This window comes from Emys orbicularis, chromosome 2 (genome assembly GCF_028017835.1).
Source record: "Emys orbicularis isolate rEmyOrb1 chromosome 2, rEmyOrb1.hap1, whole genome shotgun sequence".
Classification (NCBI taxonomy): Eukaryota; Metazoa; Chordata; order Testudines; family Emydidae; genus Emys; species Emys orbicularis.
In genome coordinates this window covers 46670162-46740573 of record NC_088684.1, presented here as the reverse complement: position 1 = coordinate 46740573, position 70412 = coordinate 46670162, and the positions used below count along the sequence as shown (strand labels likewise).

At 42.0% G+C, this 70412-nt stretch overlaps 1 protein-coding gene across 1 annotated transcript; it reads right to left on the bottom strand.

The window, feature by feature from the left end:
- Positions 1-14789: 14789 nt before the first annotated feature.
- Positions 14790-37362, bottom strand: CALB1 (calbindin 1). Its single transcript, XM_065399662.1, has 11 exons — positions 37281-37362; positions 36700-36776; positions 31936-32010; positions 24500-24583; positions 24348-24404; positions 21743-21820; positions 15781-15836; positions 15647-15686; positions 15511-15564; positions 15269-15340; positions 14790-14903 (listed from the first exon to the last, which is right to left on the bottom strand). Exons 1-11 carry the CDS (start codon positions 37360-37362, stop codon positions 14790-14792), a joined length of 789 nt encoding a protein of 262 aa, XP_065255734.1.
- Between the last annotated feature and the right edge of the window lie 33050 nt (positions 37363-70412).

The following is a 70412-nucleotide window of genomic DNA, read 5'->3' as shown; positions in this document are numbered from 1 at the left end:
GCATATTTTTAATCCTAATTTCAATTCCAGTAATGTTTCTGGAATGTTTTACTGAAAATATAGATGATAAACAAACTGATGGAAACTACGAAATTAAGATGTAAGCTTTGCACTCCAGTTTTAGTTCCCGACCCTGCAAACACATACACATGTGCTTTGCTTTACTACCATGAGGAATGGAACATGCATAAGTCTTTGCAGAATTGGGGCCTAATACTGTTGCTGGGAGAAAGAGTGTAAATGGATAGGGGGTACTAAGGTACATCTCACACAGAAGTTAAAGACAGACTACAGTACTAGTCGGAATCTTGATTTTGCTGACATTTTTCAGTCTGTGTTGCATCTGTTGTAATTGATATTAAAAATTGCATTGAAGACTGGGTTTGCCTTCTTGAATATATACATATTTTCTTTATATATATTTTTGCTCCCTCAAAAGTTTTGAGTAAATGCTCCTGAAAAGAGAGAGACTAGTAGCTCCTTCAGTGCAATTGTGATTTGGAATCCTTTACTTCAGGCCTGCACAACTCGTAAAGCGGCGAGGGCCATATTACTCCAAAGAAAATAGCTGAGGGCCGAAACCCCCCGGCTGTGCTGAAACACGCCCCCCCCCCCCCCCCAGCGCCACCCAGCCCCGCCGAACCCCGTCCCCCCCCCAGCGCTGCCCAGCCCCTGTGTAAGCAAGCAGGACGCACCCCGGCGGCGCCTCCTGCTGGTCTTCTCGGGAATTAGCTCATCCAGCCGTTGGAGCGACCCTGCAGGCCGGTGTCCCACTGCCGCTGGCTCTGTGTCCCTCCTGGACCCCGGTGCCCTTTGATCTGGGGTGCTGCCCCCTGACAATACCCCCACACTCTGGCTCTTGGTCTCCTCTCTCTGGGGAACCCCCAATCCTCTAATCCCCACCTCACTTCAGTATAAGGCTACTGCCAGTCACCAACTAGCCCCCACGCCCTGGGGTAGACTGCAGTATATCAGCCACTCATCACAGGCAAGGTTGGGTTTGGACCTGCTGCCTCCCTCTATAGCTTGGCTGCCCCTCTGCAGCCCTGGTACTGGTCTTAGGCTCTTAGCTAGGTCCACAGCTTGGGGGTTTTCCAGGCTGGAGTTCCCCAGCTCCTCTAGCCTTCCCCAGCCCAGCTCCACTCCCAGTACCCTGCTCAACTCTCTAGCAGCCAGACCCTTCTCTCTCTACAAGCAGAGAGAGACTGCCTCTGGCTCACAGCCTTTTTATACAGGCCAGCTGGGGCCTGATTGTGACATGGCCCAGCTGCAGCGGCTTCCCCAATCAGCACAGCTTTTCCCCTGCCACAGCCCTCCCCCAAGGCTGTTTTAAGCCCTTCAGGGCAGGAGCAGGGTAACCACCCTGCTACACCCCCCGAAACACATCCCCCACCCCAGCGCCGCCCGCACCGTGGAAACAAACCCTTGTTCCCCAGCGCCGCCCCGCCGAAACAGCTGTGGGCTGAAAAGGAAGGGGGTTTTTTTGGGGGGGGGGAGAGGGTGTGATACTTTATTAAGAATTTTTCAATTAAAGCAAACAATTTTTTAAATTTTAATTTTTTTTATGAATCATGGAAAAATGAAGAACACCTGTTCCGTTGAAAGAAAACATTTGTACTTTTCATAATTATCTTGCAAATGTAATGAGAGATATTACATCTCTTTTCGGCAACAAGCTTGTCGTATTCGGGGGTCATATTTGAAGTGGATATTTTCATAATGTCTTCCAAATGGTCGTCAGTCAGAGAAGAATGTTGCTTGTTTTTATTCATGTTCATGATGGAAAATGTTTGTTCACATATGTAAGTGCTTCCAAAAATGCTGAACGTTTTCAGTGCAACTTCAATAAGATTCTTGTATTTTTCATCGTCCAGACTTTTGTAGAAGTCCCACAGGCTGCTTTCTCTGTGCTTATTTCGGTAAACTGCCGAACATTGAAGTTCAATAACCGCCAACTGCAAATCTTGTGACACTTCCTCTGGATCCACAGAAAAGGGATATTCAATCAGCTTCAACTGGATGTCATCATCTTTAGACAAAGTAAGTCTTCTGTCAAATTCTTCAATCAAAAGATTGATGTGCTTTGCGTATTTTTCTCCTAACTCAGCGTGTTTGTGTTGAGGGATACGCTGTGCACAAGTGGGAAAGTGACACATTTCACCTTTTGACAGCTGACTTCTGAAAAGTTTAAATTTCATTTTGAAAGCTTTCACTGCTGCACACATTTGAAATATAAGTTGATTTTTTCCCTGAAGTTGAATGTTGAGATCATTCAGGTGTGCTGTAATATCACAAAAGAAAAAGAGATCTTGATTCCAGGACTCATTTTCAAGCTCCGGGAATTTTATTGGCCCATTTTCTAGGAATTTTGCTATTTCCTCTTTCAAAGCAACGAAACACTGGAGCACTCTTCCTCGACTCAACCACCTCACTTCCGTATGGTAGATTAAGTCGCTGCACTTGGCGTCTTCCCCTTCAAGAAAGGCTCGAAATGTCCTATGTTTTAATCCTCTACAACGGATGAGGTTTACAATGGAAACTACCACTGACATTACATGCTCAAATTTTAAGACTTTGCTACACAAAACCTGCTGATGTATAATGCAGTGATGTTTGGTTATTTGTCTCCCGATAAATTCTTCAAGAAGAGTAACTGCTCCAACATTTTTTCCACACATAGCTGGAGCACCATCAGTACAAATGGCCACCAAGTTTGTGAAATCTACTCCCAACTTATCATTCATGCACTTTATCACTTCACTGGAGATTTCTTTTCTAGTTGTGCGACCCATCATGGAGCACATGCCAACAAGTTCTTCAGTAATTTCAAAGTTTTTATCAATACTTCTAATAAAAATAAGAAGTTGGGCGGTGTCTTTTAAATCGGTGCTTTCATCCATAGCTAGGGAGTAAAAGCAGAATTCACTGACTCTCTGCTTTAACTGACCACTTAGATTAGTAGAAATGTCAGCTATTCTTCTCTGTACAGTCATGCGTGATAGACTGACATTCTCAAATATTCCCCTCTTTTCTGGACATAACTCAGATACAGCAATCAACATACACTTTTTTAAAAACTCGCCTTCTGTGAAGCATTTCCCAGCAGCAGCAATTTCCTTAGAAATTTGAAAGCTTACTTTAGTAACTGTATCATTCTCAGTGCTCACTTTCTTGAAAATTTGCTGTTCTCCACTAAGGTTTTTCACTAAACTGGCTGCTTTAATTATTTTTTCATTTGGGTTCAATTTGGCAAGATTGGGATGTTTAGTTTCAAAGTGCCGCCGAAGGTTGTATTCTTTCGGAACGGCTAACGTTTCGCGACACACAAGGCACAGTATTTTGTCTTTGGAAACAGTACATAAGTATTTATTTATCCATTCAGTGTTGAAAACTCTGTGCTCTGATTCTCTTTTTCTCTTTTTCTTTTCACTCATGGTAGCCATTATGAAGCTCAAGATTTTGTTGAATAAATTCACACACAAGGAAAACACTCAGGCTACGTCTTCACTACAGGGGGGGGTCGATTTAAGATACGCAAATTCAGTTACGCGAATAGCGTAGCTGAATTCGACGTATCGCAGCCGACTTACCCCGCTGTAGGGACGGTGGCAAAATCAACCTCTGCGGCTTCCCGTCGACGGCGCTTACTCCCACCTTCGCTGGTGGAGTAAGAGCGTCGATTCGGGGATCGATTGTCGCGTCCCGATGGGACGCGATAAATCGATCCCCGAGAGGTCGATTTCTACCCACCGATTCAGGCGGGTAGTGTAGACCTAGCCTCAGTCACACACAAAGAGAAGAGATCTCTCACGGCGTGTGGCACCCTAGCAAGGCACTGACAGTGTGTGGAAGCCTGTAGAGGGGGAAAGAAACGGCGCGCATAGGGTAACCAGATCACAGCAGTAGAATAGGACCCGCCCCCTCCCTGCTCAGCCCCACCATTACACCCCTCTTTAATCCCCAGGGGTCACTATATTACTGCACACAGCAGTACCAAAAATTAAAATACTGAAAATGGATGCCTCCTTCCAGCCACCGACTCGCCGCTCGCCTCCTCACCTCCCCCCAAGTATAAAGCCTCGCCGCCACTACCTGCCCACCCACCCTCTCGGTTCGTCATCCCCCCATGAAATAAGGGGAGGGGAAAATGGGCACAGTTTGAAGGGATTTTCTGGGGCTATGAACTAAGCCGGGGAGAGGAAAGGGGGGCAGTGTGAAGGGATTGGATGTGACTGTCCAACACACAAACATAGGGGCCGCAGGGAGCCTAGGGGGGTGGGGAGCAATGTGATAGGGTCCAGGGAGGGGTAAGGTCCCTGGACCAGGGAAGGGGGCAGCAGTCGGGGCAGGGCAGGTGCAACACACACACACACACACGCAGGGCCGCCCGGAGGGGGGGGGGCAAGTGGGGCAATTTGCCCCAGGCCCCGCAGGATCCCCCATGAGAATGTTGGAGGCTCCACCCGCCTCTGCCTTCGCCTTCCCCCATCCCCCGGTGCCTCAGTGCGCCGCGTAGGGTGACCAGATCACAGGGATGAAATATCGGGACGCGCGGGGGGGAGGAGCAAAAAAAAATGGAGGCGGAGGGGAAAAAAAAAAAAAGCAGTTTCGCAGGGTCCGGGGGCATTAGCTGCCTTCCCCGCGGAGCCTCTGGCCCGCTGGAGTGCAGCCGAGCGGGAGAGGCGCGGGGCTCCCCGGCAGCGGCGGGGAAGTTTATCGGTTCAGGGGACCCTGACCGGCTCCTCGCCCCTGTACGCCGGCCGCCCCGCCTGGGACAAGTCTCGCCCCGGCAGCCCCTCTCCGCCGCGTGTCTCTGATGGGTGGCCCACACCCCCGGACCGCGCCGCCCACCTGGGCCCTGCCCACTCCGCGCTGCCCCCGGACCCACCGTGCTGCCCCGTGGGCTGCAGGGCTGGAGCAGCCGCCGCACTGCACTGCAGCGCTCCCGGCCCCGGCCGGCCATGGCCCGTGTGCCCAGGCTGCTGCACAGGGGCATCTCCTCCCCAGGCCCGGCTCGGGATCCAATGGGGCAGTGAGGGGGCGGGGCTGGGGGCGGGGATTTGGGGAGGGATCCAATGGGGGAAGGAGGAGGCGGAGTGGGGCGGGGGTGGTGAGAGCCCTTCCGGGCTCCGCCTGTGCGTCGGAGCAGAGGGCAAAATTGTTTGTTTGTCCAGTGTCCCGACCGAACATCGTTCGGGATGCGGGACAAACAAGCAAATATCAGGACAGTCCCGATAAAATCGGGATGTCTGGTCATCCTAGCGCCGCGTCCAGGAGCAGCCCTGGACAGCGCTGCAGCGGCGTTGCTCCAGCGAGGCCTGAGCTCCTCCCGCTCAGAGCCGTGTGGTAAGGGGGCGGGGCTGCGAGCTGCAGCCGAGCAGCGGGAGCTCACGTCCTGCTGGAGCCAGGCCGCTGCAGCGCTGTCCAGGGCCGCTCCTGGACGCGGCGCGCTGAGGCTCTGGGAGACGGGGGAGGCGGGGGTTAGCAGCATGGTAAGGCTCTCTGAGCTGGGCATCCCCCCCCAGCCCTGACCCCCAGCTCCGAGCACAGCCCCTCTGAGCCAGACACCCCCCCGACCCCATCCCCCCGCAGCCCTGACCCCTAGCTCTGAGCCAGCCCCTGTGAGCTGAGCAGCCCCCGACCCCATCCCCCAGCAGCCCTGACCCCCAGCTCCGAGTCCAGCCCCTCTGAGCCGGACACCCCCCTGACCGCCAGCTCCTCTGAGCCGGACACCCCCTGACCCCAGCCCCCCCCAGCCCTGACCCCTAGCTCCGAGCCCAGCCCCTCTGAGCTAAGCACCCCTTGACCCCATCCCCCAGCAGCCCTGACCCCCAGCTCCAAGCACAGCCCCTCTGAGCCAGACACCCCCCCCGACCCCATCCCCCCGCAGCCCTGACCCCTAGCTCTGAGCCCAGCCCCTGTGAGCTGAGCAGCCCCCGACCCCATCCCCCAGCAGCCCTGACCCCCAGCTCCGAGTCCAGCCCCTCTGAGCCTGACACCCCCTGACCCCAGCCCCCCCCAGCCCTGACCCCTAGCTCCGAGCCCAGCCCCTCTGAGCTAAGCACCCCCCGACCCCATCCCCCAGCAGCCCTGACCTCAGCTCCGAGCCCAGCCCCTCTGAGCTGGACATCCCCCTGACCCCAGCCCCCGTGAGCTGCGGCTCGAGCCCAGGCCGGGTGCCTCCCCCCTCGCTCGGACTTAGCAGCTCTGACTCGTGCCCTGCGCTTCCCGCCTCAGCAGCCCCGGAAGTGACGCTGAGGCGAACCCGGCAGCCGCGCTTCTGACTGTCATGGCGGTCAGAGCGCGGCGCGCGGGGCTGTGAGGTCGGGCCCCCCGGGCAAGGGGTGAACCCGGAAACCGCCCCCCACCGCTTGCCCACGGGCCGCACAGTGGGCCCCCGCGGGCCGCGTGTTGTGCAGGCCTGCTTTACTTACTGTCTGATATCACTTAGGGCAGAAACAAGGCTCCGCCATTCCTGTCTGTCATGCTATTTGTGTGACAAAAGTTTTGCTGACATAAGTGCTAGTGTAGACATGGCCTCAGACCTCAAAATGTGTCTCAGATCCAGGGAAATGGAAGCAGCTCAGTCCTCTAGCAAGGAAAACACTAACAATTCAGTGCCCTCTAGGCCAGGAGTAAAAGGAACAGTTCAGTTCCCTTTTACCAGAATTTGGGGTATCTCTTGGATCTGTCTCCAAACTTTTCAGGTCTCTGGATTTTTTCTGGCTCTTGAGGAGAGTCAGTTACATGTTACCTGATTGCTTTCTCCGAATCAGCGAGACAGGTTTTCCTTACCTAACTACATTTATTCACTGGATGACAAATTAGATAAAACATGGCTTGTTGCTTCACACCAGTCTCTGTGGGTGACATTCATGACAGAAGGTTTAACCTTTCTCCTTCCAAATGCAGGACAAATTCTTATTTATAATAGTCATTTTTAATATTTACAACTGATGGATGAACTTCCAAAGGTGATGTTTCTCTGAACTCCCCAAAATTCAGATGCTTATCTGTGTTACAATCACTATGGAAATCCACTGGAGATTGTTTTTATCAAACTTCGTGGTTTTCCAAAGATTTTTTTAAATCCTATGGAATATAAAAATCTTATCATCAGAAGGGTGATCTTGTGACTAAGACACTGGATTGGGACTCAGGAATCTGCCACAAATTTGTGTGTGACCTTGGGCAAGTGACAAACTTTTTTTCCCCTCCGTTCCCTATCTGTAAAATGAGAATAGTAATACCTCCTTTCTCCTACCTTCTGTCTTATTTAAATATTAAAATCTTCGTGACTGCCTGTTACTATGTGTTTGTATAATGGATCACTAATCTTAGTTGGGGCCTATAAATGCTATCATAATACAAATTAATAACACATTTTTTAAAAAATTCAGATTTAACCTTGTTAGTCCAATTCCAGTCTTAAAATGGTTCCAATGACAGGTATGTCCTCAGAACCAGAGCTCATGAACGCTAGAAATCCATGATCTGAATTTTACACAGCATGAACATTTCTTTTCAGCTTATCACACTAATATAAAATTACCCTGCCTATTTACGTTTGCTTTTTTTAAAGTGAACTCTTCGCAAGTCAAATCTGAAGTGTATCACTTTCATAGCAAAGTGTGGTGAAGACACACAGACTTATTTTAGGAATTCTGAATCCTTTTACAGTTTAGAATGAATTCTACTGGTTGCCCCTTCCCTCTCCCCCACAAAAAGAAAGAAAACCTTTGTCTTTTCTCCATCTCCCTATTCATCTCTAAATTGCAGACCAATACAGGCATTCAACTGCTGGAACTAGAGGAAGTTCCTTCAGACAGAGGGCCCATCTTGACCCACCTAGTCTCAGCCCTGACACAATTTTTGCACTGAAAAAGCTACATGTACATGTCCTTGAAGGGGTTTTTTTTGTTTGGGGTTTTTTTTTTTTAACCTGATAAAATCAGAAGAGTTAAGAGGGATCCATTATAATTTGGCTTATAAATATATATTAGGTATTTGTTTAGTAACTGAACATTTGTCACCTACAAAAATGGGCATTATTTCCCAAGTAACTTCATGCACCTGTTTATGATCCATAACTAAGCAAGTAATTAATCACAAAATGACTACAAAGCAAAATGGTTTTTTTAATTTTTTTCCAGTCTTGCCGTGTTTCGTGGCAGAAACAAAAGGCACATTTTAAACTTTAATGAGAAGCCTATACAATGAAAATAGAGCATGTTATACATATTATCTTAGGCTTCACCCATGAAATTTGCTTCAAGTTGCAGAGAGGTTTCAATAAACAAAGGGGAATATTTGCTACTTCATTTAAAATGTCTTTGTCTGTTAATGAGATGTATACAATTTATGCACCAAGCCTGCATAAGATGAGCAGAACAATATGTATTGTTATAAAGAATGCAGTACATTTCATAGGGCTCTTTATAAAGTGCTCTCCAATAAGTATAATAGAATCTTAGACATTAGAAGTGAAAGGAGGGTTAGCTCTGATCCATCCTCCTACTATTTCAGGACTGTTCCCACAAGAGTATATTCTGTCTTTGCTTGTCTTCCTGCTCGTTCTGGTAAAGGAGGTGTCTGTCTTGTCGAGGACTAGAGAGGAGAAGCGTAAGAATGTTTGACTAACAGTTGAACTTTGACCATCTGAAGTTTATATTTTATTTCACTTCTACTGTGCTTCTCTTTAGCTATCAGTTGTTATAAATAGCAACCCCTGAATTATGTTATTGATGCTTAAGCACACACTTGTTTCTCAACTCTTTGTCATAGAGAGTTGTTTCCTAATGCTAAGGGTCATATCTGAAAGTCTGGTCTCATAGAATCAAACAGTTAATCCTTTCACAACTGGATCTTTCCCCCAAGGTTCTGGGGTAGGAAAGATCAGTGGTAGCTGTGAGGGAAGTAGGTGAACAGGGCTAATACAGGCAGTGCTGCCAAATCTACAGCCGCAGAGGGCATGAAGGGATGAGGGTATAGTGAGAGGGTACTACTGCTTGTATGATATCTACGGCCAATGTTCCAGTGCCGCATGGTGTGAAACACAAATCGCTTATTGCCAAGTGTTCTGTGGGGATTGTAACTGGTGCATATGCCTATAAAAGCAGGATGCTTTCGCCTATATTAGAGCTCAGGCACATCACAGGCTCCCACACTTTTTTCCTGTTTAACAAGAACTCTCTATTCACTGTGTTTTTAACTCTCTCCACAAATGTACACATCAGTTCTGGATACAGTGCCTATTCCCTGCTTCCTCTGGGACTGATGAAACCCCTCCATGTCTAGTATGGCATAGGAATTTTGATCAGGTCATATGCTGGACCTTGGGCCTTTTAGCTGGGGACCTAATTGAACGACTTTGTTAGGGGCCCCAGATTTGCTTGAACCAGCCCTGCAGACAAAGGAGGTAGCTGGATGAGTCAGGTGGCTAATAGGAAAAAAACACTATGTAATGGATGAACAGCATGGGGATGAAGCTGGAGCAACAGCTAAAGAGGCAAGCAGGGGAGGGGAGGAAGCAAGAAAGGAAGGTAATGCTGTTGGGAGTACTGGAGAAGAGGAAAGGAGCTAGTGGGAGCTGCAGAGACGGACAAACTGCCTTGGATGTGAAGTTACAGCTACTTTTTGAAGTAAAATCACATTTCTAGAGGACAGTAGCTATCACGTCAGTGAAATGTCTGATCAGACCTGTGACCTCGGGATGAACTCATCCTCAACCTGGAGAGACCATGCCAATGATTACTCATCATTCCTCTTCAAGCCAGAATTAAATCTGGTCTCTTCAACTGTATCTTGAAGTTTTTCCTTTTTGCTTTAGTAGGTGATTTGCTTTCTTGATGAACCTTTTATAATTTTGTGCATTAAGGATGCTCTGTAAAAGTGAATTGTATTGTATTGCATTGTTCAGCGTGCACATAAATAAGACTATATAATATATTAAACCCATTTCAGATATCTTATGTGGAGAAATGAGTGCAGAATAATTTTGCAGTTACTATTGAAGACTGAATAGAGATGACCTGTAGTGTTCCTCACTGTGATATTACAGTTGCTGTTTACCTTTTGTTGCATATAGGAATTCTCTCCTTTAGAACAACACAAGTTCTGCTAAGACCATTGGTGGTGGTGTACCAGTCTGAGAATCTTCCTTGCATTTGTATGATATTTCTATTTTGGGGTCTGTCTGTCCATTTTAGATTCTAAATTCTTTGGACAGAGATTGTGTCTTCCTCTTTGTTCTTTACACCCTGGTATGCACTGACAGCACTTTAATAAATACAAAAGGTGAAGTGGAAGGTAATTTGTAAACTGACTTTTTAACCCCAGGTTGCATCTCATGCTGGTATTAACTAGCATTTTTGCATATAGCTGGTTTCTAATTCTGAAATCAATCTTCTCTTTCCTGTAGAATTAGTTCCTGTAGCTGTTTTGCTGTAACTTGTATCCCTGTTTTTACATTGTTACACTGTCTTAGGTAAAATATTAACGTGCAGCCATAATCCAGTAAAATAAAATGATTCTTGATGTTTTAATACATTGGCCTGATTTTCAAGGTGTAGAGCAATTCCTGTTGATTTCAGTGGGATTTGAAGGAGCTCAGCACTTTTGAAAATCAGGCCACTTATATTTAGGTGCTTAACTATGGATTTCTGAGTCTCTTATTAGGCACCTAAGAAGAATGTTATTTCAGTATATATCGCTAAAAAATTCTTAGGATGGAAGATGTACTGATTTCTAGTAACAATGCAGTGCAGAAGTTCTCATCACACAAAGTTAGTTTTGCCTAATGAAATCAACCATTCGTCCTTCCTTAAGTACAGTTTTTGTCAGTTAAATTAGATCTTGAAAATACATGCTTGTCTTGTTATATTAAGCACATCTTACTAAGAAAGCAGCATTGGCAAATAGTGTACTGATCTATATTTGACCTTTGCACAGTGTGAGAGTTGCTATCATAAAATTTTTTAAATTTTCAATGGCCTTTGGGTGGAAAGTGAGGGCTGGGCCTTGGGGTGCAACATGGGCAGGGACACGGCCTGGGTCAGGAGAGGCTTATGATACCTGCCACCCATGCCAGTGGTGTGGCCCCATCCCCAGCACCCATGCCTGGAAGCATAAATTCATAACTTTGCTAGACACTAAAAATCATGCAATGAATGGAGACATTGACTTTATTACTTATTACAACAATCTATAACCCACTATCAACCTCTCCCCACCCAGATGCCCCTTTCCCCCGCTCTGACTGGAGGGGTGTTAATGGATCTCTTCACCTTGAATCGGCCCTTGAAATATGTTAACTACTTCTGCTAAACAATCTGTTCCACCTGAGGAAGCACTCTGTGTAAACTCAAAAGTTGTCTTTCTAACCAACCAAGTTGATCCAATAAAAGATATTACCTCAGCCACCTTGTCTTTCAAAACAGAACATGTCAGGCCCATGTGCAACAGTGAATGAATGCACAAATCTCTCACTTCAAGATCTATGTTCAAATCCTTATTAAGTGGCCAGTGAAAAGCTTGGTTTCTCTTTACTCTGTGTAGTGGTCCTTTATCACAGATGTCAATTGTGCATTGTTAACTATTTCTGTTTAGGAGATTATAATAGTATATAGAGATATACCTATCTCATAGAACTGGAGGGGACCCTGAAAGGTCATCAAGTCCAGCCCCCTGCCTTCACTAGCAGGACCAAGTACTGATTTTGCCCCAGATCCCTAAGTGGCCCCCTTAAGGATTGAACTCACAACCCTAAGTTTAACAGGCAAATTCTCAAACCACTGAGCTATCCCTCCCCTCAAGGGATAGAATATCACGTTGTGTTGTAGGCCAAGATTGGGGAGTGTTTTGGCACCTCCTAGCTTTAATTAGTTAGATCAATTTCATAAGTAAGGAATTTATTTATAATGCATATAATTGAAGTGTCGGACTTAAAGGTAATGAAGACAACATTTTTTTTCCAAAGTACAATAGAACTTTGCTGTTTTATACTTCACTAAACTATACACTTCAAAATGCACATAGACAATGGTCTTCTCAGTCAATTTAGTAGCAGATATTGTGGTGAGGTCTCCATTGTAACAGCATATTTTGTAAAATGTATTGTATATATTTAAACTCCAAAATATTATAGCTACTCATCTTACATAGCACATTTGCTTGCATATTTTATAGTGTTATATTTTAGTAGATTATTTTGTTAGTTACTGAGTAATAAATAATTTAAACATTTTAGTAACTACAATATTTTATTTCCTGTCTAACTACCTCCATATAGGTTTCTTTATAGAGTCTGAATAAAGAATACAGGAGCCCCAGGTATAATTAATATTTTAGCTATTATTCTTCCGGTGTGATCTCCCAGAGTAAACAAACTTAGGGTTTGACCATCACCAACTCCTGTTGTCTTCAGCACCTCTTGAAATCATGTGCCAGACTTTGAGGAACAATTCCAGGGAGATGCAGATGTTTTAAAAAACAGGCGTTTTTACAGTGATCCCGACTTACTATATTTGCTAGACTTGACATTGTATTAACATAAGACACATCGTTGTTAGCCTGTCTTTTTTAATTGCTATACTTCAGTGGAAATATGGGCTTGGTATGCATGATTTAAGAAACACTGCACATGTAGATGACTCAAATCTTTTTGATATATTCTGTACAGTACCACAAGGCAGCTGGTTGTAATAGGAATGGTAGAAGCGAGACTTTGGAACAAATCTTTGATAGGCAACTTTTCTTGTGTTCTAGAAGCCAGATTCAAGTTTAGACGATGACTTTCTGTCAAAACAATTTAACTACCTCATTTTTCAGTCTAATTATTGTACCAAACAGTCACTTTAAATCACAGATATTATTACAGTACAAGATTTTTTCACCTTTACTTTTAAGTGTTAAAATAAGGCAAAATCCATTGCTTCATGTGCACAGTATGAACAAAATCTATCCACAATTCACTTTAATCATATATTATAAGCTTGTAGGCAGATAATTTATTCACTGGTCCTTCACTTAAAATACACAATTATACTTTACATTGCATAGAGAAAAGAGGTGAACCAGAAGCTGAGTAATTAGATCACTGTGCCTGGAGTAAGGTTCTCATTGACCTGTCTTGATCTGACTTTAAACTTCTTAGTGTGTTATCTTTTTCCACCAAGAATCACTCTGTTGCCTCCTCCTCCTATCTTCTAATTACATCTATCTCAAGATCGGAGAGTACCCAATACACTTGGTGCTTGAGACCACTTGTATCTAATTAAACTGATATGCCCCTGTTTGTCAGATAAGTTACTGTGGATGCATTTTAGGTATTGTGTCCAGCTAATAAAATAATCTATTGAGCTGGGTTTGCTTCTGAAACAACACACTTTAAGTAGAGGCAGTTTAGGTTGATTGACATTAAGACAGAGACCTAATTCTCTTCTCACACTGCTATAAATTGGGAGCAACGCCACTGAAGTCTGTGGAGTTATGCTGGCATAAAACTGGTGTAAGTAAAAGGAGACCCAGGCCTACAGAGCACAATCAGAAAAAAGACAGGAGCAATTACATAGTGTGCTTTCTGCTTTAAAAAAAAATTCCCCTGCAGAGTAATCTAATTTAGAGTCTGATATATAAACGACTAGACTTGGTGTTGAATTCGTACTTTGAGAAATTGATTGTTTTTTAGTCTTAAATTAAATTCCAATAATTTTCTCCATTAGAAATTTAGTGTCAGATGCAGGAAGCACACTTTTAAAACAAATTATTTATTTCTTTGTTTTCTACTTGCTAAGAAAATCCAGGAAGTAGACAAACTAGACACGGGTAGTCTTAGCATATTAAATTTAATTATAGGTTACACAGAATATGATTTAAAAACAGCAGTTTACTACAATAATTTTAACCTGCAATATGTGCAAATAGTTTAGAAAATGGATTGTCATATTCTCTGACACAGCAATTTTCTTGAGTTACACTCATTGTATTATGCGAATGTGTGTATTAATTATCCTATCTGTAGTTAGCCAGGTTTCAAAATAGATTAAAGGTTTGTCAAGAAGTTCTGTCTCTTGTATTTCTTAGGTGCTTATCACCTTATTTAAATTTAGTGAAATTAAACAGCTAAATGGAAAATAACATTGTTTGTGAACAGCAGCACTGGTAGATGTTCCAGATATCTGCTGTTTATAGATGTTATGTCTGTATGCCATAAGTTCGTAAGCTCTCCTTATTTACTGCAAAACTGCAAGAAGCATAGATTTGCAAGTAGCTAGTCGGACTACTGAAAATATTTCTCACCAGCTTGGTAAATCTCTTTCAGTTCAAACATCCCTGGTCATCTTTCCTACTTGAAAACAGCATTTTTACATTCTGCATTTAAAAACCCGTATTTAGTCATACACTAAAAGAGCTCTCTGGGTTTTTACTTAATATGTGTCATTGAACAGAAATGTTGCAAATGTCAGAGGATATGATGAACAAAACAGTCTCAGCAGAATTTTAAATTTTTCTCCAGCCATTTTTATGAAAGCAAAAAAATGTCTTTTAGTTTCTTCTTGAATATACAGACTGGCCCAAACAGACATTCTCTTTATCAATCTTATAATTACAAAAACTGTACATTACAAACAGTATAGAAACAGACTGAAAAGAATGTGCCACACATCATGGCTAATTATATGCGGTTTAAATTTACAGATATAAAAGAAAGTACAGGCTACTCCCTTATAGTGCACAGTTATTGTGTTGATACAGTATATCACTAGTTAAATTGAAGTGACAGGTCGTCTCTAATCCTGCTCGGCAGAAAGAATAAGAGCAAGGTCTGTTCGGTAAAGCTTTCCTCCATCAGACAAGGCCATGATGTTTTTCTTGTATGTTGCCAGGTTGTTAATGTCTAAGTCCTATTTAAAGAACAGATAATGCTTTATAATCCAGTTTAGTTACCAACTACAGTTGCCAATGGGGAAGGGGAGGAGGAAGGAGGAGATCTGTCTGGTGCCTGCCCGGCCAACAGTACAATTTGTTTAAGTGCTTGCATACAATTCACATCCATGCACACTAGATTGTTGATATTAATTGTTTCTGAAGCCAATTTATAACACTGTTGCTCACTTAGTTAAGGAATTACATTATTACTTCTGCCAAGATTTCTAATTGTCCTGCACTTCAGGAATTATGATTTAGCAGCTCTATCGTAATTGGGTGGATTTAAACTCTCCTTAAAATCCCAATTTAAACTAATCATTAAGAAAAGCTCTAGAATTACCTTTTTGTTCTTTTCACACAGATCTTTCAGCAATGCATCTAATTCATTTTCATCTATGTATCCATTGCCATCCTGAAAAATATTAATATCAATGTTTATTTTTGAGCATTTGTTTTTCATTTTGGCTACTGTAGCATTACACCTAATCTATTTTTCCCTAATTCAGAAAATTTAAGTGATATCAAAGAGTATTCAATCAGTGCATAAAAGGCGAGTTTTATAATATTTTTCAGATCACTTACTTGATCATACAGCTTAAAAGCTTTATTGAACTCTTTCCCACACATTTTGACACTCTAAAATCAAAAAGAAAGCCAAGAGTTAGAAGAATAATATATAGTGTTACATGTTCAAACTTCAGAATGTAAAGCTACATACCTTAAATTGAAGAAGAAAGTTTTCCTGCACTGGTAGTAAACTTTGGAGATAAAAATGAGAGTTCAAACAATTATTTTTTTTCCATAATGGCAACTGACATGCAATACTCAGATGATATAGGTATAAAAACATACCTGGCCATTTCAGTAAGTTCCAGCTTTCCATCATTGTTTGAATCAAACATTTTCAGCTGAAATAAATGTAGATATTTATTATTAAAGTATTGATCAGCACAGCAAAGTAATAAAGTATTTCTTTGGGAAATCTAAAAGCAATGGGAAGTTACTAATTAAATATAGGAACGTAATTCAATAGACTCACATTTGTTGTATGGTACATTTACTATAAGCAAGTTTACAAATTATTGAAAATATAAATTCATAACTAGTTATTCTACTATAAAATCCTGGTAAGGAACTGTTTGCGCAACTCTGATAGTTGTGTTTAAATGTTCACTAAATCCAGCTCCATTCAACAGTGAACTTCCCAAATCAGAGATGTGCATGGAAGCGCAATTTACATCTTGCAAAAACTGAGCAAGGTCCACTTAAGTATTTTTAAATCATGACAGGTCACTCAGGTTATAATTGTCACTCCCACAAGATGCAACACCCATTGTCCATAGCCAAAGGGCCTTAACGAAAGGGTTTCTCACCTTTCTATCTTTGAAAACATCAAATAAAAGAAATTGCTTCCACTTCAGTCCCTACAACCAAATACCTCACTTGGTCAATATAAAGGAGGGACACAAACAGCTGCACCAGTAGCAATATGCATAGTTATCTAATCTCTATGCCTAATGACCAGTATTCACAGTAATCACTACAGCTGAATTCAACTGTGGTTCCATTTTGTACTGCTGAATTCTGATTGTTTTATGTGTGGACTATAGTGTCAAAAGATTTTAAAGACCCACAAAGGCTCTTGTTTGTAACTCAACTGATTTGAATAGGGATATTCCAGATTTCATAGAATCATAGAATATCAGGGTTGGAAGGGACCTCAGGAGGTCATCTAGTCCAACCCCCTGCTCAAAGCAGGACCTAATCCCAACTAAATCATCCCAGCCAGGGCTTTGTCAAGCCTGACCTTAAAAACCTCTAAGGAAGGAGATTCCACCACCTCCCTAGGTAACCCATTCCAGTGCTTCACCACTCTCCTAGTGAAAAAGTTTTTCCTAATATCCAATCTAAACCTCCCCCACTGCAACTTGAGACCATTACTCCTTGTTCTGTCATCTGCTACCACTGAGAACAGTCTAGATCCATGCTCTTTGGAACCCCCTTTCAGGTAGTTGAAAGCAGCTATCAAATCCCCCCTCATTCTTCTCTTCTGCAGACTAAACAATCCCAGTTCCCTCAGCCTCTCCTCATAACTCATGTGCTCCAGCCCCCTAATCATTTTTGTTGCCCTCCCCTGGACTCTTTCCAATTTTTCCACATCCTTCTTGTAGTGTGGGGCACAAAACTGGACACAGTACTCCAGATGAGGCCTCACCAATGTCGAATAGAGGGGAACGATCACGTCCCTCGATCTGCTGGCAATGCCCCTACTTATACAGCCCAAAATGCCGTTAGCCTTCTTGGCAACAAGGGCACACTGTTGACTCATATCCAGCTTCTCATCCACCGTAACCCCTAGGTCATTTTCTGCAGAACTGCTGCCTAGCCACTCGGTCCCTAGTCTGTAACAGTGAATGGGATTCTTCCGTCCTAAGTGCAGGACTCTGCACTTGTCCTTGTTGAACCTTATCAGGTTTCTTTTGGCCCAATCCTCTAATTTGTCTAGGTCCCTCTGTATCCTATCCCTACCATCCAGTGTATCTACCACTCCTCCCAATTTAGTGTCATCTGCAAACTTGCTGAGAGTGCAGTCCACGCCATCCTCCAGATCATTAATGAAGATATTGAACAAAACCGGCCCCAGGACCGACCCTTGGGGCACTCCGCTTGAAACCGGCTGCCAACTAGACATGGAGCCGTTGATCACTACCCGTTGAGCCCGACGATCTAGCCAGCTTTCTTTCCACCTTATAGTCCATTCATCCAGCCCATACTTCTTTAACTTGCTGGCAAGAATACTGTGGGAGATTGTATCAAAAGCTTTGCTAAAGTCAAGGAATAACACATCCACTGCTTTCCCCTCATCCACAGAGCCAGTTATCTCCTCATAGAAGGCAATTAGGTTAGTCAGGCATGACTTGCCCTTGGTGAATCCATGCTGACTGTTCCTGATCACTTTCCTCTCCTCTAAGTGCTTCAGAATTGATTCCTTGAGGACCTGCTCCATGATTTTTCCAGGGACTGAGGTGAGGCTGACTGGCCTGTAGTTCCCCGGATCCTCCTTCTTCCCTTTTTTAAAGATGGGCACTACATTAGCCTTTTTCCAGTCATCCGGGACCTCCCCCGATCGCCATGAGTTTTCAAAGATAATGGCCAAAGGTTCTGCAATCACATCCGCCAACTCCTTTAGCACCCTTGGATGCAGCGCATCCGGCCCCATGGACTTGTGCTTGTCCAGTTTTTCTAAATAGTCCTGAACCACTTCTTTCTCCACAGAGGGCTGGTCACCTTCTCCCCATACTGTGCTGCCCAGTGCAGCAGTCTGGGAGCTGACCTTGTTCGGAGTTATCTAATCTCTATGCCTAATTTACACCTGTATCACTGAGGTCAGAATTTGGCCCCTCACAAATGGCACATAAGCTATAGCCATGGTATCCAACATCCTCTACTGAACCTGTTTAAACATTATTTTAACCTCAGATCAAGATTCAATGCCATATGGTTATTGTCTATTGAATAAAGAGACCAAAAAGTACAGTTTTTTTTTTTTTAAAGCTACTGAATAGTATATTTGGTCTTGAGTCATGATTTAATACATAGTATGCATAAATCTGCATATAAAAGGAAAAATAATTCAGTTTAAAATCTAATAAAGTATAGTAGCTAAAATTAAATCTTAAAACGTAGGTTGGGGTGTTCACTTCAGTTCCATCTAGATGTGCTATCTTCATGTAAAAGACAACATTTATAATCCTTATTCAATAGGTTGCCAAGTCTACACACACACGCGCGCGCGCACGTAAATGAGATCAGAATCTGCCTCATGCCATGCACTTGAAGAAAATTTTGAGCTTGTAATGTATTACAAGTGAATTAAGTAGCTAATAAATATAATCTTACTTATAGAATGAAAACAGGACTGACTTAATGTCTCATGCTTAGCTTATTCCCAGCTTTAAACCCCTATAAACACTTAAGTATTAATAACAAAAGGTCTCCACTATTGACACGTAGTAAATTTTATATAAGAACTATATCTAAGTAACTTCCATCAAATTGAGTTTTCATGTAATAGAAATATATATGTTAATGTGATTTTACAAAATATTATATACTATTTTAAACTATTTTCCAGGATCCTGTTGTGTATTAGAAATTGGTTTCCTGCCTAAAACGTAATATTTAATGTATCATAGATACAGTGAAAAGTCAGCAAATTGCATTGCCTATAATCTCTTAAGAGACATGGCTAACTTGAAATTAAGACCTTTTAAAATTTAGTTAGCAGGACTTTGAGATATTAGACTGCCTGTGACTTCCTCTCCCAGTCACTGTACAATTGTATGTTCCTATTTTCAAATGTTATCTCCCTCTTGCTGTGTGAAAGTTTGAGAAAAAGCATCAGGGAAAACTTACTGTACAAAGAGTTGTTGGGGGTGTAGCTGAAAACAGAGGGCTTCTCCCTTCTCTCCCCCACCCCTTTACTTTCAATTACTTTCAGTTACTTTCAGTAACTTTAGCTGTACAGTGGTTGGGGGCAGAATCACACACCTGTATCAATTTGTTTGTACCCCTTTAAATACAAAATTCATGCTGCAGGAAAAAGCAAAGTTTTTCCTAATAAAACAAATTAGTGATACAGAGATAGTATAGAGAAGTGACTGTTTCTGCAGGCATACATTCCAGTGTGACCACCTGGCTCCTTCTAACCCTCCCTACCCTTCATAGGAACTTCTTCCCAGCGTACCTTTAAGGGGAAGGGGGCTTTAAATTTGGCAGAGGCAAGCAGTTACAGCCCAAATGTGGCTATTTTATGTCTGGTTGTTAGATGCCTCTCCCTTTTTCTAACTGGTAAGTGTCCTTAACTCCTGTTATGTTTTCTGTTTGTTTTTCCCTTCTAATTTTTGAGGAGATGGCATATCATCACATTTATCACTTATTTATAGTGTTAATTCTTTATAACTGTTTCAACCTGCTGAGGTCCAAATGTAGGGCACAATCTGGGCTAAAGAGTCATAAAAATTGCAGTGCATGAAGGTTAAGGATGTGAGATTTATTTCTCCAGTGTGCAACACTTTCTGCAACTAATCGGTCATGAGATTTCTAGACATAGCTTATCATAAGAAAACTGAATCACTAGATATTTGTCTTAATTAACCTCTCTCATAGTTGGGGTCAGTTTGAGGCATTTCAGCCTGAAATGTTAAACCCCTAAAATATTTTAGGGTGAAACCAAGTTGCTGGCAAAGCAAAAGCAAAATATCACGACTTTGGCCATCCTTAAAACAGGGAATTTTCTTCTTCCCTTTCTCTGGAACACACAAATATCACTGACAGTTGCATGGAGGCCACTAGAGAGTCCTGTGTTCAGGAGTTATAGGGGAGGGAGAGTCTGGGTATGTTTAAGGATGGGCCTGGCTAGGATTGAAGCAGAGCCTGTTCTATCCCACCTGCCTATGAGGCTTGCCCTGCTATCAGGTTCCCCTTCTCACACTAGCGTAGGGCACAAGGAAGGCAGTAAAAAGTGTAGAACTGGCAAAAAACAAACAAACAAAAAAAACCCCCACCCCAAATCCATTTAGCATTCTGTACTTGAAGACTAGCAGGTATGTTCCTTGCCCATTCATAGAAAAGGAGGATTGAGGCATATTTTGGTATCTATTGGGAGAGTGGTCACAAATGTAGGGTAAGATTCCTTTAGTAGCTGTGAGGAAAGGGAAAGAAGAGGAACAGAGGGAGGCATAGCAGGGGGAAGAATATATTCTGTTTCCATTCCCTACCTGAGAAGTTTAAGAACAGGCATATGTGTCCTTAGGGTTCTAAAGGTCAAAGAAGTATGGTAAATGGTTACCAGAGATTCTGGGCCCTTCCTCTGAGAGGATGGATTAAACCCCACTGCTACTTGTGTGCACTACTATTCCATCAGTGATATGCAAGGGACACTTAGAGAAAAGTAATAAATATATGCCAAACAAATGTGCCTGTATCATAGACCCTATAGATCATTTTAGATAATCATCAGGTTCTATGCCATGGAATTAAAAACAAAGATCACTCTAGTATTTTTAAGTATTTAATGAACGCATACCATAATTTATATTTTGGGCAATCTTACTCAGCTTTTCTTTCCTTGTGCCCTACGCTAAATCATGCAGTAACTTAAAGCTGAGGTGTAGAGCCTTTGGTCCAGAACTATCCCATTGCCCTTGGCCTTTGCAGATTACACAAAGAATTGCTTCATTCAATCACCAAGATGCAGCCAAATCTAGGCTGAAATGTAGCACCTGTTTAACAGTGCAAGCAATACAGCACAACAGTGCAGGACAAGAAATGAAGTAAACTACAAAGGAATGGGTAGGTAGACTATAATTAGTTAAATTGGAATTTGGCTCAGGCACAGGTTAATCTGCTTATTTTTATGACAAGTGCCATTGGATCTTTAATAACAAGTGTTCAGAGCTTCAGTTTTTAATCTTACCTGAAAGGAAAGAACCTTTGGTGGCAAAGTTCTTAGTACATGCTGTGGTGTTGGTTTGTCAACAACACTTAAAGTTCCTTGAAGGTTTCCTATACTTATATTAGGCCCAACATGGCTTAATTTACAGATCACAGCCAAAGGTGACATAGCTACTGAATTACCTGATATGCCTCCTTGGCTTGGACTATGATCTCTAAGGTGTGATGTCTTATTTTGCACAATAGGGATCCAAACTGATTCTCATTCAAGTCAATGGGAGCCTTTAAATGAGAAGTTAGTGGCCATAGATGTGCACAATACTGTGCTTTTATGGATGAAATGTCTGAAAAATCTTACCATTATTTCGGTGTATTCTGTTAGCTTGGAATCATCAATCTGCTTATTTGCTTTCTGTAGTAAATCTTTCAAAAAACTCTGTGAAAGTAAAGTAAGCAAGGTGAATATTTGCCCCAAAGCCAAAATGATTACAGAATAGTTACTTTCGTTATTGTACTCTAATTTCAGTCTAGAGGCAGTCTGGGAAATTCTAGTTTTACATATTTACTACTGAAATGTAAAATAGGTATGAAAATAAGTAGTAGTTTCCATGTTAAGTATATCTGACAACAAAAATTCTTTTAACCAGACCAAGTATACTGCATCATCTTATTTTTAAAAAGATTCCCACAGAGCTTTGTGCATAATATGCCTTTTGTTGTACTATACAGAAGTCTGGAAAAGTAGTTTGGCATCCAGCTATACTGTGTACTAATTAATTTTAACAGTAAACTACATTAATTAACCTTGAGACCCCATAGGAAAACTTGGATTCCTAGTCACTGCTTGAAATATAGGAATAGTTTTACAGAAAAGATTAATGATTAATCCAGTCTACTTTCCTGCCTACAGCAGTGACCTGATGCTTCAGGTGAAGGTGAAACCTTCTTGCTCCTTCACACACACACATACTGCAAATGCACTTTGCCCATTTTGCTAGTTTGAGAGGAACTGGCAAGGTTTCTTCCTGACCTTCAACAACAGCTACTTTTACTCTAAAGAATGAAGTTTTGTTTTCCCCACTGATTAGTTTGAACAACTGTCCTAGATAAGTGACATTAAAAAAATCTTAATTTATTAAGCAAGGCGTCTGCAAGTCTTGAGAACTGTGCATGCCTGTCAATTTTCAGTGAAGAACACACCAAGCTGGTTTAACCTCTTTATCTCATGTTTTGGAGTGCCATTGCTTTTTTTCCACAGTTTGGACCACATTTTAAGATAGGATTTTCCTCATGAGCCATCTCCCCTCCCAGTCATGTATGCATAATGCCCCTGAACTTGAAATACAAGTATGAGAGCTATTGGGTCCTATTGTCACCACCATACTGTATATTTTCTCATCAGGTCTCTCTGTACCTGTGCTATATATTAAAACTATCGCAGAAATGTTGTGAACAGATTTCATGTAAACATTTTAGATCATATGTGCTTTAAAATTTAGATCATATGTGCTTCATGCGGGGAGTAAAACCAGTTACAGCAAATGCATAATAATATTTTCATACTTGCCAAGAGAAGTATTTTATTGATCACTACCTTAAGAAAAACAAGCTACAGTATATAGTTCTGAAAGGATGAAAATGATGCAGATTTTCTGATGCAGATGAGATTTGCTCAGCACAACAGAGATGGGGAGCCATTTAAGATTTTCTGGTTGTTCATTAGCCCAGCCTTTAGTGGCTGGTCTAAACTATACTCTCTGGAAACAGTCCCTTGAGGACTGTCCAACAACCGGGGATTGCTAGATACAATGTGTACCAGTTGTGCCTCTTTCCTGACCTCACCTCCCTTTTGACACACCTGTATGTGGGAGCGTGGGTGGGAGGGGGTAGCCCCTTGTATACCAGGGTCATAGGAGCTGGCTATGCCAACTGACATCTCTTCTGTGAGGTGGGAATCCTCAGCAGAGGAGATACAGACGTTCTTCATCTCTTTTGCACTACCAGAGCAGCTCAAAGAGGATGGAGAAAAAAGACAATTTGGCTACATGGATTTATGAGGTGAGTTTTGCTTTTATAAAGCTCTACTAAGGATTTCAGACAATTGGACTTTTGAATGCTTTGGTTAATGTATGTGCAGTTCTTGTCTAGAATTCTGCATATGGACAAGACAATTGGTCTCAACCAGTGTGTACACAGGGCCAGGTCCTCAGCTGAGGTCCTGTGGAGCTATGACAGTTTGCACCAACTGAGGATCTGCACCAGAGCGTTACTTGAAGTGGAGTTCTACATAGAAAAATGGTTATGTACAAATGACACTTTCCCACTTGGACTTGCTCCCCATGTATATTCAGAGTCAAACAGTATCTGCTAGCTTTAGTGACAAGAATAAGTATGGGCTGCTTTTTACTCCTGTTAACTGCAGAGCCGACACAGCTAATAGAACAAATTGGATGCTGTTGTTGCTTGTGCATCAAATGTGCTAAGATCCCATCAGTCATACCTATGCAAACAGAGTGCAGGCAATGGGATTGCAGTTGTGTTGCACAGGGGTTAGTATGGCAACAACAGGGTTGCACAGGTACACTGAGGGCTTAAATTGGACCACAGAATGTTTAGTAATGGTAGTGATGCAGCTGGGAGAAAGAACCCACTTTCTCTCTCAGTCCTAGCTAAGTTTGTAGGGCGGTTAGTTTAAAAACATCTTTTTACTTCTAAACTGAGCACTTGTTATTTGGCAATCACTGGGGGACAAACATGGATTTGCACTAAGTGCCATTTTTAGAGTCATTTATCAGAATAGAAATTACACTTCAATTTGTCTGTAATAGAAACATCAGTTTCTATCACTTGCCAGTTGTGTTTTACATTTCAACATTTCAACAGCCATATATATCAGTACTATCGGTACTATCGTGTAATACACACACATCTGTATAATCATTGTGAAATCATCATCAATTTACCTTAAGTTCTTCAGTCTCAATGTAGCCACTATGGTCAGTGTCATATTTTCGCCAGGTCTGCAATTAGTAATTGAAAGAGGTTTATTTATGTATCTATTTATTTGAAATCTAGACCTGGATGACTTTACAAAAGGAAAAATGGGATACAGTACCTGCATGAAATCTTCACTTGACTTTAGCTGCTGACACCTAAAGAACAATAGGAAGTTCTCTTCTGTTGGTAATACCTGAGCAAGCTGTAACAGATTTGAAGCAAGTTTAAAGTTTGTTTTAAAACTGCAACGGTTTCTTTGAGAACAGATAACCTCCTTAGTCGGGCTCTAGTGACAAGTTAAAAATTGTTTTCAATTCCCGTTATTTGGCTGTTTAGTTGTATTATAATGTGTCTCGCAGCACACACCAAGAACCTCAGTTGGGTGTCGGGGAGCTTTACAAATACAGTCATTACATTGTCTTACTCTCCAGGTAAGATTTAAATTGTGTGCTCTTACTCCCAGCTGTCAAACAGGTTGTTACATTTAATTTGGAGCCTGCTCTAATGCCATTGAAGCCATTAGGAAACTCTTACTGACTTCAGTTGTCTTTGGATCAGGTTCTCAGGCCCCAATTTTTCATCTGCTCATTGTGCAGATTCCCACAGAATCAGGTCCTTAAAGGTTGTTCCATATTGTTCCAACATGTAGAGTGATGTTGCTTTCTCAGTGGCTCTCTAACCGATCACAAACAGGCCCACCTGTCCCCTTCATTAATAGAAATCAGAGATGCCTTCCCTATCTTGCTCTTGATGTGAGCGCTATACAACCCTGATCAGCTCTCCTTTCTTCTCTTGGTAATCAGTACTCTCCATGATAACCCAAAGAGCCACGTGCCATTTGCTGGAGTATCTCCTGTACATTAGAATGGGGAGCATGCCTCTCAGTGGCCTTTGGCTCCCTGCTTTTGATACGTTCCTCAAGAGCAGACACAAATGAAGATCAGAGGGAAAGGAGTGAACCAGCAGGCCTAGAGAAAGGGTGAGAGAGGCGCCTCACATTCACACATGCAGAGTTATGAAAAGTGTGGTAAAAGCTTAAGTGTGTAAGAGTGAATGGGAGAGCAAAGGGGGGAGAATGCAGAGAACCATGGCGGATACAGAGAGCAAGGGTGAAGGAGAACTGTATGGAAATGTGGGTACTGAGTAAGGGAAAAGGCTGAAAAGGATAGTGAAAGGGAGAAGGCAAAGGTGCAGTAAGGCAAGCAGAGAAACCAATGAGGGAAGGAGGAGAGAAGAGAGAACAAGGAAAGAAAATATGGAAGATAGATGGAAATCCATCCTGGAACCACAGCCATTTGTCAGCCCCAAGCATGAGACCTTGCTGAGGAAAAGCCAATTCAAGAATCAGAACTGCAAGGTGAGGGGGACTCAGCCCTTCAACCCATCCCATTGACTTCAAGGAATATGCCCTGAAAACTCAAAACCTGATGAAAATCTGTTTTCACAAATAATAGTGACGTGGTTTTCATTCTGAAGTAGTTGAAAAGGACCATTTTAATTTTTCAATTTTTTTTAGCTTTATTAAAATAATTATTGAAAAATTTCATTTACTGGAAACCCAGGTTTTGGAAAATGAAAACTTGATGATGGTTTGGATAATGTTTTCTATCATTTAAAACATAAAAATGACTTTTTTCCAAAGGAAAAGAATTGTTAATTAAAAATATATATATATTATAAAAAAATCTGTTTTTGAACAAAAAACCTTTTTGTTTGAAAAAAAATGTTGACCAGCTCTAATTAAAATAGGAAAACCGGGGAGAAGAAATGGAAAAGAGAAGAAATTTGAAAACATAAGTACAGAGAAGGGGAAGGCAGACACCTTCCTTTTGGTGTTAAAATTCTTCTTAAATGCATCCATTTGTAAAAAGAGCAGTAACAGGTGCCACCTCCTTGTAGCCTTGTCAAGACTGGATTCAAAATTCTGTTCTTTTCTGTGCATTTCAGATCTTATCTCCACCCCTATTTCAATCCCAATTCACTGCAATTGAATTGGGATTGCAAAACTGGGGCTTTGTTGCTGAATTCCAATGGGACCATAGCTGCCTGCAACTCCTGTCCCTCACTCCATAGGTGTCTTTTAACATGTTTCAATGAGATGGAAATAAAGCATCTGTATTTCAAAAATTACCACTGCAAAAAATCACTTTAAATTGTATCAACATTTAACAAATATAACTGCACATCACTCATTTGACTTGTAAGAATAGAGCAATTGGTATAGACTATCAAGTATAGCGAAGTGCATCCTGAGAGATTTTGCTAAATTGCTGAATACTAAATCTAATCAATGTAAAATGAGGTTTCTGACTCAAATGTTCAAAATTCCATTCCTTGATAGGTAGAAACCGAAAGTGCATACATAAGTAAGTGTGTGTGTGTGTGTGTGTGTGTGTGTGTGTGTAAAATAGATATGGGTGTGTGATCTGTTTCTTTAGTATTAGCACATGGGAAAAGTTCAGAGACGTGGAATTTACTTCCCTTCCCCAAAGGTCTCCTCCTTTACCTCTCCCAGTGGAGGAATTGTGACATCAGAAGTAAAACACCACTTCCATTCACTTGGTTGATATCAATGGGCTATGGGATTATTGCACTTGGACAATGGGAAGTGGTGCACATTGATACGGACATGTGGTTATTATATAGGTATTTGTAAGAGGTTAACAGGCATAGTAATTTCAGATCTTTAGGTATAAGACCATAAAATATTCAGCCTCTACAAGGACTTCCAGTTACTGTCAAGAAAAGTTAGTTTAGCACAGCACAGCCCTTGCAGTACTATTGAATGTTAAGTCATTGTCTAATTGTAAAGTTGGGAGTTATAGAAATAGTGGCCTAAAGTTAGGCTCCTAAATCCACAATCAGGCATTCAAATAAATGGCCTCAGAAGCACTGCACACCCAGCAGCTCCCACTGAAATATTGCATCTTGCATATGTCAATGGAAGTTGGTGGGTGGTTGGCAATTCTGAAAAATCAGGCCACCTAGGTGCCTAAATTAGGCTCCTATATGTGTATTTAGACATTAGTTTTTGCAAATCTTCATGAGTATGTAACAAATTCCAAATTTTCAATATTGCTATTTATACTCAGTATAGGTAAACCTATCAGCTATCTGAAGTTACCACATTTGTTAGTGATAAAGTCATCCTTATTTATTCAGCAGCTATGGTACAGATGTGTGCGTATGTTTGAGAGTGTGTAGGCACTTTGTCATGAATTAGAGATTTTTCACATACTGTAGGTTATGACTGGTGGAACAAAATACCAGTTAGGTTGTGTACACTTGTCCCTACCAAGTGATGAGTGCTACCCTGTTCACTGTCAGATGTATTATTTATATCATAGTAGATGAATTTGGTTGGTGGCTAGCTGGAGTGCAGCTAACCTCTCCTAATATTCCTTGTTTTGTTTCTCTCACCAACTGTAGCATTTTTAAAATATATTTTCCTTTGTTAGTTTGTCTGTTCAGGCCAATTTGCCCCCAATGTATATTTAAGGCTGTAGCTATTTTAGGGCCAGATCATGACAGGCCAAGCATGGTTGATGAGAGAGCACAAGGAGCCCAAAAGGATAGTGTAGCCTGCTCCCTGGCTTGTTCAGAGAGGGATTTGGGCTTCCCTAAGGCACATCTCCCAAGCTCCCCTTGGGGTGATCAGTTTCCACACCACACCTTACTTGACCCAGTAGCTAATTGCTACAAGTTGTCCCTTAGTGTCGGGACTTAACTGGCATAACCAATATTCATTTCCATAAGGAAGAACGTCCTCCATTAGTGTAGTTATGGTAAAAAGTGACTATGTAAATGGGGCACAGGGCTGGTCCCTTTTGTAACGTTCAGTGACTAACATTACTTGTTTCATTCTGCAGAACAGGAAGGTGTCCATGGACCAGTTTGAGAACTTATTTCTAGGTTTATATCTTAAGCTCATCGAGAGCAAAAGGAATTCCTTCCACTCATTTCAGTGGGACTGGGATCTAACCCTTCGATCATATAGACAAGTTCCCAGTTTCACAATCAGAAGATATTTAATGTGTACAGTTTAAAGGAGAAACATGCTGCCACTGCAACATTCCCATTGTGACTTACTGGTAGCTACAGTTAACTGATAGACTAATCCTTTCAGAATTCACTAACTTTCCAAAGAACAACCAACTACCAGTACTAAGCTACATTTAAGGTACAAAATATTTTACCACTGCCAATAAAAATATTACTTTAAGTTTTACTCTCCTTTATGTAGGTGTGTAACTTCCACATAGGCCTGAGAGAAACATATATGGTACCACTTTCTCTGCATTAGTGTTTTATAGATAAGTGAACTGTCTCATTTGATAACTCAGTATTAAATCATATTTGCCTAGATTTTTGACAAAGTAAATTTTCCCTATTTTATTTATTTTGCTCCTGTTAGCATTGTAGGACCAATACGGCAGGAGAAAGGGAGCTAGATTCTTTTGATTCTTGCATCAACAGCATTAATAAAGTTCCAGCTGCGGAATTTTTATTACTAGTTGAGTTGGCAGGGTTAGTACTGTAGTTAGGCATACCATCTTTTTACTTGTAAATGGAGCAGATTTGACTAAGTCATTAAGAGAGTAAACATGGAAGCCTGATGTCAATTTCTAGAATATAAAAGTAGCAGTAGCTCATGGGAATGTTTAAATAGGAGTATGAAATTTCACAAGCACTTACAACGGCAGACTCAAAGGACTCAAAAACAGTTTGTGAATGTAGTGTGCGCTCCTGCTATTTTTATGGTGAATATGGCAGCTGTCTCTGTTTTATGAGTAATAGAGCATGGTTGGAAAGATGCTTCTGCTGAGACTACCATTATGAACCTCTCATTATGAACTTGTTAAAGAAAGAAGGGGATTGTTACCTAATTGGAAAAGGAGCTACAATATTTAAAACAGACCAACATGAACAGTTTTCTAGAAATCATTCTCTGAATGGATCTCATTTGCTGATATTAATGCTTTCCTTAAAATACCTGATTTACACGCTTCAATATATTTGTCTTAAAATTCTAATCTGGAAGGGGGAGAAAACCATTTTCAGAATGGTAAGTAGTTACTTTGCCTCACAGGAATAAGCATTTAAATCATTTGGATACGGAATAACTGCAGTCCTGAGATGTAAAAAGCTTGGACTTTAAGATCTACATGTCAGTGAAAGCACTGACCAGACCAAATATTGGGGTGGGTAGTGGGAGGGAGTATCTTATGAAGGAGAGTAAGAGATGTGTCAGATTCTATATTTAGCCGGGGGAAACTGGTTAAAAGCCGGAGAACTCACTGCAGCAATGTACTGCCAAAGACAGTATCTGCACTTTAAGGCTTCACTTAATCTAGTCAGCAGAGCTGAAAATGCATTACTGTAGGCCATTCAGGACTCCTCTTTAATAGATCTTCCCTGAGGAATAATTATTAATCAGGATATTTTTAAAAATCTTCAGGTGCCATGTGTTATGGTGATTGAGTGACTGAGTGCTGCATTTATTTATACTAAAAAAAGCATGGTTCATGGACTCTGCATGAACTTTGGAGTGGGGAGACTTCATAATACAGCATATAAATGAGCTGAATTCATTTTGGAAACACTGGGCATTTTAAATTAGAAAATTTAAAGGGTCAGGAAAACAAAGTCTAACTGATCATCTGTAAGATTATTATAACACTTTGCACATACAGCACCTTTCATCTGAGATCTCGCAGCACTTTATAAACAATTCAGCTTCACACTGATACAATGATGTATGTTAAGTAGTATTAAAGTTACTTATAACCTTCCAGGGTGCTGAGGCTCTCCAGTTAATTGCTAAATGCACTCAGCACCCATTGACATTAGTCAGTGTTGATGGTGCTCAGCACTCTAGTTGTAGGTGCTCAGCACCTTAACAGATCAGGCTCTATGGGACTTGGCCAATGGCACATAATGAGTCACTCAAAAATAGAACTCAGGAGATGCAACCTCCAGTTGCCTTGTCTAACCAGTAGACCACTTCAGGAAGTGCCTGTATGTGCTTCATGTGACAGTCTGCTGTCATGTGTACTCTGAATAAAAAAGGCATGCTTCTATTAAAAAAAAAAGTATTTAAACTGGCCCGTTTAATTTCATACACTATTAATCTATTTATCTGAAAAAGAAAGAGATGCCTACACTAACTTTTCTTACTTGCAGAATTTTCAATCTGATTATGAATCAAAAGTTTAGTCAAAATTTAGTCAGTTTAATCTTAAATACAGTAAGAAATTAACAAATTGAGTCACAATTCACTTATCCATGTACATTTAGACTAAGTGACATGAATATTTTAGCAGTATGTGGAAGTTACATATGGGAATTACACCTAAAGAAGAGAGTATACTCCAAGATAATAATTTATATATATACTGGTAATAGGATATTTTATATTGTAAATCTCATTGGTTGTTATATATTCCATTCAGTATATCAATTCTAAATAGCTGTAGCTAAGTCAGTCACAATAGAAATGTTGCAGTAATAGCATGTTTCCAAGGAGCTCTTTATAAATTGTTCAGATATATTTTTCTGATAGTCAAACTGGGAACATGATTGTATTTTCTAAGGGTTAAATCCTGATCTCTTTGAATTCAAAGGCAAAACTCCCATTGACTTCAATGAGTCATGAATCTGGTCCTAAAACAGTGGTTCACAAACTGTACACCAGCCCCTGGATACCTTCCTGTTGATCTGAAGAATTAAACATTGAGAACCAAGTAGTGGGGATTGGGAAGGGAAATGGTTCCATGAGTGTCCCTCTTTCTTAGAAAGTTGTCTACACAATGGAAAAGCATGAGTACCATATAACCCAGGGCACTGCAGGTGGCAGGGGCTTCTAACTTTTGCAAACAAAAGTTTTCTGCTTACAGTTTCTCTGTCTGTGTTCAATAAAGGAATTCATAAGTAATCAAAATCTCTCACTAACTGGATTGTCAAAACATTGCTGAAAATGTCAACAAGATTTTAGCCTTCCCCTCTGTCCTTACCATATGCATTAATTAGAAATAATAACCATTATGTACAATTATGACAAAGGAGGAGAGGGAGGGAAATCAGATTCTTAGCCAATTTACATTGAATTGTACTTCACACCCACTACAGGAGTTGTGGAAAGGAGGGCCAGTTCAAAATCAAATTCCAGAATAACTCAGGATAAAAAAAGTTCACAATATTCCAGCACATCAGTGTTTTTAATAACTTGAATTTCCTGAAAAGATGCAGACTTTAGTTGCATTACAGGAAAACTATAATGATGGTCTCCTTTATTTCTATTGACTCAAGCCTGTAATGTTCAATGGAGTCTAATGAAATGTCTGAGGAGGAGAAAGAAATATTTTGTTTTCCACTAATGCCTCAGTGAAAAAAAAATACTAAAGATCCTGAGATAGGGAAAGAAGTCTGTGTTACAGCAAATACAAGAAAATGCATATATTTATAGATTATGTTCAAGTTAACTTTGTATTACTATACTAAGAGCGTTCTGTGCACATAAACATGACTGAGCCTGAAATAAAGAAACTAGCTTACCTCTACTATTCCTATTTTTCCATCAGTACTTTTCCCGTACTGGTCCACAAAAGCTTTCATTTCAGGTGTTAAGTCCTATAAATTCACAATAATGGAATTATTATTTGTAAAATATGTAGAAATATGTGCTAACTATTTCAACACCAATGAGTAACTACCAGATAATATATAAAAACCTAGTTAGAGCCTAGATTCTGACAGTCTTATGCTGAGTAGTGCTTTACTTTGAATTATCCTGTTGCAATGACAGTGACTACTTGAGCAGTAAGATATTACTTGATAGGAATGAGTGGCAGAATCTGACCTTTAGCTATTCAGATCTTCTATTTTACCTTTCAAAATGAGAACATTCACACGCAAAGACAAATCTGCTGGAAGGTGGGTCTTACTGTTCCTTTGTTTAATCAAATGGCAATGAAATTTCACAGTTGATTACTATTCAGTTTTTCCACAGTTTTCATTTTTAAATGAACAAAGCTTGTCTTTCACAGTACGGGAAATTTTTATAGAACACATTGGGACACCAAAATATTTACCTTTCACATTTTTCTATGTTACTTTCATTTGAATGGGATTTTATCCTCTTTTGACCAGTCTCCAAACAGATCTCACAATGAAGTGATACAAGTGGAATTTGTACATCAGCCATTTGTATTGTTCACTGTTTATGATGTCATAAAAGTAGGACTGTAACTTCATTGCCAGAACAAATGTAAGGAGAGGCTAGGTTGTGAGAGTAATCCCTTATTGAAACATATAAAGCAATCCTGAATAACAAGGTAAATCCACAAAGCCAATGTCAAAGTGCTTTTGGTATAAATGTTTGCTCCCACGACAGACTTGTCTCAAAATGACAGCTTCTCTTTAAGATATGGCAGTGGAGTCACACCAAGGATCAGTCTGACTCAGATCCACTAGTATAGACTCCTTCACCTTTGAGGAGTCCATTTGATTTCTTTTGGGCTCTTCATGGGTCCAAGGATCTATGTTAATGGATCCTTCGTGCAGGATCAGGGCTTAGAACTGTAGTATAAATAATATCTCATAGTTATCAAAATGAAAGAGACTATAATGTTATGAAGAGTCTAGTTTTGCAGTCCTTTCTTAGGTGAAACTCCCACTGGAATTGTTGGGAATTTTGCCTGAGTCAAATCCACTAGATAGTGCCCAAAATTTGTATTACTAGAAATTGCTAAATGCATTACATGTAAGTGTTTATGACAAAGCAAATCACAGCCCAATGTCCTCTTTGTTTCAAAGTCATCTGTTGTGGTTAATAATTTTCAATTGTTGTAATTAAGACATGATTATTAATACTTTGCCCTTCAATGTTACCTTTCACACAAGGATCTCAAAGTGAAGAAGTATTTGCTTAGTGATTGAGGTCCAGGCCTGAAAGTCTAGATATCTGCATTCTAATTAGCCCTGATTAAATATTTTGATATTATTTTTTGTTTCCAATAGTACCCACAATATGTAAGGTACTGTACAATCATACAAAGAGGCACGGTCACCACTTACAATATAAAAAATAGAATGTCATTCATCTAAAAAAATATTCACTTAATACATTTTTTAATTTTATCAGTTCTATAACTGATTGAATAATATCCTTTGAATAACTTATTTGTTGGATATATTATGTGGCAAATAATTGTATCCAGTACTCAACCAGTTCTAATCTTGGTTCCACCACAGACTTGCTGCTCTGTTACCATAGACAAGTAACTTGACCTCTCTGTACCTCATTTTCCCCTTTTTAAAATGGAGATATTTACCTGACTCAGAGGTGTTATGTACACATTAATTTTTGTAAAGTGATTTGAAATCATAGGATGAATGGTGCAGTAGTAACACCAGTACCATTGCACTTATGAACATCAAGTCAAACTATCTCTGTCAAGTAGGTAAATATTGTTCTCATTTTACATATGGATAAATCAAGGAACAGATGTTGAAAAACTTCCCCAAGGTCACCCAGTGAGACAGTAGGAGAGCTGGGAACCCCGTTGGTAACCACTTCCCCACACATTTTCTCTCTTGGCAATTGGCAAAAGTGAAGCAAGAGAGAGAACATACCAAGTATAATGTAGGCCAAAAGAGGCTGAGCATATATTTTTGGGATTAAAAATTGTGATTTTATTTTTTGCAAAAGAATTATTTATTTTAGCATTTGTAAAAGATCAACTTTGTATTTCACATACTGTAATGTGGAGGAGTGGTGTTGGAAAATATGAAATGTCACCAAAAATAGCTCAAACACAAAATTGCAAATGTAACCTCCTTCTGACAGTATTACATGACACAGAAATAACATGCATCAAATTGCATGCTACTGTTCTTTGGAAGTAATAAAAAGCAAAAGGATGGACTTCACAATAGTCATTTGATTAATAAAAAAAAAATCACATGGTTGTTAGGTAATGAGAAAACAATTAGGACAGTTCAGAAGCTGGGAAGAGCACTGAGAAATGCTAAGCCATCTTGTTCAAAGACTGAAATCAGTGAAATTCTATAAGGCATGTAGCATGACTGATGTATAATCCAGCTACGAAGAATGCATAATTGAATATTCCAAAAATACAGAGCAAGAGAAACTATCTGAAATGCAGATGCAAATGATGAGAGAAGCTTATGGGGGAGGAGGGGAAGGGACAGCACAGCCACAGAAATCACATATAACATCCATTATCCATTATCTTCTCATTGTGTCCCTTCCGGCAAAGAGCAAAAAATTCAAAGCCACTGAATTAGTTATCCAGTGAGGCAAGATAGATGAACTAGTGAGATGATTGTTTGGCAAATGACCCTCCAAATCCAAGAATCAGCTTAGATTTGAAACCTCTCATGGCACGTATCCATAATCCAGAAAAGACTTCAGTGATCAAGACATCAAGAATCTCTAGATGATCCAATGAGAGTACTGAAGTTCAGTGTTGTTACTGTAGATTGGTCTTTTCAGCAGAATATTCCAGAAATAAGCTTGTACCAGAGCAATGACAAAGGAAAAGTTAATTAAACACCTAAGCACTTTCAAAATATAACCTAGTGTGCAGGCAGAGTCTATTAAAAAGGCATAAATGGTAAAGTGGGTGAGAGACAACAATAATCCTACAAGCATTTTATACATTACTTTGTGAACACTCTAATTTTTTAAGTAGAAGATGACTTATTATGATGCAAATTGCCTCTTGAGAAATGTGAAGATGAGTTTAAAATGACATTTTCCTGTTGTAAAACCTCTGAATCTTTCATCCATTGAGCATTACATTTGGACTATTTTTAAAAGTACAATTCATAATAATAAATATGTTCTAAATACAGTCTTGAACATCATCTTTTAACTGGGTTTACTTATGGTTACTGCCATCTCAATATGTTAAAAATATTTAGTTCTAATGAAAGAATTGAAATAGGCTTTTCTCCTCCCCCTCCCCTTTTAAATGTAATTTACTTGCCTCACTCTCCTTGTGGAAAGAAACTAAGATTATACATATCCCTTTCCTCTAGAAACTGCAATCTCACATAATTTTCAGTACTCTGAGTATCCTTTTAAATCAAATTTACCTATGTTTTTGGATATTAATTCTACAGTAACAGCTATAAAAAAGATTAGGAATCTAGAGTGTGCATGTAATTTTATATGTAATATTATAGATAACAGATTTCCAGCTGCGTATTAACTCATGAAGCTAGTAGGAAGATGTTACTTTCCACAAAACAAATTAAAATACTAGTACACATTTGTTCTCCAGCCTTTAACAGGAAGACCCAAACAAAGACAATAATTCATTATCCAAAAGCTAACATTTATTTCTTAATTTTGATGTAGCCCTATATGAATTTATAACCCTTTCCCTCCCACACACACACAGATCAGCTAGTTAGTGCGCTTTTATCTTATATGCTTTTAGAAGTATCTTTTAGAGTGGATTTAAATAGGCTTCATTATACTGTGCTGTATATTTTAGCGTGATGCTAAGTGGTCTATTTTATTTTCTGATTCTTTTAGGGGTTATTTATTCAGTAAGGAAGTGTCACTATGTATCTAAACTAATATCTTTATCTAAAGGCATTTGGTTTTATTTTTTCAGAATGTTAAAAAAATAATAGTATCATCTTACTTTAAAACTTTTTTCTCTTGCTTAAGAAAGTGCTGAATGTATAATTGTTACAAATTAAACTCCAATATGCATCTCTATTTGTCCACATTTTAATATTCTCCAGGTAATTTCTCTGTTCTCTTGTCCAATTTTGATTATCAAGGTTTAGTATTGATTTTCCTCTTTCATAAAACCAATGAAGTGCAAATAAATAGTTAAGAATGATCTGCAGATCTGTTTATTGACCACCAAGGGGCAGAAATGCAGATTAGCCTACACACTTCCCATGAAAGAAGGAGTTAAAAATGAGTCCAGCTCATGAAAAATGAGTTCTTTAAAAATATTGGTAGATAATTGAGTGAGGCAAAGAGAGAAGTCTTGCTTTAAATCTATATTATATAATAATGCCAGTTCCATATTTTTCTGGACTCTTATTTTTTAACATTGCCAGAAAAAGCATTTGCATTAGTACCAAGGTGGAATCTAAATATTACCTTGTATCTTGTCAGGTACCCCTTGTCCCCACATTTCCCAAAGTGACTGAGCATCCTACTTGACTTGTGTCAATTTCTAAACATTGCCTTTGCCTGACCAGCTAAGTGACTGAACATTTGAAATTCTTCATTAAGGTGAAATAAAGCAGGAAGAAACATTAACCTACCAATCCTGCCTTCTTTCGTGCCTGCTGAAGTTCCTGGATGAAGTTCAGCAGCTCTTTCCCATCCAGGTACCCATTGCCTACAATAAAAGAGTTATGGTTAGTGTCCTAGAACCCTTTGATTTGCTCCCTTCCAGCTGCTGGAAATGACATTTACAAACCTTGTGTTAAAAAAATCGGTGGCTTTTTGGTTGTTTGATCTGCTAAATAAGGCTCAGTCTCCTGCCACCCCTCGCCCCTCCAAAGGCATCTACATGCAAAGTTACTGAAGAGAAAACAGCGGCATCCTAGCTGCGGCTGGAGGCATTGAAATTTGAATCCACTTACGGGAACCTGAAAGTTGCCCTGCTAAAGGCGCACAAGCCCTAGGCTAAGAAGGTTGGGCGCTAGTGCATAGCCCCAGCTCCACCCCGGCCGCCTGCTTCGCAATGGGCTCGAGCTCCGGGCTCGCTGGGAAAAGTTATGACTTGTCCTGGGGGAAAGTTTGCAGCGGAGCCTGCCGGGGTGTGTGTGGGAGGGGGGAGCCCGAGCCCCCCCCGGCTCGGGGTTTGCGGGGGACGGGGGGTGCAATGAAATATAGTCACCATCAGAGTCGTAGTGATTCCAGATCTCGAAAAACTGCGCGGCTGAGATCTCGACTCCTTGCAGGTGAGTCTCCGCGGCCATGGCGCGTGTGGCTGAGGGCGAGCGGGCTGGAGAGCGAAGCTGGGGCTGGGGCTGGGGCAGGGCGCTGCTGTCCGCGGTGCTGACCCTCCTGCCAGCACCGCGCTCTCTATTTATCGCGTCTGGCTCGCCTGGGCCACGCCCCCCGCTGGCCGCCCCCTCCCTCCTTCCCGCCTCCCGCCTCCCCTCTCCCCGCCTCTCTCCTCCTTTCGGGGGGCGAGGCTGCCCCGCCAGGGCTTGCTCGCTGCCAGGTGGGAGGGTGCCCCAGCTGGCTCCCTTCTCCCTGCCTCACCCGGCGTCTGGGGCCAACGTCGGCTAAAAGCCACCCGGGCCAGCTGGAAAGCTGCAGCTCCTCTAGCAGAGGGAGCCCCCGGGGCCCTGAGACAGCCCTGGTCTCTCCTCACACACCCACCTCTGCCTCTCTGATGGTCCCTGTCGACCGGAGCTATGTCAGCAGCAGAGAGTTGAAGCTACCACACACATATGGCTGGGGAGGGGTTCTTAGTGATAGTTTTGCCAATGAGGTTCATTAAATGGGTGCTGCTGCTTGAGCTGGGGCAGCTGTGGATAATTGCGGGGCCTGTTTATGTATGAACATGCTCCCCCTACACATCTTGAGGTGTGGTGTACATGTGAATGAATGTCTCTGTAAAGACAAACAGTCCATAATGCCCTTTGGGAAAGTTTCAAGGGAGGTAACACAGATAGAGAGCTACAAACCAGGGCTTGTCTTTACACTCAGACAAAACTCTTTGGAACCATGGATGTGCTCAGATGCCCTGGTGTGTGCTTGGGATAGGCACAGTATGAAAATGCTCCACCCTAAGCTGGTGCTACTATTCCATCAGGCTTGGAGGAGATCTCCCAGCTGAGCCCCTTCTCACTTAAGATCCAGACACCAATGAGGGAAAGGACTCCCGTAGCTATTATAAGCTGAGGAGCAAGAATTTCTCCTGGAATTGCTGCATCAGCAGGTTGGCAGGCAGGGAGTAGAGCAGCCTAGCTGAGGTCCTCTCTTTCCCTCACCTGGGAACATGGTACTGTAACCATAGTGTGGTTCTGTCCCCATTAGGACAATTTATTTCACTCTGTGGTCCTGCGCACCTGGGATGCCCACTGCAAGCAGCACCAGGCCCCAGCACCCCTCTTCCATCACCCCTAACCTCAGGTGAGGCAGGATCCTCCTGACTATCTCCTGGAGCTGACTCTGCCATAGATACATTGCCAACTGTCTGATCAGCAGACAGGATATTACTAACTCTCTGGTCAGCAGGCAGCTTGATGCGGGTGGGGATCCAAACTGCCTGCAGACCTGGGAGCCTCAGATATCAGGAGTAATGTATTAGTGTGGGTGATGCTTTCAGGATTACATATTTGGGGCTGTCATGTGGTGTGAGGACGAAGGTGGTTGGTTGGTGGAGAATAAGAGCAGGGGTGATGGTCAAGGGACCTGGATAGTCTCAGAGGTTGAGAGTTAAAGGGGCAATTTTCCTTGGGTAGGATTTTAATGGATTGGGTAGCTGGGATTTTGTACGTATTATGAAACAAGATGTGTGCATAACACATAAATTATCATGTGTCCATCTATATGTGCCCCATATGTTTCCATTCTCCTCTTTCCCCACTTACTGTGTGCAGTTTTCTCTTGTTCAGTCTCCCTTGTTAGAATGTAAGCCCTTCAGAGCAGGGAACATGTCTGTATTCTTTAAAGTGCAATGTACATTAAATAATACTTATTGTTAAGGTGAAGGATCTGGGAATATGGTAATTAATTTCTTTAGTTCAGCATCTTTTTGTTATAAGTACAAAATGTCTGAAATAAATTTAAAATCATAGTGATCATTATAGATTTGCAATATACTAATCAAACAAAATCACTGACAATATTTCATTGCAGTTGTGCTCTTATATTTTGACACATGAAAAAAATCATGGTTATATCAAGCTCCCACCAATGAAAATTTTTAGCTGTGGATGGCTCAGATTAATCGAGAAATGACCTGTGCTGTGGCATCATCCTGAACCTTTTGTAGTCTGCTCTTTTCTTGTCTTCAAATACAGATCTAAACTTACTAGGGTTTCCACAGAGAAACAGTGACAGCAAGAGAATGTAAAATTGATGAGTGTGTCAGTATCAGGACCAAGCACACTGAGCAGTAATGGTAGTGCCAGGGATAAGAGCAGTGGGTCAGGTTTGTTTGTCAGAGTTCCTGTGACCAAACACAGTACCTGAAAAAACATTGAGGTGCTAGAGTGAGGACAGGGCACTAGAAGGCTACCAAAATGTAATTGGCATTTTCATAATTTTTTACATAAACAGGTCTCCACCAATGAAGCAACCTTTTATACTTGCCAAATATATTGAATTTCCCAGTACAGTGCAGAATTTCATCTTCCAGCTGCATGCACTAGTGGAAATTGAGTACTGAACCAGTTTATGCAGTCTTCTTACTTGCATCTTACATTGGTCTGCTACTTGCTGTGCTCTGGTTTGAATTGGCACATCAACTTCTGTGTCTCTTATTAATCTCTGACCTGGAAGTCTGACTCTGGAAGAGGCAGGCCAGCTCAGAATAGTCTTGGGCTATATCATCCTTAAGGCTGAGATTTTGGCACAGGTATTTTTAGTAAAAGTCATGGACAGGATGCGGGCAGTAAACAATAAATCATGAACGCTCAAATCCCGTCGCTTAGGGCTGACAGCCAGAGCCCCACTGCCTGGGGCTGAAGTCACAGAGGACACGTAAAATCACAGAATCCGTGACCTCCATGACTGACTCGTAGTCTTAATTAATTCTTAATCATGAGGGTGGGAAGGATTTTAAATGTGATGGTGCTTTAATATTATTTACATTTTGAAAGTGGCTAGAACAAAATGTTACACATAGATCATGGGTGGCCAGGGGCTTTGAAAAAAAAATTCACTGGAACTTTTAAAATATGTACTTCCTTCTAGTAATATACACAAATATGTGTAAGCACCATACTCTGGATTTTAAAAATCATGTTGTTTTCTCATAATGTTAACACTTCCAAAATTAGTACTGTGTACAAAGCATTTATGTGTCCCTGTAAAATAATATGAAGAGGTGAACAGGTTTATGGTCCATCATTGTTGTACCTAAAGCACCTCTGCACATTAAAGTAAAAGTAGAAGACATTTACATGCAAAAAAATCACTTGTGTAATTAACTGTGCTCCACATTTTCATGCTTAATGAATTACCAAGCCATCTTTCAAATTAGTGCAACTGGACTGTACTTATGTAAAGCTGGTCTTCTCAGTTCTAAGAAGGTATTAACTTCCATTCACAAAGAGAAAGAATTTAAAAAGACCCAAAAAATAAAGCTTAAGATTTTGTCACAGATATTTTTATAAAAAGTCATGGACAGGCCACGGGCACTTTTACTAAAAATATCCGTGACAAAATGGGAATCTGTGGGTCCCCACACCGCCTGAATTGGGGCAGCTGTGCAGGGGCTAGGAGCTGCCTGCAGCAGCTGTGGGCTGCGGAGTACCCTGCTGCCTGTGGGGGCCAGAAGCTGTGGGGTGCCCCAACCTCCTGTGGCTCCAGGAGCTGCAGGGTACCCCCTCCATCCACAGCTCCAGGGGCCGTGTTGGACGGGATCTGGTGGGTTCCTGCACTGCCTGTGGCGGTTGGGAGCTATGGAGTGTCCCTGCCACCCACCAGGATCTGTGAGATGCCCCTGCTGCCTGCAGCTCTGGGGGCCTGCAGCGGCTGGGAGCTTGGGGATTCCCCCACTGCCCCCGGCCAGGAGCTTAGGGGTTCCTCTGTTGCCCCCAAGGGCCAGGAGCTTGGGGGTTCCCCCGCTGCCTCTGGCAGCTCCTGGAGCTCCAAGCCACCACAGGCAGTGGGGTACGCCGCAGCTCTCTGCCTCCATGGGCAGCGGGAGGACCCTGCAGCTCCTGACCACCACAGGCTGAAGTCACGGAGGTCACTGGAAGTCATGGATTCTGTCACTTCCACGACCTCCGTGACTAAATCGTAGCCTTGCTTATAATACATGTATATACAGGGTCTGATCTAGTTAATAGGAAGCTTTCCACTAAATTCAGTGGACTCTAGATCAGAGCCCTAGCATTTATACTTTTTAAGTACTGTACAAATATCAATTGATTAACAAACTAGAAACTGTAGCCTTTGTAATTCATTTTAGCTAGAGCTAGTTGGACTTCTCATTATAGATAATGAGCCAGATCCATAGCTGGTGTAAGTCAGAATAGCGGCAATGAAGTCAACTGAGAATCTGGCTCAAAATTTATTATTTTAGCCATGGTCCATGATTAGTGAATTGCTTGTGAAATGATCCTGATTTTCTCTGACTATATTTGTTAGTCATAAATGTTCACAGAAGAGTTTGGATGAATAATTTTCAGACTATGGGTTTTCTGATAACTGTTCACTTTGACTTTTGTCTTACATGTCTTTGCAGCATCTGTAACTAATTTCCCAAGGTTCATTAGAGGGGTTATTAAGACAGGAGGAAATCAAAATGGCTCAAAAATGTCCTGACTGTTATATAATACTGATCCAACCTATAATATCCCATAGACGAAAACAAGAAATAAACAACAAAATAATGTTAAGCCTGACTGACAGAAAGAAAGAAAGAAAGAAAAGCATTGCAGCATGATCAGAAGCTTGTCAAACTTAGGTTTTGATGGACCGTGAGCAAAAACAGTCCCAAAGTGGAGAGCTGACAAATGGGAATGTCCTAGCAGGAACCTCAGAAAGGCAAACCCCACGCTGTGACAGCAGAAACAAGCCACCATAAATCAATTATTCTTTTTGATTTCTAGGACGGGGTCAGCCAATGCCTTTGTGCTATACCCAGTTCTGAAGGGAGAAGAAATCTGTGGTCTCTGTGTGTGACTGGTATTTCTTCATCGCCATCTTTTCTACTACCTTCCCTAAAAAAGGAAGATTTGAAACTTAATGATGATCAGTTACTTGAGCTAGAGTCTAAGCACAGCCTGTTTCAGGGTTGCTGGCATCTTGTCTTCCTGAAGACAACCATTAAATAAATAATAAACAATTGAAAAAGTTAATCCCTGGCATTTTCTACTTACCTTTCAGTCTGGAAAAAGGCATTAGAACTCCTCCATAAAATATCTCTCTTAACATCTTACAACACTTACAAACAACAACACTTAAAGTTATCTTGGAAACATGAACTATCATAAAGGGTCATAATGGAGAAATTGCTGGACTATTTTTAGAAGACAATTAACTTTATGCCAAATCTCAAAATAAGTATTAATGACTGGATCATGGGTAACCCTTTAAACTTATTTAATGAAAGGGTGGATAACACATTAACCAAATTATAAGGTTTCAATATCTCTTGAGCCAGTAGGGGGAAAAATAGATGCAGACTCACCCTGCATCCTGGGAATAATAAATTGGAGCCAGGTAGGCCCACCACATAACCTTAAATACCATAAAGCCAATACTACACTTGCTCCCTACACTTGCTCCTTTCATATAAGAAAAAGGGCATTGATCCTGCAATCGGCTCTGCATGGACATAAACTTATGCCCACAGAGAGCCCCACTAAAGTTAGTGAGGCTGTTAAGGTTAAGGGTCCACCTATGCAGATCAGATTGCATGTTTGGGATCTTAATTTGTAAAGTAATTACCCATCCCCAAATACTAAGTTGGGATCTTTGTTCCCACTACAGTCCCTTATGCTGAGTAAATACTTTCTTAAATTTTTGGAGGAGGGGCAGCAGGTGGCGGGGGAGGAAGTGCACAAAAAGCTACTGGAAAATGCTACAGGCAATGTAAATAAATCTCTTAATTCTTAAACAGCTCATATAATTTGTGGGAGAATTTATTATGTAGAGGGGCTACTCTCCTCTTGACATGCACGCTTACCAGCCACTAATTAAATGAGAGCCACACATATGGAGAATAGACCTTAGAATTGAATTGCAATTGTTGGGATTTTATACTGAAAAAGTAAATAGACTTGGGAGCCCAATCCTGCAGACTTTCAATCAAAACCACTATTGAATTCCATTAAAATCAATGAGAGTTTCTGCTGTATAAAGGCTGATGGATTGGGTACTCCAGCTGATCACACAGATTTCTGTCAATACAGGGAATCCAGTTTGCTGAGTAATAGTACACTGTGACTGAGACTTTTATTATAGCTGGATTTATGTCATTCTGCTGAGCTAGTTTTAAGTTCAACGGTGTTGGAAGATGAACCTGTGAACCTTTTAATGTTGTTTGCTTTTAGTTATTGTTTTTTCCATATTACACTTTATTGAGTCTCCTGTCATGTAATTTCATTGCTTTGAAGTCACATGAGTTTGACCTATAACTGTAATAAAAGAATTTGGAATTAGATAACCCAAGTTTTTCCATTATTCACTAAGGGTTGAGACTACCTATTAAAAGACTTTTGTACTCTATAACTTTGCTATAATGAATACGTTCTTGAGCAATAATTATGTTCCCCATGATCCTTATAGCACAAGTATTGTGCAGGATGGCATTGTGCTGTGAGAGTGCAAACAAGAATATCTAAAGTTTATAATTTTTTATATCAATGTTCACAAAAAGCTCTGATACAAATTAACATTATGGTTTTTATTGTGCAAAGTCATCCTAGGAGTGACAGTTTCATGTGACTCTTGATGTGTGTTCTTAAATAGGATTAATTGTGCTTTAAAATTAATTATAAACATCCATTATTAAAGACCAGTTCCTGCTCTCATTGAAATCAATGGGAATTTGGCCCTGTATGTCCTTAATATTTGATTATAAAATTATTACTAACACTAATGTTCAATTTTTACTACGTGTTTGATTGTTGCATTTGCTTGGCATTATAGGTAGGTACACATTTTCCAGATAAGGAAAAATACCAGAATGTCTCACACACCAATATCACAAGGCTTTCTTAAAATCATTCAAGGCCTGATCCAAAACCACTGAACTCAAGTGAGAGACTACCATTGACTTCAGTAGACTTTGGCTGGGTGCTCCAGTAAGGCCAGTTGCTCCCAAAGAAGTAACCAGTGAAATCAAAGTTCTATCTTCATTAAGCCAGATTCCTGGCCTTGGTAATTCTCAGCAGTGAAAATGGGACTTAAACCTGCATTAAGGCAGCAGCTGAGGGGAAATCTCCCACAGCCAAATCTGGAGCTATTAGAGCCCTTTTATACTGCTCTGGCCCTTTTACCCAGCATAATGGACAGTAGTGGGGACAAAGATTTCACCTTAGTATTTGGGGATGGGTGGTTACTTTACAAACTAAGACCCCGAACATGCAACCTGATCTGCATATGTGGACCTTTAACTTTAACACCCTCACTAACTTTAGTGGGGCTCTCTGTGGGCATAAGTTTCTGTCCATGTGGAGCCCATTGCAGGATCAATGCCCCTTTTTCTTATATAAAAGGAGCAAGTGCAGTATTGGTTTTATTATATTTAATGTTATGTGGTGGGGCTACCTGGCGTCAATTTATTATTCCCTGGATGCAGGATGAGACTGCATCTATTTTTAAGGTCTAGTCTCCATGTGTGTGGCTCTCATTTAAGATTAGTGGCTGGTAAGTGTGCATGTGAAGAGGAGAGTAGCTATTATATGAGCTGTTTAAGAGTTCAGAGATTTATTTACACTGCCTATAGCATTCTCCTGTAGCTTTTTGTGCATTTTCTCCACCATATTCTTCCCCACTGCCCCTCCCTCCACCCCTGAAAAATGAAGAGGGTATTTTTTCATCAATTAAATAAAAAGCCAAACTTGGAGGCTAGACTGGATGAATAAATAGGCATTTCCCCCATCACTAATGTCTATGATCCATTGAAAGTGTTTAATTTTCTGTAAAATGTAAATGATTGACTCCATATCACTTAAGTTCCAGTTCAGAACAGAGAAACCTGGTTCTATTCATGAGGGATCCTTTTGGCTAATCACCCAAGTTTGAATAGCTTTTGTACAGAACTGACAGCTACTCCTAAGTAGCTACTGGGGATGATTTCATCATCAGCTAGCAGCAGTGGCTGCCTGGGAGTTGCAAATTTTACATTTATAAGCATTTATAAAACAAACTATTTGAAAATCTGATCCATTTTACCTGCCTAATCTGGAGTTCATGATCGTATATCTTCCCTGCAACAGCTGATAATATAAACACTTTGTAAAACTGTACAAGGTTTCCAATAAAAATATGGAGAGCTACAGTGCAGAACTGATGGCAAAACTAGAATCTTTGTGAGCAAAGATCAGGACACAGCCTTGTGTGCTTATGGAAAGAAGTGACATTTACAATGCTTAGAGAATGGAAAAATGTGGGTAGTAAGTTAAAACAAATAGAAGCTAAGCATTAGGCTTTCACAATGCTACAGTGCAAGCGGGCCAACTCGTTATCAGCTTACAGCTTTAACCTCTAAAACCTGATTTTCAAACTCATAAAGATCTTTATCTTTATTCCCTATTTATTAAGTGGGCAGTGGGCAGAACTCCAGAGGTCTATATGGGAAGAGTGAGATGCTCCTGCCCTCCACTAGTCTTGGAGTCACACCTTAGAAAGTGTGAGTAACCCCCAAACCTCATCCTCCTTGCCAGGATCACCATGAAATTTTCATTGGCAGATAATGTGAAAGAACACATTGGTTATAACAAATAGGATGATAACAGCGAGGATGGAGATGAAGCATTTCTTGTGATGGCATACCAGGGTACCCTGCATTATATACACAGTTACTGGCCAATCATTATACCCAGGGGTAGATGAGGCTCTTTAGCTCAAACTGGCAACTCATCTAGGAGGACAGCTCCAAATACAATACACCCATGCCATCTGCTGTGATTGTGGCATCTACTTCACCAGCGCAGCAACAGCTGGTTGGGCAAGAGAGTGAGAAAGGCTCTGCACAAACCTCTCTCACTTAAATCCATTCAGATTGCAGATTGTTCAACCAACTCATTCACCTCATTTAGCTCATCTTATTAAATGAATTTACGAGAGACCTGGAGCAATGGGGAAGAGGTGACAGGGACAGGCAGAGGATGCTTCCAGCAGTCCTTAGTCACAACGTTTGAAACAGACAGACCTTAGGGTGATGGTCATTCGCCATAGACCTGGGCAAATATGGAGGTCTTCTCCTCCTGAGGTGATAGAGCAGGCCTTTTTAGGTGCAGCGCTATTCTCCCCAGTCCAGGGAAAGGGGACTGTAAAGGAACCCTAAACACAGCCTGCCCTTTCTGTAACTGTCAGGCTACCGCTTCTGGCTGGTCATCAACTCAGCAGTTGAAATAAAACACAGATTCACAGACTGACATTTGGGTCATGGAATGTCAGAACTCTTTTTGACAATCACCAAAGACCAGAATGTAGAACAGCCCTTAATGCCAAAACACTGAATAGGAATAAAATAGACATTGCTGCCCTCAGTGAAACCAGACTCACTGATGAGTCCCACCTTGAAGATGTGGGAGCAAGTTACACCTACTACTGGATTGGCAAGGTCAAGGACGAGCCAAACAGTCAGTGTTAGGGTTTGCCGTATGGTGTGAGATTGCCTGCAAGCTTGACTGACTCACCAAGGTATTCAATGACCGACTTATGGTGCTCTGCATAAACTTGTCCAGAGACCAATATGCCACCATTATCAGTGGCTACGCACCAACAATGACTTGTATTGATGAGATCAAGAAGGCATTTTATGAGAATCTCAGCAGAGTCATTAGAGGTCTGCCACACCAGGACAAACTCATTGTCCTTGGAGACTTTAATGCTTATGTGGCAGCTGACTCTGACATGTGAAGCAGGGTGCTAGGCCTTCATAGCACTGGAAGGTCAAATTCCAATGGCCAACTACTTCTCTCCAAGTGTGCTCAGTTCAATCTCACTAACACCAACACAGTCTTCCAACAGGCTAACAAAATAAGAGAACATGGATGCATCCGAGGTCAAAAAAGTGGCATATGCTGGACTACACCACCAGGCAGTGGCCAGAGCTGCCAATCATGGAAACAGGCATCCACAGCTGCAGCCAATAGAGGAAACAAGGCTTGCTATAAAGGGAGAGTACAGAGAAGGAAAGGGAGGCAGAAAGGCCTGGGGCAGCAAAGGGGTGACACTCCTGCACCAGTTTGCCTCCATGAACATAGCCAGGAGACTGAAGTAGACTACTAGACTTAATTAGAGGTGAGGGTCCAAGAACTGCCTTGACCAAGGGCAAGCTAAAGAGGTCCAGTCAGGAGCAGCAAAGACCCCTCAAAAGACAACACCAGGAGCCAGTGACAGGCAGAAATACCAAGACTGGTTTGATTAGAATGTCCCTGAGATAGACCAACTCCTGGAGACCATGCTCAACACATACAAATCCTACATCTTGGACAAGAAATGAGCAGCAAAGAATGCCCAGGTACCTTCAGGCCAAACATACACTACAAACCCAATTAAGGGTAATGAAGAATGACTGGTGAGAGCAGAAGGCTGCAGAACTGCAGGAAGTAGCTGACAAGCATGACATGAAACCCTTCTACAAAGGTCTCTGTATTATGTCTGGCCCAAAATCCAGTGGTACAGCCCCTTTCCTCACAACAGATGATCGCCGGCTACTCACAAACAAAAATGATATTCTCAAAGGCAGAGCACTTTGATAGTCTCCTGAACTGTCAATCCACTATGTCCAACTAAGCCATCAACTCACTCCCAGCATCCTGTCCTGGAGGAGCTGTCAATGGATCCTTCTTTAGACAAAGTTACTAAGGCCATCATACAGCTATCTACAGGAAGTCTCCAGGCCCCAATGGCATTCCACCTGAAGTGTACACATTTGGAAGTGCCCACTTGGTTAGGAAACTCACCAGACTTTTCAAGACTTCAGTAACTCCTCACATAACGTTGTAGTTATATTCCTGAAAAATGCGACTTTAAGCGAAATGATGTTACGCGAATCCAATTTCCCCATAAGAATTAATGTAAATGGAGGGGTGGGGAGGTGGGGAGGGTTAGGTTCCAGGGAAATTTATTTTGCCAGACAAAAGGCATTATATACATTTTAAACAATTTTAAACAAGCAATTTAATACAGGTATTAAACATGCTGACAGCCCCCCTATCAGCTCCCCTATGCCCCCCCCCCCAATGCTTCCCACCTGCCGGCAGACCCCGCGGATCAGCGCCTTCCCCTTGCTTCCCCCGCCTCCTGCCTGCGGCAATCAGTTGTCTTGTGGCATTCCGGAGGCTGAGGGGAGGAGCGAGGACCCGGCGTGCAGCCTCCCCCCTCCCTCCCCTGCCTCCTGAATCCTGCAAGACAGCTGATTGCCGCGGGCAGGAGGTGAGGGGAACAGGGGGAAGGCACTGATCCGCGGGGTCCTCCACAGGTGGGAGGCGCTGCGGTGTGTGTGTGTAGGGGACCTGATAGGGAGGCTGCCAGCCGTGGACAAAGCAGACAGCCAAACAACATTATAGCAGAGCATTGCACAACTTTAAACAAGCATGTTCTGTAATGGAGCAGGGATGTAACATCGAAACAACGTTAAGCGAGAGGCCGTTAAGTGGGGAGTTACTGTATATGGGAACAGGGTACCATGTCCCAGCAATATAAGGATGCTTTCATAGTCCATCTATACAAAAGAAAGGGAAACATATCTAGCTGTGACAACTATCGCATAATCTCACTGCTGTCTTTAGTGGGGAAGATCCTTGCACAGGTTGTCCTCAACAGGCTTGTCTTTCATCTAGTGGACTTGGTGTAGCCAGAGTCACAGTGTGGATTTTGTGCTTGCTGTGGCACCATGGACGTGAACTTTGCAGCCGGACAAATACAAGAGAAGGCTCACGAACAGAACAAGGACCTATACATAGTGTTTGTTGACCTGACCAAGGCCTTTGACATGTGAGTGCCTAATGAAACTCTTTCATAAATTTGGCTGCCCAGAAAAGATGATTGCTGTCATCCACTCATTTTACAGTGACATGATGTCCTGGGCGATGGAGTGTGGTGACTTATGAGAAGCCTGCCCCGTCACCAATGGCACCAAACAAGGATGTGTAATGGCTTTTTGCCATTGTCCTTTCAGCCATGCTTAGGGTGACCAGATGTCCCAATTTTATAGGGACAGTCCCGGTTTTTGGGTCTTTTTCTTATATAGGATCCTATTACCCCCCACCCCCTGTCCCGATTTTTCACGCTTGCTATCTGGACACCCTAGCCATGCTCTTGTTCACAATCCAGGACTTTGAAAGAGGTGTACAGATCCGGTTTAGATTGGATGGGGGGGTCTATTTAGTCTACGGCAACTCAGGCATGCACTAAGTTACTCGAACAGCTATTAAGAAAGCGCCTGTTTGCTTATGACTGTGCCCTCATTGCACACAGTTTCAAGGAGAAGCAGTGTAGGAAAGTAACCAAGTGCTTATTATTTTTTTAAAAGGTCTATATAGGTTTAAATTAAGGAGAACAAAGCAAGGACATTAAAAAAAATGCTGCTGATGTACCATTTAGCTAGGTTTTGTATTCTTATACATCTAATTTGGAAAATAAGGTTAGCTAATGAATACTAAAAATGGCCACTGTCACATGATGTCATTATGTATGAGCCCACTTGCGCTCTCCTTGTATCCCACCTGATCCCAGAACAAAGACCCTGATCCCAGCCCTAATCCACAGCTGGGATCTATGCCCACCCATACAGCTTCAAGGTCAACCTATCTTAAAACTGATAAACAAAGCAGATAAAATCCAGTAAAGGAGAGGAACCTTTCAAAGGGACACACGTGGTGGGAGGGGCTGACAGGATTTTTGATATGACAAACTTAGCAGATGCTCTCTTAATGGTAGTAATTTCTTAAAGGGAAAATCCCAAGCACTGAAGATTCTCCCTCAGCATAGCTACAAGGGAATTTGGGAAGTAGAAATAAACAGTAATATCATACTCACTTCTGTGAACTAAAATGGACCTGGGATTTGCATCTTGAAGACGCCCTATAGTATAGGACACCATGAGACCCCAGTGCACCAGGTGACCTGGGTGCAATTGGAGTGATTCCATTCACACTTAATACAGAGTGTAGACAAGGACTTTTTCATAGTGGATAAGAGTTAAGGCTGCAACTGTCCTGAATGTTTTGTGATTGTCTTTAGTCAATGGCCTTTTTCCTTAACAGATCTTGTTGGGATATTCAAATGTCCCTAATTCATGGGAAATTGTTTTTCTTTCTCCCATTAAATGGTAACAGCAATAATCATTTATGCGATGTCTTTGCAGATACTGAAAAATATACTTTTTAGAATGGCAGTGATGTGGCAGTCTTGGCTGAGTGGAGCACACTTGCCCAGTTCTGTCTGCCTCTTTTACATAGAACACGTAGCGCTGTACAGCTCAAATCAGTGCATCCAGGGAGCCTGTGAGTGCAGCTGTCTGCTCCCTGGGCTGAGGGCAGTAGTCTGGCCCCCAGCTCCTTACCCTCCAGCTCCTGACTGGAAGAGCAGTGATAGTGCCAAAGGCCATTCTGATCTTAGTTCCACCCATATCAGTAAGCAAGGTTTATGTGGAGAAATTATTTTCCATCACAAGGAAATTGTGGCCTGAGGACAGGAACAGGAGGATTGTGGGGCTTATGAAATTAGGGCTGTATGTTCACTTGAACTACAAAATGGCCTGGTTTGATGTACAATTGAAATAAATAAATTTAAAAAAGACTGCTCAAAGGAGAGAGATGGGCCCAAAAATCAAGAAAACATCTTCAGCCTTCTCCTTGATGAGCTAATTCTTTTACCTAATCAAATTAGCTATAGCCTGAATTCCAAGAAAGCTAAAATACTAATTTCTTTCAATCTTTGAAATGTCTGTTATCAGTTATTGATCATTGATGCAGTGATACTAAAGTCTATGAGGATTTATGATGTTGATTAAGTTATTCAAGAACTTAAACTAAATGAATGCCCAGTACCAATTTCAGTGCTTTGAACCAGAGTTGTAATTAACAAACTTTAAAAGCAAATTAAATGCAATATTTGTACTTGAATTCTTCAAATCTTTCTCTACTTCTCCTCAAGAGTTAGCAACCCTAGTAGGATTTAATGTAAGAGGGTATAATATACCCATTTATTGGGTTTGCACATTGCCTGAAATTTTCAAACGTATGTGCTTAAAGTCAGACTCCTAAATCTATACTTAGGAACCTATATAAAAGCAATCTGACTTTTTCAGAAACACTGAGTTACCCACAAATCTCATTAAAGTCAATGGAAGTTACAGATATTCGGTATCAATTCATGAAGGGCTGGTTTTGTCCTGCAGGCAGAACAGGCAGTCATCTAGCTGGGAATGCAGAATGTTTAGTGGCCATTTATAGCATGAGCTATAATTGCAGGCTGGCAGAGTGCAGACATTTCCCTGTACATTGAAAGCAGCACAAGCCGGTCTCTCAATCCATGCCATACCTAAACTGTGATCTTAACTACAACAAGCTGGTGTACCTACCTCTTCTGGGCTCCAAAGCATATATGTAACTACACTAAAGAAAGTACCAAAACTGGGTGCCTAAGCAAACTGGGGCTGTGGTCCATTTAACTTAATTGAGCCCCATCCCTCAGTCTTGCAGTGTACAAAATACCCCATCTGTGATGATATGAGTCATACATTGTTCTTCCTATTGTCTAGATACAATTCTTAATGAGGGAATTTATCAAAACAGAGCCATTTGTAGTAGCATCTCATTCTTCCCAACATCAGTAATAGTGGAGGGGAAGGAGAATGGACAATACAGGATAAAACTAGTCATGGTTAATCTGAGATAGTGTGCAAGATCTATTTTAAATGCTAGGTTAACAAGTTTGTAGTGCTGCAGGCAGCACCCTATCAGACTGGTTAACACCAGTTGCTCTCCCAGACATGCTCTCCAGATTAACCAAGCATGAAGTAACAGAGCCTAAATATAGATTTCTATGTTAGTTAGCAGGTGTTAGTCTCAGTACCTAAAATTTCCCAAGTATACCATACCCTGTAGATGCAGTGTACTTGTCTTTTAGAGACTTGTGTGCAAAGTTCATTGTTTTCATCTTAAACTGTAAGACAAAATGGCTAAGAAGTGATCACTTGTATTCTCACTTGCAAGTATTATATATTGTTGAGTAAAAATACTTTGAGATGTGACATGGAGGCAGGCACAATTACTTCAGTGCATTTTATTGACAATGCTGAAGTGTTTCTGTAAGATCTGAAAATCTGGCTCTTATAATGTATATTGTGTATTAAATCCTGCCCCGGTTTGCCCTTCCTGCAATGCCCACTGTTTTCAACCAGATTTCAAGGAGCGTAGAGTTATCCATGCTGTAGGCTTCATTACTAACTTCCGCATCCTCACCTTTCACCTACCCTCTCTGGAGCTTATTGACTAAAAATGATCTTTTTCTTGATGACCATTTTTGTTTCTTTCAGAATCTTCTATTTTCAGGGATGAAAAACAGAACTGGAACATTATCAGTCAGGGAGCACTCCCAGAACACTATCACATGGTATACCCCAGGGCTCCCCGCCATGTCTCTCCCAGCCTCCTCTCCTATATGGGCACTCCCTACAACTCCCTGTATTTGTAGCAGGTCTCAAGGCTGTCATTGAGCAAATCCTGCAGGCAGAGCAGAGGGGACACAAACTGCTGGAAGTGGGGCAAGGCTGGAGAAGCCCTGATGCAGGAGAGGGTCTCACAGCAGCAGCGAGGAGGAACAGGACTAGCCACCCCACTTCCCACTCAGGTTTGGCCCCTTGGCCCCCCAGTCATGATAGGGGGGTGGCAAACCTTAGCACTGCTGTGGCTCCCGTGCACCAGGTGACAACATCACACGCTCAATTTTGGCCCTGCCGCCCCGTGCCACTGCCATTGGGTGGGCCCAATGCTGAGTAATTGGCATACGGCTATGGATGCCCCTGTTTTCAGAGTTTGAAAACAAAAAAACCCTCACATAACTAAGAAGTTGTTGGTTTGATGGTTTTTCAAAACAACCAAACCAACAAACAAAGCCCGACATTTTTTCATACAAAGTTTCCAAAAGTTTTTTTTGTTTCTTACAATAATTTTAATGGAAAATACTGTTTTCCAACCAGGACTGTGCATCTCCTGTTCCTCAGATGCTCCAGAATTAGATCCATTATCTGATGGAAGCCAGATCACACTACTTTGTCACTGATGGTTCACCAAACTCAAGGGTTATCACTCCCTTAGAAACAAACTCCAAATATTTTTACCCTGATGCTCATCTGTGCTGTGCCCACTGCCTCATCAGCACAAAGCAGCCCTAACACCAGCTTAACTGACCCTGGGGGATCACCCCAGGGTAAGGAGATCCTGTGGGAGTGTAAAGCCAGTGTGATGACTCCCGAGCCACCCCTCTTCCTGCAGCTGGCATTGGGGTGTGGCTGGGGGGGAAGGAGGTTGTGTTGAGGCCATTGTCAGGTGGCATACATTAGAGCAGTCTTCAGAGCTCTCACTTGCATTGGATGGGGGCAGGCAGGGGCGGAGCTTAGTGCATTGCAGTCCCAGAACTGTGGTAGGACACTAAGGCTACCTTGGTACCTCTCCTCCTGAGTTACACCATATGCCCCTCAGCCACAGCAAGTGATCAGAGCCAGGGTTTCAAACTAAATTGACTGGTAATTTAAACTATTATTATGTTGTTTAAGTCTACGCATGTTGGCTAATGATTTGAAATCTTAAACAGCTCAATTGTTTATTTATTGCATTTTAGTTCACCTTTAAATACGAATTTGTGAATGTACAATTCATATTTGGGGTGGCTACATACTTTTTTCCTTTCCTATTAATCAAGTAGCAAAAAATATATACTGGTACATAAAATAAAAGCCCTGCTTCTACAGAAAGTCTGATTTTAACCTAACAAAAGCACTGAAATTCGTAATTAGGGCTGACTCTCCATCTTTCACTCATGTTGTGAAAAATAAAAAGAGCAAGAATCAGGGATGTATTATTAACTATAACTTTCAGTCTCCTGGCATTTGCTGATTCAAGATCCATAGAATCAAAATTTGAGACATTGGTACCCAAAATAAATGTGCCTTCAAAATTAGGGCAGGCACCCAATTTCCCACAAATTCCACATTTCCTCATTCACATGCAAACAAGTATATAAGTGCTTACTCATTTTAAATGCATCAATATGTATGTCGCATGCGCAGCGAGAGTCTGAATGAAAGCCAATTTAGGTCAATGGAAAGAATCCCTTTGACTTCAATGAACTTTGGGTCCAGCCTCAAGCTCATACACAAATTTGGTGGGTACAAATTGGTCTTAGTGTTTCCAAATGTGGCTCTTAAAGCTATCCAGATCCATATTTTTTACTTAATAACCTTGGATACTTTAAAATAGAGGAAAGAATGAATCATCTTTTACGATAGGTTATATAAAGTTCATTATTGACATAAGATACAGAATTAACTCTTCTGGATGTATTTAAAACCAGACTGCACAAAGCAGTAGGAAATATAGTAGAGAATAATCCTGCAGTGTCAGCGTGGATGGAACTGAATGACCTAACAGGTCTAATTTACATAAATCAAATTCACTCCTGTAAAGTTGCACCAGCTTACGCCAGTGTTGACTTTAACTCTCTGACTCTATCGGCCATATTCTTGGCTGCACCCAGTATCCACTGAAGAACAGGTATGAAGCAATAGAGCTCCAGCAATGCCTTTCTCCCAGCTCATGCTCCCATTGCCAGGGGCTGCAGGGGCATGGTGCAGGAACTGGGTGTGACATCTGGGAAATGTCCAACCCTGAGAGATTCCTCAGCTGGAGAGAGCCATCATTTTTTCACTCTCTTTACAACACAGAGAAATCAAAGGGGCTGGATCAAAAAAGATAATTTGGTCCTATGATTCCAGTATGAAAATAAAGTTAAGACTGTGGATAAAATTTTCAAAAGCGTCTAAGGGCTTGTTTACATGGCATGGCAAAAGGTATCAGAGGGGTGTGATTTGTAAAGCACACTAACTGTTCTCTGGCATGCTCTAAAAGGTACATAGTTCGTGTTAACATGGTCATGTTTCAAACAAGTTTCAAACAGAACTACATTAGCACGAACTAGTTATTTTTTGGAGCGGGCCAGCAGGATCTACATGGGGCAGTTAGAGCGCAACACATCAAAGTGCTTTACAAATCATACCTCTTCAGAGCTCTTTAATGGCACCATGTAGACACCATTTTCAAAAGTGACTTTGTCCCAGATCCTTAACTGTATTTAGGTGCCTAAGTCATTTTTGAAAATGGGCATTTAGGCACTTTTGAAATGTTATTTCATTTCTTGCTCTCTGACTGAGTAGTTACTTGGACAGAACATCTGTTGACCTCATGGCAGGGTTTTATAAGGTCTGTTCTGAGAACTATATTAAGTCAAGTACTAGCCCATATTGAGACAATTGTATACTTAATAGGCTGGAAAGTCTTTGAAAGCTTGCATCTAAAAGTATTTTGCTACCTAAATAGTAGAATGATAAGATACGTTGTTTACTTTTATAGTCAATAAAGTAAAGCCTGTTTTCAGATGTAATGCTCTTATGTGGTTGCCAATAGCTAACATGAGACTTTAGACCGATTTTATCCTTGTGACGTTCAATGGAACAAATATCCCATCGTTTGCAGATAAGGATCATTGAGGGATCAGTTTCAGAGTGACACAGTTGTTTCAAAATTCACCTTGGGTATAACTTTTCCCTCAGACTTTATCTAAAAAAAGCAATCTGCCTGGCTAATGAGTTAAAGGGGTTAAAAGAATATATATGGTCCTTGTTCTTATATATGCATATGAATAATTATTATTAAAATACTACATAATTCTTGTATTTACACATACATATATATATAATGTGCAACATTTCATAAAAACATATACTATGTTATTATTTTTATATTTAGGTAATATAAATTCAATCAATACATTTATTTTATGTCTGTACGATTCATAACTTGGATGTCATCCCCAGAGATGTGGTGAGTTTATATACTGGAAAAAAATTAATCAAACTCTTAAATGCATACAAAAGGAATGTAGTGGGGAAACTTCAATACCAGTATACTGTAAGGAAAACCCAGAGCTTTATTTATTTTACTGTCAATCTCTTGATTTGTTCCCACTGCATTGTGTGCTAAGAAAGTGAAAGTGCTTCATACTTATAGACAAGGTTGCAATAAGGCTTATTTGAAGGTGAGTTGCATTGCTTTAAAAATTGTCTGAAATCCTTAATCATTCAGAGTTTGATCCTGCTCCCATTTTAGCCATTGGAAAAGCTCCCATTGGCTCGAATAGTGCAAGATCAAATCTGAAAGACTTTATCCTGTATACCTTATATATGTAAGTAATTTCATAAAGGCAGTGAAATTAGTCATGTGACTAAGTGTTCCAGAATCAAGTGCTAACAGAATATGGGCCTGATCCTGCAACTGTCACTTATGTGAATAATGCTTGTGAACATGAGTTCCGGTCCTATTGAAGTCAATGGCAGCTCTCCCTTTAATTGCATGCATGCAGGATCAGGCCCACAAGTAGTCCCATCAACTTCAGTGGGGCTACTCATCTGAGTAAGAATTAATCATGTGAGTAATGGTTTGCAGCAGCAGGTCCTATTAATGAAGACGTAATGAGACAAAACGACTTCTGTTTGCTGTGGGTACCAAACATGAAACCATTTTTGGCAACTTATTTTGACTCCTACACAGCCCCTAAACAACTAGATTGGCTATTTATAACCTGAACCAATTATCCCAAACTGGCTAGGGTTGTATTGAATGTTTTCTTTCTTAGCATGTAACACCACTGTCCTTGAACAGAAACTTAAGAAGGAAAGGAGATGAAAGGACAATGTGAATACATTTTCTTTTTTTCTTGCAGTTGCTGTGGACTTTCTCTTTAATAAATCCCTTCTGAATCCTCACTCATTGTAAGTAAGTGCAGATTGATCAATTGTGTGATCTATACATACATACATACATTATCTGATAGTATTTAAGAGATGAATCAGTAGAATTGCACACATGCAGTATATAGCACATGGATAGAGATGGCCCAAGCGGCAAAGATTGGATCTAGATCTAGTTCCAAAATCTGGGGTGTTCAGATCCAGGCATTTGATTCAAGCCTCTCTCTATATGTCAATATTTGATTTTGAATTTGATAGTAAGCCAGCAACTGCAGTGATTCTTGTGGGCAAAGGGGAAATCCCTCAGAGTTTTCTAAAGGCTTTCATCTTGAGTCACCACTCTCAGAAATCCTTTCTCCTTAACTGAGTGATTATATAAAGGGCCTGGTTCTTTAGTTCTTGTTGTCTCTGTAACAAGTCTTGGTTTTACAGCAGTTGTGTTAGTGGCAGTGGAGAAAGAAAAGGGATCATTGGCCTCTTGGGACAAATTTCCATAGGGTAATGCTATGGGAGCACTTGGTTTGTGCATGCCACTATACCTATATGTAGAGGTGCTGGAACTAAGGGTGCTGGGGGTGCCGCACTCCCTGGCTTGAAGTGGTTTCCATCATATACAGGGTTTACTGTTTGGTTCAATGGCTCTCAGCACCCCCCTATACAAATTGTTCCAGTGCCCCTGCCTATCTGTAAAAATTAGTTGCTCACACAGCTACCTGTTTGTTTATATGATTATTTGATTCACATTTGCAAATACACAAATGCTGATTTTTATGTTTTTAACAGCTCTGTGTAAATTTCTGCACATGTTCATGTTGTTACCTCTGAACATTTGGCTTTTTGTGCTGTGTTTTAGGTGGGGTGGGGTTTTTTTTTTGCTTTTTGTTTTTTGCTGGGTTTTTTTTGCTGGACAGTACCCCACTCTCATAGTAGCTACAGCAGAAACAGAAAATGAAGAAGCAACAGCAGACCCTCTAGCTCTGCCTTGTTTGATGTTTAAGAACTGCAGAATAAGAGTCCCACTTAGGGTGGGAGATCCATTTTCTTTTATCAGCTATTAACTGATAAATCATTGTGATCAATTTTTGCTCAGTGGCTGGGTGTGACCTGTGAGCTGTTTCTCTGTAGTCTTTGGAAGTTCATATTGAAATGAACTTCTGAAGAGGAGGTCAGAGCAGAGCAGTTCTAGCTGGGTACATTTTAGCATGAAAGGATGTGACAGGTGAATCTTATGCTTGTGCTATGCTAGTGGAAAATGAAATGAATGGCAAACTAGAAGGAAAGTGATAATTCTTTGATCTTATATTTATATAAGGATTCTTATCTCAAGGATCTTAAAGTTCTTTAGAAACTAAAAAGTACAAACTATACACAGGGATTTTTTCATTTTTCACTAAGGCCTAGTCTACCCTACACAGTTTTGTTGACAAGTCACGTTTCATCAACAAAACAGCAGAGGTGTACACACTACAATGCTCCTTCCACCGATTTAACTCTCCTGCTATGCCGACATAATAAAACCACCTCAACAAGCAGCATAGAGCTTTTTTTGACAAAGTTCGAGCCATGCAATGTCGGTATAGACACTACACTTTCTTATGTCACCCTAAGTGGCCTCCAGGAGGTGTCCCACAATGCCCATCATGACTGCTCTGGTAAGTAGTTTCTACTCTGTTGCCCTGAAGCCAGATACACAGACATTCGCCCCTTCCTCTTTAAAGGCCCAGGAATTATTGAAATTCCACTTCCTGTTTGCTCGTCTCAGAGAGCTCACATCGCATCTTCCCAGCTGACCATGCCGGCTTTCCTCAGCAAATGGGCTCCAATGTGGAGTACACTGGAGTTACTGGATCTGTTGGGTCTGTGGGGAGAGAAGGCTGTGCAGTCACAGCTCCGATTCAGCTGTAGGAACTTTGACACCTACAAGCAGATTGCTCATGGCATAGATGAGAAGGGGCACAAAAGGGACACACAGCAGTGCCATGCTAAGATCAAGGAGCTGAGGCAGGCATACCAGAAGGCTAGAGAGGCCAACCGTCGCTCTGGTGCGGCACTGAAAACATGCCGCTTCTACAAGGAGCTGCTCGCCATCCTTGGTGGCGACCCCATCTCTATTGTCAAGAGCCCCACAGATACTTCAGGGGGAATGGAGGCAGCAGCCAGGGGAGTCAACCCTGAGGATGAAGTAGTGGATGAGGAGGTCAAGTTGGAGGAGAATGTGGGACAGGTAACAGGCTCATCTGGTGACATGGTAAGCCAGGAACTCTTTTTGACTCAGGAGGGATGTAGCCAATCCCAGCAGTCTGGCTCTGGCATACCTGAACAGGGCTGGCTCCAGCTTTTCTGCCGCCCCAAGCGACCAAAAAAAAAAAAAAAAGAAGCCGAGTGGTGGAGACGAGCGGCGGCACTTCGGCAGCAGCTCAACCACGCCGCTTCTTCACTCCCTCTCTTCCTCTTCAGTGGCAATTGAGCGGCAGCTCAAAGAGGAAGAGAGGGAATGAGGGACCTGCCGCCGAATTTCCGCCGAAGACCCGGACGTGCTGCATCGATACCGGACGGAGTGCTGCCCCTTTGAATTGGCTGCCCCAAGCACCTGCTTACTAAGCTGGTGCCTGGAGCTGGCCCTGTACCTGAAGCAGGAGGGGGGAACTCCAGTAAGTACTCATTTTTTCTGCAGCCCATGCAGAACTGCCTTCCTTGCCATCCCCAAATTCCCCCCACACATTGCTCTCATGTTCCCAGCCCATCACAGTACCCCTTGCACTCCACTCATAAGGACATTTTTCATAGTGACAGCTGGACTTACACACAGATGTGAGATCCTCACTTCAGAGAAATGTTAATCTGTGTATTTCTGTTTAATAAAAATTTAGGCTTACAAAGACAGATTCTTTACTTGTGACCTACACACGGTATTTGCAACAGAAATTCATACACAGAGGCAATTGGCACATTTGAAGACTACAGTTAACACTCAGGCAGGAATCATTCATACAGGGGTCATTCAAGGTGGCAAGTAAACAATGCCTGGCTCAATTCATTACAGAAAGACATATTCCTGGTACTGGGGCTCACTGTCAAAATGCTGCTTCAAAGCCACCCTGATTTGAATAGCCACCATTAGGCACCTCTAATAGCCCTGGTGTCTGGCAGCTCAAAATCAGCCACAAAGCTATCCACCTCAACACTCCACCCCTGGGGAAACTTTTCCCTCTTGGCTTCACAAATGTTATGCAGAGCACAGGAGGCTGCTATGCCCATGGGAATATTTTCCTCACTGATATCTAACCTGCCAAAAAGGCAGCACCAGTGACCCTTTAATCTGCCAAACGCACATTCTATGGTCATTCTGCACCTGCTGAGCCTGCTGTTGAAGCGCTCCTTGCTGCTGTCAAGGTTTCCAGTGTATGACTTCATGAGCCAGGGGAGTATGGGGTAGGCTGGATCGCCCAGGATCACTATAGGCATTTCCACATCTCCTATTGGAATCTTCTGTTCTGGAAAGAAAGTACCTGCTTCAGCTTTCTATACAGGCCAGTGTTCCTGAAGATGTGTGTGTCGTGCACCTTCCCTGACCACCCTGCATGTATGTCAGTGAAATGACCCCAGTGCTCCACCAGGGCCTGCAATACCACAGAGAAGTAGCCATTTCTGTTGATGTACTCCATCACAAGATGGTCTGGGGCCAAAATTGGGATATGTGTGCCATCTATCACCCTGCTGCAGTTAGGGAATCCCATGGCCGCAAAGCCATCCTCGATTTCCTGCACATGGCCCAGAGTCACAGTCCTTCGTAGGAGGAGGAATTAATGGCCCTGAACACTTGCATCGCCACAACCCCCACAGTGGACTCCCCAACTCCAAAGTGATTTGTGACTGATCGGTAGCAGTCTGGAGTTGCCACCTTCCACACAGCGATTGCCACTCGCTTTCCCACCATTAGAGCAGCTCTCATTTTGGTGTCCTTGTGCCGCAGGGAAGGGGTGAGTTCCACACAGAGTTCAAGGAAGGCTACTGCTCGTCATCCCATACCTGCATCACAATCCAATCCCACTGCTTGGTGCTTGTTTCCCGAACTCAGTAGTGATGGTCCATTGTATGCAGCTGCTCTGTGAATGCCAACATCAATCTTGAATTGTTTCTTTCGATGGCACACAGCAGGGCAGGCACTACGGATTCCTGTTCAGATTCACAGCTCATGAAATACTGCAGGATCAACCACATTGTGTTCATAGTGCTTATCACAAGACTGGTGAGCAGTGCAGGATCCATGCTTTCAGGCAAAGATGGTGGGTGCAAAGTTTACAGGGGCAGTTGAAAAATGGCACAACATGCAGATGTAAGCCCTTGGAATTACGGGCTGGAGAAAACTGCATCATGAGGTGGTGATTCCACCCCCATGCTGCACTGTGATCCATTCCCAGATCTTCTAGCAGGAGAAGGTGGTGATTTGCACAGTGGGATAGCTACCCACGGTGCACTGCTCTCTCTGTCGGTGCTAGAGCACCAACTGTGGACGCACTTCATCGACACAAGGAGTGTTATGTGAACATGCACAAGCAATGTACTTACAGCAGTTTATGATCATCTATGTCAGTGGTTCTCAAAGCTGGTCCGCCGCTTGCTCAGGGAAAGTCCCTGGCAGGCTGGGCCGGTTTGTTTACCTGCCGTGTCCGCAGGTTCAGCCAATGGCGGCTCCCACTGGCTGTGGTTCACCGCTCCAGGCCAATGGGGGCTGCAGGAAGGGCGGCCAGCACATCCCTCGGCCCACACCGCTTCCCGCAGCCCCCATTGGCCTGGAGCGGTGAACTGCAGCCAGTGGGAGCTGCGATCGGCCGAACCTGCGGACACAGCAGGTAAACAAACCGGCCCGGCCCACCAGGGGCTTTCCCTGAACAAGCGGCGGACCGGCTTTGAGAACCACTGATCTATGTGACTTAAGTCAACTTAACTCTGTAGTGTAGACATGGCCTAAATTGCAGCCACCAGCTGTACCTTGTAAAACAAGCCAGCTTATTAACAATACACAGCAGCACTACAGTGAAGAATACGCTATCTAGTAGAAACTGCACAGGGAGGTTAGGTCAGAAGAATGTAATTATCCAGTTTTACCCTAGGTATTGTGGCTAAGACAAAGTGACATAGGATCTGTAAGTAGCACAAGTCAAAACATTGATGTCGTCTCCAGCAGCACAGTGCTCTTTAGACCATGGTAGAGCATTGGTACAGTACATACAGAAATCACCAAATGTTGCTTCTTTTCAAGGCAAATAACGCAAAACTACTGAATTTCACTTGGTGTTTTTCCCCTTATGCTAAACCCACAAATTGGCCTAGGTTAGCACAAAAATTGGGCCCAGTTTAGTGTTCAACTCAGCTAGAAACATAGCCAAAGTTCAATAAAATATATGTGTAACTGAGAAAAAGTGGTCAGAGTTTTGGGTTTGTAATGAAATGGAAAACTAGGAGAATTTAATCTGTACTGGGCATCTCTACAGCTGTTCCCCAACAGCTCTGGTGGCTGGAACAATTCCCATATGTTCTCCATCTCTAAGTCTTAGGTCACACCGTGTACATCCCTGTCCAGTTTGTAAATGTGCCAGAGCTTTTTATGGCCAGCCAATGATTATTTCCTTGGAATTGAGCCCTATGGACATCCAGATTGCCAGTCCTCCCACAACTGCACATATGTCTGGCAATTATCAAGTTTAGGTCTAGACCTGATGTAAACAAATAATGAATGTTTGTTCGATGATAATTAAATGTTGTCAGAATACTGGATTCTAAAAAATGCAGCTGTGTATAATTGTGCTGGTTTCCATCAACACATAATTTACTACACAGTTGCCAAGGTGTTCAATTAATGAAGAGCAGATTAATCAAAACACTCTCATGCAAGTACATTTGTTTCAAAGTTAAGCATTACTTACAGCAAAGAGTTTGCTAATAAATTTCCTGCTATGTTAGTACTTATTTAAGAGAGCTCAAAAATAAGAAAGATGCACAAAGAAAACAGTACTTATGTGTGCTCCTTCTAATTAATCAGAGCTGTTAATTAAAGTACAGTTCTGTTCTGAAAAGCTATTGTGTAGAAATGATATTTTCATACTTCACAGATCTTCTACCTATCTATATTCAGAGTCATAGCTGCTGACTTTAATGCCAATACATATTTGCTGGTTTTTACTCCTGCTAGCCCTAGATAGCCAACCTCGCGAAAGAGGGAATGAGCTGTATTCTATTCCTTTTAGTGTATCAGCAACAGAATTGCTTTCTAAATTCCAGTCAGTGATAACTGTGCAACCCCGCTGTTGTCAATGGGGTTGCAAAGGTGTCACTGAAGTCATAATTATAACACAGTGGGGTTCCACAGGTGTAACTGAGGTCCTAATTTGGCCTGGAGTACCTTGATTATTGTAGATTATGTGCCAGGAAGGAAAAGCCCAGTTTGACTCAGGGCCCATGTTGAGTTTTCAAGACTGGCCAGTGGAGGGAAAAAAAACCCTCTTTACTTGTAAATTGATGGCAGTTAGGATGGAAGTCTTTGAGAGATAATAAATATGGAGCCTGACCGTGCTAATTTTACGGAGCAGAACTGCACTTTAGGTGAGGAAGAGGCCCAAGATAAAAGACTGTAGGAAGAAATTGGTGTGCAATTAATGGTCAAAGGGACTGAATGCAGGATTCAAAATAATAAGAGACTAAAACTTTATTTTTATTTTGGTAATTATTTCCTGGATTCATCCCTGATTTATGGGCTGAACCCTCACCCTACTGAATCATTGGGAAAAAAACAACAAAACTCCCAGTGGCTTCAGTGGGACAAGGCCTGGACCCTAAGGGCTAGTCTACACTAGAAGCACTACAGAGGCACAGCTGCACTGATGCAGATGCGCTGCTGTATCGTGTCTGATGAAGATATTCTAAGCCAATGGGAGAGAGCTCTCCCGTCGGCATAATAAAACCACCTCTGCGAGCAGCCGTAGCTATGTTGATGGGAGAAGCACTCCTGCCAATATAGCGCTGTCCATATCAGCGCTTAGGTTGGTATAACTTACGTCACTCAGGGGGGTGGCTTATTCACATCCCTGAGCAACATAAGTTATACCGACATAACCTGTAGTGTAGATAAGCTCTAAGAAAATAAAGAATTGTTTAGACATACATAAACTGTGTTAATATTTGTATGTACACTCTTCAATGCACTTGTAACTTTATGGGAATGTGAATATATATATTTTCACCAATATGGAAACCAGTGGTAGTCATTTTCCAGACGTATTCCATGACTATATAGGGCTCATCCTCTTGTTGCTCAGGAAGATTCTCAGGGTATGTCTACACTGGAGCTGTAAGGTATAATTTTCAGCTCGGGCAGACATATACATGCTAGCTTTGATCGATCTGGCATGCTAAAAATACCAGCATAGCTGGAAGTGCCTGGGTGGTGGGATGGGCTAGCTGTCCTGAGTACAATCCCATCGGAAACTCTAGGTATGTACTCAGGTGGCTAACCCATCATGCCACCTGTACAACCATGGCTATGTTTCTATTTTTAGAGCACTAACTTGATCAAAGCCAGGCAGGTTATATCTACCCAAGACAGACATTACACCTCCTGCGCCAGTGCAGATAATCCTATTACTTGCTTCAGGCTTTCTGAAGCAGTTTCCCCCCCATTTATCAAAATGGAATGTGCAGCCTCACCCAAGTCTATTAATTACTCATCCAGTACAGTGGACACCTTTCCCCCAAAGACCAAAAACATCCCTTCTGCAATGTGTCTACTCTAAACTGGATTCTAGCACATTCAGAGTCGCAGGTTCACTGGCACATGTACATCTCCTGCAATACTACCCTATCTCCAGGCCTCCACATTACACCCAGAAGCTTGTAACCTGTCTATTTTCAAGCTAATTTTACATCCAGGCCAATTGGGCTATTAATGAATATCTATCCATCTATGGCATTTCTGAGGTGCCTATCACCAGGGTATCTAAATGTCATTATAACTTTAATGAACAGCTTCTGCCCATTAAAAATAACGGTCACTCCTATTGCTTAAATTAAACTAGTTTAAAGTAAAAGGAACATTTAGGTTAGGCAGGGGTTAGCTGCTATTTATATCCCAAAGTCAAACTTATCCTAGACTAAGGGTTAGTTTCAAATTATGCCTTTTCTGCTGCTTTGATAGCTTGCCTGAAAGTGCTCCATGATAGTGGTTCCAGACAGAAGAGATGTTAAAAACAGGTCCATGCATCACTATTTTTGTCATCTTTATAATGTGGATATTTGTGCAAGGGGACTGAACTGTGCTCTTTATTAAAGCACTTCCAATGTTTGTATTTTATATTTAAGATATCAACATAAGTGCTGCTGGACAGAGGTTAATTAGGCCATTTTATCATGTCCAGGCACTGTGTCTTTCCTTAGAAGGCTAAATAAAATTGTCAGGTCTTTAGTTCTTAATTATCTCTGCAACAAGTCTTAGTTTTACGGCAGTTGGTTTAATAAGGGAGGAGAAGGGTTGGAGCAGCTTGACAGCAGAATGACATCAATTAGTGGCTTTGATGATTTTTGAATGCTCAATTATCAAAACTCACTGGGGTGCCAGATATAAACTTACTTGAGTTAGATATGCTAGGAGTGTTCTAATCCTTCTGCCACATGATTAAGGGAAGCAAAAAAGAGCCGGGTTCAATATACCTAGGGTACTTTTTGACAAATAACTAAACCAGCTCGAGCCACTGCCCAGAAACCTAGAAAATCTAATGTATCCTCCCTGAGTTCCTTTAAGAGGCAGAAATTCCCCACTCTCACTCTGAGACTGTGTACAAAGAAATCTTTATTTGGGGGAAGGGAACACAGTCATAACTTGGGAAAACACAGCAACAGAATATATATGCAAAGAAATAATAAAATACCCTTCTTCCAGTAACTTTGGCAGGAGTCTACCTAACTCCCTTCTCACCCAACAGTGAGTGGTGGTAGTCCTTTGGCTGCACAACTTCATACCTCCACCAAACCCCACTCCTGCAGCTAGCAGCAGTCTGTGTGCCTCTTTACAGGTCCCAAACAAGCTGCTTGCCTAATCCCACCAGGAGGTGCCACCACCTAACCCAGTTCAGTGATTCACCTTTATCAAGATGTTGGGTAGACCGGGTCTCACTGGAGTCCACTCAGCTCTGCTGCTCTCCTCTATGTCATCTCCTGCCATGGAATTCTCCGTGGTACCTCTTGCAACAAAGTCCTCAGTCTGAGTCGTCTCTTGCTATGGAGCCTTCTACGCTATCTCTTGCAGCAAAGTCTTCATGGGAGGGGAAGCAAAACACTTACGACTCTTGAGCAGAGTCCTGGCTGTTTGGAATGAGCTCTTTGCCACAAGGTAACAGCTCTTTCACCTCTAGAGCATCTCTGGGAGCCCACTATTCCCTAAAATACAGGTTCATGTATATGATGACTTCCCATGTGCTGCTAGAGGAATTGTGGATAGGTAGCCTAAGCAAATGAAGCTGTGCATGCTAGCACATTTCCCTTTTCCCCAACTGAGGGAGTAGAGAGCTCTTTCCCCTTTGAAGCTTCTGGCCAGAGGGTTTACACTATGCATCTCCAGTGTCTTCTTCCTCTGCTTTTGAGTGCTTTGCAAAGTCAAGAGGCCCAAATGAAAATCCTGTTCTAAACATTCTCAAATTTTGAAGTATTAAAAAAGAGGATTTGGAACCAACTTTGTGGCTTATGTCCATTTCTGCTGTGAGCCACCAAAAGGCTTGTTAACTCAACCCTAGTTCCAACTATGTTCCATGGAGGCTCTACCTTTGGGTACCTGAGCACTCCCTCCCTCTGAAAATAAGAAAAACAAAGTAGAGTAAGATAAGTGTACTTTTATTGAAATCCTATGAGTCATAGTCATAGTTACAGCTGTTAACTCACTGGAATAGCTCTTAGAGATGAAAGATGCAGCTGCTCTGGAGACCCAGGGCCTGATTCTGTTCTCACACCAGGGTAAATAGAGTAACTCCAGTCAAACCAAAGAAGTTATACCAGTGTAAAGCTCAGGTAAGTCAGAGCAGAGTCAAGCCCCCAGACTTGCACTGGGGGGCTCCAAAGCAGCAGCAGCTGCTGGATTTCATTGAACAACCATGCCAGCATCTATACTTAAAGAGCATCTGCGAACCTAAAGCAAATTAGAGGGCCCCATCTAAAATTTAGACCTGGAGTAGCAACTGACAATATTCTTGAATCAGCCAAGGTTCACTGAAAATTTGTTTATGGCTGCAAGTTCTCCATGGAACATATTTGAGATTTCCCTCCCCCACTCTAGCTGGATATCTGTGAACATTTCTAGGCTGTTTGTAATGCGCAGCTAAGTTCTAATTATTTGAAACATCTGGATAACTGGAAAAAGCAACAGAGAGTCCTGTGGCACCTTTAAGACTAACAGAAGTATTGGAGCATAAGCTTTCGTGGGTGAATGCCCACTTCATCAGACACAAGTAATGGAAATTTCCAGAGGCAGGTATAAATCAGTATGGAGATAACGAGGTTAGTTCAATCAGGGAGGGTGAGGTGCTCTGCTGAGGTGTGAACACCAAGGGAGGAGAAACTGCTTCTGTAGTTGGATAGCCATTCACAGTCTTTGTTTAATCCTGATCTGATGGTGTCAAATTTGCAAATGAACTGGAGCTCAGCAGTTTCTCTTTGGAGTCTGGTCCTGAAGTTTTTTTGTTGTAAGATGGCTACCTTTACATCTGCTATTGTGTGGCCAGGGAGGTTGAAGTGTTCTCCTACAGGTTTTTGTATATTGCCATTCCTGATATCTGACTTGTGTCCATTTATCCTTTTGCGTAGTGACTGTCCAGTTTGGCCAATGTACATAGCAGAGGGGCATTGCTGGCACATGATGGCATATATAACATTGGTGGACGTGCAGGTGAATGAGCCGGTGATGTTGTAGCTGATCTATCAACCTCATGAAGAAACTTGCACAAATACAGACAGATATCATCTCCCTTTCCAAATGCAAACGGATGGCCATCATACCAAATGGACTGAAGGTGAAAAATCCATTGCTATCTACATACTGCACAGACCACAGTGAGAGATTATGCCATACACTATCAAAGAAACTGAGGAACCACCTGATCAGCATCCTATACAGCAAACAGAAAAACATCAAGAAAGAGCTCTCCAACCTGGAGACTTTCATAAATAACCAACCCTCCACACAAATGGACTTTACTAAAATAAGACAGGAGATCTACATTACACACTTCACCTCTCTACAAAGGAAAAAGGACCGTAAGCTGTCTAAAATCCTACCTGCCATATGGGGCCACAACAGGGGTACCCCTAACTCACCCAGCAATATCGTCAATTTATCCAGCTACACACTCAACCCAGCCGAAGAGTCTGTCCTATCTCGGGGACTCTCTTTTTGCCCCAGCACCCCCACGAACATGATACAGTTCTGCGGTGATCTGGAAGCCTACTTTCACCGCCTCCGACTCAAAGAATACTTTCAAGGTAACATTGAACAGCGCACTGATACACAGATACCCTCCCACCAACAACACAGGAAGAAGAACTCCACATGGACTCCTCCTGAGGGTCGAAATGACAGTCTGGACCTATACATAGAATGTTTCCGCCGACGTGCACAGGCAGAAATTGTGGAAAAACAACATCGCTTGCCTCATAACCTAAGTCGTGCAGAACGCAATGCCATCCACAGCCTCAGAAACCACCCTGACATTATCATCAAAGAGGCTGATAAAGGAGGTGCTGTTGTCATCATGAACAGGTCTGACTACCAGAAGGAGGCTGCCAGACAACTCTCCAATACCAAATTCTACAGGCCACTTTCCTCAGATCCCACTGAGGAATACACTAAGAAACTGCACCATCTACTCAGGACACTCCCTACACTAACACAGAAACAAATCAACATACCCTTAGAGCCCCGACCGGGGTTATTCTATCTACTACCCAAGATCCACAAACCTGGAAATCCTGGACGCCCCATCATCTCGGGCATTGGCACTCTCACTGAAGGACTGTCTGGATATGTGGACTCCCTACTCAGACCCTACGCCACCAGCACTCCCAGCTATCTCCGTGACACCACAGATTTCCTGAGAAAACTACAATGCATTGGTGACCTCCCAGAAAACACCATCCTAGCCACCATGGATGTAGAGGCTCTCTACACAAACATCACACACACAGATGGAATACAAGCTGTCAGGAACAGTATCCCTGATGATGACACAGCACAACTTATTGCTGAGCTCTGTGACTTTATCCTCACGCACAATTATTTCAAATTTGGTGACAATATATACCTCCAGACCAGTGGCACCGCCATGGGCACCCGCATGGCCCCACAATATGCCAACATTTTTATGGCTGACCTGGAACAACGCTTTCTCAGCTCTCGTCCACTCATGCCCCTTCTCTACCTACGCTACATTGATGACATCTTCATCATCTGGACCCATGGGAAGGAGACCCTGGAAGAATTCCACCATGATTTCAACAGCTTCCACCCCACCATCAACCTCAGCCTGGACCAATCTACATGGGAGGTCCACTTCCTAGACACCACAGTACAAATAAGCGATGGCCACGTTAACACCACCCTATACCGAAAACCCACCGACCGCTACGCCTACCTTCATGCCTCCAGCTTCCACCCCAGACACACCACACGATCCATCGTCTACAGCCAAGCGCTGAGGTACAACCGCATCTGCTCCAACCCCTCAGACAGAGACCAACACCTACAAGATCTTCACCAAGCATTCTCAAAACTACGATACCCACACAAGGAAATAAAGAAACAAATCAACAGAGCCAGATGTGTACCCAAAGCCTCCTGCTACAAGACAGGCCCAAAAAAGAAACCAACAGAACTCCACTGGCCATCACCTACAGTCCTCAGCTTAAACCTCTCCAACGCATCATCAGTGATCTACAACCCATCCTGGACAATGATCCCTCACTTTCACAGACCTTGGGAGGCAGTCCAGTCCTCGCCCACAGACAACCCGCCAACCTTAAGCATATTCTCACCAGCAACCACGCACCGCACCATAACAACTCTAACTCAGGAACCAACCCATGCAACAAACCTCA

Coding starts and splice junctions, on each gene's coding strand:
- CALB1 (XM_065399662.1), bottom strand. CDS start 37,362: ATGGCCGCGGAGACTCACCTGCAAGGAGTCGAGATCTCAGCCGCGCAG. Junction 36,777..37,280: donor GAATCACTACGACTCTGATG/GTGACTATATTT, acceptor CTTTTATTGTAG/GCAATGGGTACCTGGATGGG. Junction 24,405..24,499: donor CAAGTGAAGATTTCATGCAG/GTACTGTATCCC, acceptor TACTAATTGCAG/ACCTGGCGAAAATATGACAC.